This window comes from Bidens hawaiensis, unplaced genomic scaffold (assembly GCF_021521415.1).
Source record: "Bidens hawaiensis isolate Kalapana, Puna unplaced genomic scaffold, B.hawaiensis_p1.1 tig00035834_1, whole genome shotgun sequence".
Taxonomy (NCBI): Eukaryota; Viridiplantae; Streptophyta; class Magnoliopsida; order Asterales; family Asteraceae; genus Bidens; species Bidens hawaiensis.
Genome location: NW_027496215.1, coordinates 77119 through 149207, shown reverse-complemented (window position 1 = coordinate 149207; position 72089 = coordinate 77119). Strand labels below are relative to the sequence as shown.

General features: G+C 35.2%; 1 protein-coding gene and 1 pseudogene across 1 annotated transcript; one reads left to right on the top strand and one right to left on the bottom strand.

Annotated features, from left to right (window-relative positions):
* Positions 1–42585: 42585 nt before the first annotated feature.
* Positions 42586–45341, top strand: LOC143587669 (protein FAR1-RELATED SEQUENCE 5-like; annotated as a pseudogene).
* Positions 45342–55421: 10080 nt separating this feature from the next.
* On the bottom strand, positions 55422–62913 carry LOC143587667 (U-box domain-containing protein 33-like). The gene is made up of 9 exons (XM_077068896.1): positions 62688–62913; positions 60447–60568; positions 59894–60015; positions 59701–59805; positions 59174–59591; positions 58943–59080; positions 57819–58349; positions 56284–57036; positions 55422–55682 (listed from the first exon to the last, which is right to left on the bottom strand). The coding sequence occupies exons 1-9, from the start codon at positions 62911–62913 to the stop codon at positions 55500–55502; spliced, it is 2598 nt and encodes an 865-aa protein (XP_076925011.1). The 3' UTR covers positions 55422–55499.
* Positions 62914–72089: the final 9176 nt, after the last annotated feature.

The following is a 72089-nucleotide window of genomic DNA, read 5'->3' as shown; positions in this document are numbered from 1 at the left end:
TGATTGGGATTTTTTGGAGTTTATGTGTGAAGATTCCAAGTCAGAGGCAGTTGTAGATCAAAGACGAAAACACGAGGCCACCCGATCGGTTAAATCAGCCTCGAGTGAGTCAGACAAAATTACAGAGTTGGAATGAGAACTCGTGGGTTATCGAAAAGAGAAAAAGAAAGAGGTTGGTAAAGTCGGGGTGAAATTCCCGGTTTGTTCAGATTGTGGCGAGTTGGGGCATAAGGTTGAAGATTGCCCGGGTTTGATGATGACGAGTATCCCGACGAGCAGGAAGTCAGTTACGGGTACGGGGATTCCAAGGATTTAATTCTAATACTTATCACCCGGGCCTAAGGAATCACCCGAATTTCAGATACGAGAACGCGTCAAGTCAGTCAAACCAGAACTTTCAGGGGTCTTGTCAGAACCGGCAGCATAACAGCTATCGTCAGGGTGGTTCGAACAGTCAGAGTAACAGTCAGGGATATAACAGAGATGGTTACCGGGGTAACAGTTCGTCAGGTAATCAAAATCAGGACCAGCAGAAGGGTAATTTAGGTAGTTCGGGTAATCCAGACGAGTCAGTTCATTCAAAACTCGATGCATTGTTGAAGCTTGTGTAGATAATCAGAAAGAAACACAGAAACAGTTCGAGTTGAGAGATAAGTCTTCGTAAGCAATGTCAAAACAGATTGGGCAGCTCGCAGCATACATGGCAAAGTTAGAGGAAAAATGCGGGTCAGTTAACGAGTGATACCACAGTGAACCCGCAGCATTTCAGTTCGAGTTCGAGTTCGAAGAAGCACGTAAATCAGGTAAGTATTTTAAGAAATGGGAAAAAGTATGATAATAAGGTTGGGGGTCCACCATCTCGGGTTGATGGGGGTGGTGGAAGACATTGATGAGACAGTCGTCAGCGATGACGAACCAGAACCGGTTTTAATTGAAAATAATAAAAGTGAAATTAAAATAAATGAACCGGTTCTGAAGGATGGTAACAACTATTCTAAGGACAAGGGGAAGGTTAAAACCGTCCCCTATCCTGATGCTTTGCTGTCGCCATTGAAGGCGAAGATGGCAAGTAAATGGGGCCCACAGCAGGAAGAAATGTGGGAAACGTTTAGACAGGTTAAAATTAGCATTCCCCTATTAGATGCCATAAAACAAGCTCCCGCCTATGCAAAGTACTTGAAAGATTTGTGCACATAGAAACGGAACCGAAAGATCCCTAAACAGATTGATTTAACAGATAATGTGAGTGCAATTCTTTCGGGTGCTCTTCCACCTAAGTTACAATATCCGGGTACGCCTATTATATCCATTCAGGTGGGTGATTTTAAAATGACACAGGCACTCCTAGATCTTGGAGCAAGCATTAGCATCCTCCCGGGAAGTCTATACGATCAGTATGACTTTGGTCCGCATCGGGCAGCCGCGACCATGGTTGTTCTCGCGGACCAGACACCGAAACTTCCCCGGGAAATGTTACACGACATGATCGTTAAGGTGGAAGATTTTTACTTTCCAGTTGACTTTTTGGTTCTCGATTATGTTTCGGGTGAGAGAAAAAAAAATAGCCCACGGTCATCCTCGGTAGGCCATTTTTGGCCACCGCAAATGTCAAAATCAATTGTCGAACCGGTATTGTAAACTTGGTATTCGGTAACCATAAGCTTAATGTTTTCACACATGAAATTAATTCTCCGGTTGACGATGAATGCTTTATGGCGAACATTATTGACGAGTGCATCCCGTTATACGACTCGGACGTGGACACGGATAGCACAACAGAGACGTGCTTTATGTTTGACAGATTACAGGTGGAAACTGATAAGCAGCTGGAAGAGGAAGAGAAGAAGCTGGAGGTTGCAGCTTTACGGGGCGATCGACTCCCGTGGTCGGTTCAGGTGGAACCACTTCCCGAGAAAATCAATACTGGGCTGAAACCATCTTTACAGGACGCACCGAAAGTCGAGCTGAAGGAGCTACCGAGGCATCTGAAATACCTGTTTTTGGGTAAAAATGATGCATTTCCTGTCATTATAGCTTCTAATTTGTCTTTGGAAAAGGAATCTGCTTTGCTGAAGGTGCTGGTTGCGAATAAGGAGGCAATCGGGTGGACCATCACGGATTTGAAAGGGACTATTCCCTCGATTGTTATGCACAAAATTCTGACTAATCCACATGTGAAACCCCCGCATGATGCGCAAAGACGGTTGAACCCGAATGATGTGCTAAAAGTAGTCTAATAAAAACACGCTAATCTAGACACTAAGTAATAAATTCAAGACTCTTAAGTAAACTAAAACTACTAACCGGCAAGTGAATACTTAGACTTAATTCAGATAATGACAAACGACCACCTAGGCTAGAATGCCCTAAGTTTCAGTTATCAATTAACCGGGAGAATACTTAGTTATGGAACTGGGATCGTAAAATAGACGCTTAAGAGGAAACCCGAACACGACTAATGACCCTTCTCAAGAGACACCTATGGGTTTCTAATATGTTTTAACGCACACCAGTATTAAAAATCAAGTTTTCTTACGGTCACCTAATTAATTACAAACTAGTTTCTTTATACGAAATCCTACCTTACAACGCGGAAATCAAAGGCAGTCTAATATATTCTATTGACTCGACAGACAAAGTTAATCAATCAAACCTAGAGGGACTCCTTACGAAGAACTAAATCTACCTGATTAACAGAGACCTATCAATAACCTAGTACCTTACAGCTATTTAGGTTAGTAGCACACTTAGGTTTATTTAATTAAATAATATTATCCGGCTCTGGTTCGCAGGGTATGCTCAGGATTAAGTTTAGGGGTGTTTAAATAGGTTTCCTGGGCCCAAAACTGATAAAAAACAAAGAAAATACGCGAAACGGGATGCCCGGCGCGCTGCGCAGCGGGATTTGACGTCCCGGTCGCGTGGAGCTCCGGATGAGGGGGGTTGACCGGTCCATTGTTTTCTGATGCGGTCCGGTTCAATCTGATGCTCCGGTTCACTAGTTTGGCTTGTTTTAGCTCTATTTTCGCCCTTTTTAACCATGAACAAGTCCCGGAACCTACATTATTCAAATATGTTAGTAGTATACAAATTCTAATAAAAACCAAACATAAACTAATAAAATAATATATAAAATATACAAGGGATTTATATATATTTAGCCTTATATTAAATATTCCCACACTTATCTTTTTTCGTCCCTGAAAAAGTCTAATTACAATGGGATCAGCATCCGAGAAATACAGTCTTAAAAAACATATAAGGTTATCTTAAAGCTTAGATAAACGTAAAAACCGCGATTGCCGATATTGTTGTCACTTAAACCCAGCCACCAGCCTATCAAGCCCCCACGCATATTAAACATTTATGTTCATATGATATCAAAAAGCTATGGGTCTCACACCTTTGGAGTTAAGATCCACCTACCCCATCTCAAGCATAGTAAAGACAATTAAAAATAATTGAGTTGAAGCAAACTGGCTCAACATATCACCGTAAGATAACAACCCCTTAATGGTAAGAATAAAATGCACTTAGATGGAATTAATGGATGATAGGTCAGGTGAGGTCGTACGAGCATGCCCTAAATATTATTGGACTTTGTCATATATATGCCCTAAGAAAATATTTATTGACTAAAAACTTCGAGTCCCAATAGTGTATCCTCAGAGTCGCCATCCCCTTGGTAACACGTAAACTCTCAATCTCTTCTAGTATGTGCACTTTGGCCTCTTTTTCTATTTTTGAGAATGCTTCTTTGGCATTTTTCATTACATAACTTTCTCACTTTTACTTTTCTTTATTTATTTACTTATTTATTTATTTTTTCATTTTTTTCTTTATTTTTTTATTGTGCACTTAGGCATCATTTACCTAAAAAATAACTTAAGACTAAAGCTCGTATAAAATTGGACATTTGCGGGGCGCCACCACTCTTTATTTATTTTCATAAAACGGAGTGGCGTACTAATTTTTAAAGTGCATTCAATTCTCACCACCTTAGGATAATCAGCTTATAATAATACTCTCTATACCTTATCGAATTTCAGCTTCACTGTCCACATTTAGGATGAGAACCCACAAAATCTAAGATTAATTAGGTTTATTAAGAATATGAAATGGGAAACTTTTCAAGACTTGTTGGGCCAACCGACACATCCCAAGCTTAGTACGCCTTCTTTAATATTATCTCATATTATTAGTAGTTTGAAAAACCGATTCCCGATAAATATCCTCATCTCCCATTTAAGTGCAAAAAGAGACCAAAATCAAGGGTCATTTTTCAAAACCTTTTTTTTTTAATTATAAAATTTAACTATGACTCAAATGTCCTATCCCCACACTTAAATTTTGCATTGTCCTCAAATACAAGGATAAGAACTAAAAATAAAAAGAAATTCGAAATACAAAAACTAAAAACCTAAAAACCAAAAACAAAAAAAAAAATAAAAAAAAAAAAAATAAACAACAAGATAAATAATGGAAAAGACTTAGCTGGTAATATGCGAATGACGATATGATGCCAAAGTCTTCTTCCATGTATGCCCTCCAACTCCAAACGTGCGCATCAAGAAATTATCCCTTTCTCTCACACACGAACGACAGCGGCAAACATTCAACAAACAATATCTAAAACATATCTTATCAACTTGATTGATGTTAAAACATTCAAAGTATTTCACCAGACCAACCAGCCCTAAACAATATATAATATTAATAATAGCAGCAAATAGATAAATAAAAAGTATACGGCTCGTGCTTCTCCATCCCCATACTTGAATTTTTCATTATACTACATGGGGATACTCTTCTAGCTCAAATCCTACAAAAACTTAAAAACACAAAAACAAAGAAAAACTATAAAAGACTACGTTAGTGACTCGACAATTATACAAACTCTGCGGAACCTCCCCACACTTGAACTTAATCAGGAGGTTTCTCTTTCACCTGGACCCTATCCAACCCGTTCAGTTCCACCCGATACTTGTTAAACATTGAAATTTTCTCGATGGAATTGAAAAATGATTTCAAAATCCTTAACGGGTCAGACCACCAAAATTTAAACTTACCTGGCAAGAACCGGATGCATGACATGTATCGAGAAGATAGGTCATTCTTGAACTTCAATGGCTTCTTCTTTCCTGTAGACCATATTTTAACTTGCAAATTATTCCGGTTTGCAGATGTTCTTCTCTTCGCCTTATCCCGTGGTTTTGATTTATGAGCAACATTTATAATAAGTGCCACGGGCCAGCTGTGGAGGTCTTCCACTACCACCACTTTTATATCTTCCAGCAGGGATTCAAAAAATGTTAAGTCACCCTTCGAATTGAACTCACCTATCTCATCATACTCAGGTAACCTTTCTAACTCCAAATCCAAAAACTCATCCTCCTTACACAATGTATTCTCAACCTTTTCCTCAACACCAAACACTAAATCAACTGAATCTCCCAAATCTACTTCAACTTCTATCTCTTCTTTCGTCACTAACGACAACTCAAGTGAATCTCTCAAATCCACTTTCTCCTCTATCTCTTCTTCAATACCAAACATCAACTCAAGTGAATCTCCCAAATCCACTTCCTTCTCTATCTCTTCTTTCTTCACCAAAGACCTCTGATAAGCAGCCCACTCTTCTTCATCTATTTCATCATCAGAGTCACTCCAGTAATTAGCAATAGTAACCTGTGGAATCGGAGGTGGGACTTCATCGTCCCTTTTCGTCTCCGTTACTTGCATGATCTCTTCGTCTGACTCGCTCACATATTCCAATAACTTCAATCTCTTTTCTTCTTCCTTTTCTTCGTCCAATCTCCTAGTAATGATTTCTATTGTACGTTGATGATCTGTAATAACGCTCTGCTGATTCTCTAAGATGATGTCCTTCTCAACTAACTTTTGTTGGGAATCTGAGGCCAAATATTTAGCTAACATGTTCTCTAAATTCTTCATACTACTCTTAACAGGGTCGTGATTAGAATATTGACCATCGAATTGACATTGATCATGCTGCGGCTGCTGATATAGATCATCATAATAATACGAAGGAGGTCCTTGCCAAAAATTTTGTTGTGGCTGCACTGGTGGGTTAGTATAATAATGTGCCAAACAACCCACATATTGAGGACATATAAGCGTAAAATGGGGTCCACCACAAATCTCACACATATTTACGAGACTCGAAATAAATAAAAGACATAGACAATTAGACTCCTATGACTCAAAATAAAATAACACGTATGTAGACTCTACTAAAAGACTACTAAACAAACCTAAACTATATTAACCTAACTTCTATGACTCAAAAACAAAACAAAATAGAAATAGCACGTATATAGCAAGTAAGTCTAATCAAAGCTAATAACGCAATCGCCAAGAATCCCCGGCAACGGCGCCAAAAAACTTGATTTGCTAAAAGTAGTCTAATAAAAACACGCTAATCTAGACACTAAGTAATAAATTCTATACTCTTAACTAAACTAAAACTACTAACCAGCAAGTGAACCGGTCGACTCTAGTACAGCTAAGTAAATCCGGATATCGAACCCACGAGACTGTTTTAATTACGTAAACTAGTTAAATTAGACTCAACTACAGACACGACTCTTTATTTATTATTTGTTTAAAGGGGGTTTTACTAATAAACTAATTTTAAACTAATTTAAACTAATTAAGGAAACTAAATACCACCAAACTTAGAACTTGGACTTAATTCAGATGATGACAAACAACCACCTAGGCTAGAATGCCCTAAGTTTTAGTTATCAATTAATCGGGAGAATACTTATTTATGGAACTGGGATCGTAAAATAGACGTTTAAGAGGAAACCCGAACAGGACCCTTGACCCTTCTCAAGAGACACCTATGGGTTTCTAATAAGTTTTAACGCACACCAGTATTAAAAATCAAGTTTTCTTATGGTCACCTAATTAATTACAAACTAGTTCCTTTATACGAAATCCTACCTTACAGCGCGGAAATCAAAGGCAGTCTAATATATTCTATTGACTTGACGGACAAAGTTAATCAATCAAACCTAGAGGGACTCCTTACGAAGAACTAAATCTAGCAATCCTGATTAACAGAGACCAATCAATAACCTAGCACCTTACAGATATTTAGGTTAGTAGCACACTTAGGTTTATTTAATTAAATAATATTATTCCTATGATCTTATTCGAAATCAATCATAAAATAGTCAAAAACAAAAAGTAGATGACGTAATAGCAACCTATCATAATGACAAACAATAATCTAGGCAACTATGGAATAATAAAACTCAACAAACCACCCTAAGCACACATATGCATCAATTTAAAAGAATTAAACCTTTTACTAGTTCATAAAACCATAACGATAAATAAATCCCTAGTCAAAATCAAACGTCAACAAAGGTTCATCATAGGCCTAGGCAGTCTATAATTTTTAGCCTAACATCATAAAAGCAAACAAAACGATAATAAAGGAAATCATGGCGAAAATAAATAAGAACGGAAGATTAAAGGCGATAAAACTCAGAGTCTTCGTTCTTGGATGATAAGAACTTCGCCGGCTGATTCCTAGCCTTCAAACCCACCAAATAATGAAGTGCTAAGCTCCAGAAAACTCCAAATTCGGCTCTTGTTCGCAGGGTAGGCTCAGGATTAAGTTTAGGGTTGTTTAAATTGGTTTCCTGGGCCCAAAACTGATTAAAAACGAAGAAAATACGCGAAACGGGATGCCCGGCGCGCTGTGCGGTGGGATTTGGCCTCCAAGTTCTAAATACCACCCAACTTAGAACTTGGACTTAATTCAGATGATGACAAACAACCACCTAAGCTAGAATGCCCTAAGTTTCAGTTATCAATTAACCGGGAGAATACTTATTTATGGAACTGGGATCGTAAAATAGACGTTTAAGAGGAAACCCGAACAGGACCCTTGACCCTTCTCAAGAGACACCTATGGGTTTCTAATAAGCTTTAACGCACACCAGTATTAAAAATCAAGTTTTCTTACGGTCACCTAATTAATTACAAACTAGTTCCTTTATACGAAATCCTACCTTACAGCGCGGAAATCAAAGGCAGTCTAATATATTCTATTGACTTGACAGACAAAGTTAATCAATCAAACCTAGAGGGACTCCTTACGAAGAACTAAATCTAGCAATCCCGATTAACAGAGACCTATCAATAACCTAACACCTTACAGATATTTAGGTTAGTAGCACACATAGGTTTATTTAATTAAATAATATTATTCCTATGATCTTATTCGAAATCAATCATAAAATAGTCAAAAACAAAAAGTAGATGACGTAATAGCAACCTATCATAATGACAAACAATAATCTAGGCAACTATGGAATAATAAAACTCAACAAACCACCCTAAGCACACATATGCATCAATTTAATAGAATTAAACCTTTTACTAGTTCATAAAACTATAACGATAAATAAATCCCTAGTCAAAATCAAACGTCAACAAAGGTTCATCATAGGCCTAGGCAGTCTATAATGTTTAGCCTAACATCATAAAAGCAAACAAAACGATAATAAAGGAAATCATGGCGAAAATAAATAAGAACGGAAGATTAATGGCGATAAAACTCAGAGTCTTCGTTCTTGGATGATAAGCACTTCGCCGGCTGATTCCTAGCCTTCAAACCTACCAAATAATGAAGTCCTAAGCTCCAGAAAACTCCAAATTCGGCTCTTGTTCGCAGGGTAGGCTCAGGATTAAGTTTAGGGTTGTTTAAATTGGTTTCCTGGGCCCAAAACTGATTAAAAACGAAGAAAATACGCGAAACGGGATGCCCAGCGCGCTGTGCGGTGGGATTTGGCCTCTAAGTTCTAAATACCACCCAACTTAGAACTTGGACTTAATTTAGATGATGACAAACAACCACCTAGGCTAGAATGCCCTAAGTTTCAGTTATCAATTAACCGGGAGAATACTTATTTATGGAACTGGGATCGTAAAATAGACGTTTAAGAGGAAACCCGAACAGGACCCTTGACCCTTCTCAAGAGACACCTATGGGTTTCTAATAAGTTTTAACGCACACTAGTATTAAAAATCAAGTTTTCTTACGGTCACCTAATTAATTACAAACTAGTTCCTTTATACGAAATCCTACCTTACAGCGCGGAAATCAAAGGCAGTCTAATATATTCTATTGACTTGACAGACAAAGTTAATCAATCAAACCTAGAGGGACTCCTTACGAAGAACTAAATCTAGCAATCCTGATTAACAGAGATCTATCAATAACCTAGCACCTTACAGATATTTAGGTTAGTAGCACACTTAGGTTTATTTAATTAAATAATATTATTCCTATGATCTTATTCGAAATCAATCATAAAATAGTCAAAAACAAAAAGTAGATGACGTAATAGCAACCTATCATAATGACAAACAATAATCTAGGCAACTATGGAATAATAAAACTCAACAAACCACCCTAAGCACACATATGCATCAATTTAATAGAATTAAACCTTTTACTAGTTCATAAAACCATAACGATAAATAAATCCCTAGTCAAAATCAAACGTCAACAAAGGTTCATCATAGGCCTAGGCAGTCTATAATGTTTAGCCTAACATCATAAAAGCAAACAAAACGATAATAAAGGAAATCATGGCGAAAATAAATAAGAACGGAAGATTAAAGGCGATAAAACTCAGAGTCTTCGTTCTTGGATGATAAGCACTTCGCCGGCTGATTCCTAGCCTTCAAACCCACCAAATAATGAAGTCCTAAGCTCCAGAAAACTCCAAATTCGGCTCTTGTTCGCAGGGTATGCTCAGGATTAAGTTTAGGGTTGTTTAAATTGGTTTCCTGGGCCCAAAACTGATTAAAAACCAAGAAAATACGCGAAACGGGATGCCCGGCGCGCTGTGCGGTGGGATTTGGCCTCCGGTCACGCGGCGCTCTGGATGAGGGGGGCTGACCTGTCCGGTTCATTTCCTGATGCGGCCGGTTCAATTCTGAGGCGGTCCGGTTCAATTCTGATGCTTCGGTTCACCGGTTTGGCTTGTTTTAGCTCTTTTTTCGCCACTTTTAACCATGAACAAGTCCCGGAACCTACATTATTCAAATATGTTAGTAGTATACAAATTCTAATAAAAACCAAACATAAACTAATAAAATAGTATATCAAATATACAAGGGATTTATATATATTTAGCCTTATATCACCGAACATGCGGGAAGTTGTGAAGAAGGAGGTGCTGAAGTGGTTCGATGCTGGTATTATTTTCTCCATTTCAGACAGCACGTGGGTGAGCCCGACTCAGACGGTTCCGAAGAAGGCGGGCATCCAAGTTATCAAGGATGACTCTGGTGACGAGGTTGCCACCTGGCTAGTAATTGGGTGGCGTATTTGCATTAATTATCGAAAACTGAACGCGACAACATCGAAAGATCACTTTCCACTTCCGTTTATCGATCTAATTGTGGAAAAGCTATTAGGTCAGAAATTTTATTGTTTTTTAAATGTTTATTCGGGTTATAACCCGATAGCTATTCATCCTGAAGATCAGGAAAAGACCACGTTTACTTGCCCGTACGGTACTTTCTCGTTTAGGAGAATGCCATTCGGGCTATCTAACGCCCCCGCCACCTTCCAAAGGTGTATGATGAGTACTTTTCAGATATGGTGGGGGAGTCTTTGGAAATCTTCATGGATGATTTCTTGATTTTCGGCACATCATTTGAGTCATGTTTAAATCAGCTCGAAGGAGTTTCGGAAAGATGTGTTGAAACAAACTTGGTTCTTAGTTGGGAGAAGAGCCATTTTATGGTCCAGGAAGAGATTGTATTGGGCCATGTTGTGTCGAGTCACGGGATCGAGGTGGACCAAACTAAGTTCCAAGTTATTTCCACTCTACCTCATCCCACAAATGTCAAGGGCATTAGATCCTTTATGGGGCATTCCGAGTTTTATAGGAGGTTTATTAAGGGTTTTAGTGACATCACCAAACCCTTATGTAACTTATTGTTAAAGGATGCCCCGTTTGACTTTAGGTGACGAATGTGCTAAGGCCTTTGACATTCTGAAACAGAAATTAGTGGAAGCCCCGATTTTGCAATCACCCGATTGGAAATTGCCTTTTGAAATTATGTGTGATGCGAGTGATTACGTAGTCGGGGCTGTTTTGGGTCAAAGGGTTGAGAAGAAACCCGTTGCCATATACTATGCGAGCAAAACCCACTCGGACGCTCAGTTAAATTATACCACAACCGAGAAGGCGTTGCTCGCGGTAGTGTATGCTTTGGACAAATTCCGTTCTTATATTTGGGGTAGTAAAGTAATTGTTTATTCTGATCATTCTGGTGACAGGTACTTCATGGATAAGAAAGACGCGAAACCTCGGTTAATCAGATGGGTTATGTTGTTGCAGGAATTTGATCTGGAAATCTGGGACAAAAAGGGAACAGAAAATGTTGTTGCAGATCACTTGTCACGGATTGTGTTAGAGGATGGAGACCGGGACGGGCCCATTAACGAGTCCTTCCCCGACGAATAGATTTTGGCGGTTCCCCAAAACCCTTAGTTTGCTCATATTGTCAATTTAAGGTTGCAGGTGATTTGCCCGAGCATTGGCCAAGGAGAAAGAAGAAACACTTGGTGTCACAGGCGAAACAGTATATTCGGGATTACCCAGATCTGTTCAAGATTGGAGCTGATCAGATAATTAGGCGATGCATACCCGAGGAGGATGTTAGATCAGTGTTGGAGCACGCGCATTCGTCTGCGTGTGGTGGTCACTTTAGCGGACAGAAAACCGCGAGAAAAGTGTTAACTAGTGGCTTTTATTGGCCAACATTGTTTCGGGATGCTTACGAGTTCGCGACACGTTGTTTGAAGTGTCAACAACTCGGGAGTATCTCCTAGAGGGATGAGATGCCCTTGAAACAGATCCTAGTAATTGATATCTTTGATGTTTGGGGGATCGATGTCATGGGCCCATTCTCGAACTCGTACGGTAATTTATACATCCTACTAGCCGTCGACTATGTGTCTAAATGGGTCGAGGCGATAGCCACTAGGACAAATGATCACATTGTAGTTTGTAAATTCGTTCAAAGCAACATATTTTCGAGGTTCGGAATTCCCTGAATTATTATTAGTGACAAGGGTTCTCATTTTAAAAATTTTAAATTTGGAGAGTTGCTTAAACGATACGGGGTGGATCATAGAATTGCAACGCCTTACCATCCACAAACGAGTGGACAAGTCGATGTTTCAAATCAGCAGATTAAATAGATTTTACAGAAAACCGTTCGGACGGACCAAAAGGATTAGTCAACTAAGTTGACCGACGCCTTATGGGCCTACCGAACCGCTTTTAAAACGCCGATTGGAACCATACCATATAGACTTGTGTATGGAAAGGATTGCCGTTTACCGGTTGAGATTGCACAATGTGCTTACTGGGCTACTAAGGAACTTAATACTAGCTATGATGATGCAGGTAAAGCTAGGAAATTTGTGCGAGATCGAGGAGTTGCGGGATGAAGCGTACGAGTGTGCATCGGCTTACAAGGTGAAAATGAAGAACGTTCATGATGAAAAGATCCGGTTGAAAAGCTTCGAGATTGGTCAAAAGGTATGGTTATACAACACCAGGATGAAGCTTTTCCTGGGTAAGTTGAATAGCAAGTGGACGGGCCCGTTTGTGATTGTTGGAGTTGGTAATCACGGGCAGTTTGAGATTGAGGATTTTGATGACCACATTCGACAAGTGGTAAATGGCTATAGGTTGAAGCCATATATGGAGATGGAGGTTATTCACAAGATGGACAAGAATCGCTGAGTTTCATTGTGACCTCACTGGTTTATGAAGATAATTGACACATTCGAGGCATTGTCGAGCTGTAGACACGTAATTCAGCGCTGACCGGGAGGCAACCCGAGGTTTGTAAGTGTGTTCCATTTTATTTTCTTTTTGTTGAGTCGTTGTTTGACTTTTGTCTCGAGTTATGTGCAACAAATCACAAGTGTGGGGAGGTTTTGGTGAAGTGAAAGTCATGGAAGTTCGGTAAGAATTTGGTTAATTTCACGTCTATCCAGGTACGCCTTGCAAATTCCGACTTTGAAAACGTGTCCAGGGTGATGTTGGGATGTCGAAAAGTGACCGGGTCGGAAAATGCTCGACCCCAAATTGGTAAAAATTTTCTGTTCACTTGGACTATCGCGCTATGCGATGGTCCTGGAGGGCTAACCATCGCGCTACGCGATGATTTCCTAGACATCCCAAACGTCTGACGTCATCGCATAGCGCGATGATGGCAGACCAGCCACCATCGCGCTACGCGATGATGGCAAAACCCTAATTAGCCTAATTTGGGTCGCGTAGCGCGACGCTTTACTCCATGATCCATCGCGCTACGCGATGGGTCCTTGGACCTCCGAAAAATTTTTAAATAAACAAAATAAAATAAATAATAATAATAATAATATATAATAATATTTTTATATAATACATATATATATTCAACCGTCTATCCACCTTCCCCTCCATCTAAACGCAACATCATAGCAATCACCACAGTCTACCTTCCCCGTCATCTTGTTCTTCCCCCACCTCCATAGCTAATCAGTCACCACCGCCTTCCCTCTACCTCATCCTCCATCATCTTACCACCATCACAATCTCTCTCTTCCACCTCCATCACCGTCACAAACCACCATCGCCGTTCACCGCCTCACCACTAACATCATCTCATCACCACCGTAGACGGTATCCATCATCATCATCATCATTTTTTTACCGCCACTGACTGCTATCACCAGACCATTGTCACTACTCATTTCTAGTTATTCTGATACCGAGTATGTCAGGGTTCTTTAGGCGCCGCCGGGCATAAGAGGCCGAAGGAGCGGCCACCAGGCACGGGACGACGCGATCCCGTTGCACGTCCGAGGGGAATTCCAGATCCCCCGCAGCCCGTGGTTCGTCCACCACGGGTGATCAGGTATGACGGGGATGAGATCCCGATCACTCCCGATACGGTTTGTGTCACACTCCGACTAGGGCCTAGGCGTGTGACCGATAGTCGGTACCTGTTTTGTAAATGTATCAGAGTTATGGGTTAATTTTAGCGGAAGACCTAAAGTTTAATATAATATTAATTTACATTGAAAATTTACTTGGGAATTAAATACCCAAGTAGAAATTTTACTAAATATTGTTTTTTACTATTACAAGGATTTTATAAAAAAATTGAGCCATCATGCAGTGCGAACTTCTATCTTTGAGATGACTCTAATCCTTGCTATATACCATCAAACTTAATTACCTGCAAGTGGGATTAAAATACGTCAGCTATGTGCTGGTGAATAGTTATGTCTCTAAAAGCATTTAAATAACAATCCTAATACAAATATAGCTTTCTTGACAAGCTTAGCAGATATATTACTATACCCGGTATTTGTAACACTGCCCTACACACACACACACACAAGTCTCCGAGCCATGTAGCCCATACCGGAGAAACTATATATGACCTTTAGCTCGTAGCCATGTAGCCTTTGACTGTATAGGCTTAACGGCTATGTTTGGATCCAGACACATGTGTATTCGGTCAGAGTTGTTTTTATTCTCTACTTTGTATTATAAAGTTTTAGAGATCGCGTAATCTCATATAAACGTTTTGACTGACTCTATAAGACAAACAACATATCTATCTTATGGAGTATAAATATGTTTTGACTGTTTGTAAATGTTTAACGTATTCACCTGTATTGATGATGTGATTGTTTGAAAACCTTTCTTGATTGCAACCGATTGTTAACCAACAAATGAATAGGTTTGAATGATTACCTTGATGGTGTTTCTTGATTAGACTGCAGACTTTAAGTCTGGTTTTAACCTTGGTTAGGTTTGTGAATGTATTTTGAAATCATGATTGTATTTGGGTGACGTTTGGTATAGCATGCTTTGGCTTAATAGAGTCTATCACATCTGCAAACTTCTCCAGGTAAGTAAACGGGTCCCGTGGTTGATTGGGATGTGTACGAATTACTTACCTTAGGCAAGAAGAGTCTACTAATGATATCCCCCTTCCAGTTACTACATGCCCGTCAAAATATAGTTTTGTATAAAATTATCCTTATGAAAGTAATGTTTGATTTAAAATTGTATGTGAATGCTTTTGAAAACACTTCCAAGGTTAAAAGCCATAGCCTTGAGTGAGTCTAAGCTTAATATAATATGATTGACAATAACTTAAACTTAGATTCTACCTTAGTGAATGCCTGGAATACTTATGCTAAGGCAGAATGATTTCTTAGTTGGTAGAACTTCGCTCCTAACTCGCTTAACTGCTCTACGGATCGTTATGTCTCCAATACTTGCACGAACTTCAAGAAAACGGACCTCGAAACTTCCCGGCAAAGCTAGCACGCTTCCCAACACTAAGTGTGTGTTTGTGAATGTGATTGTAGGATGAATGGGGTTCAAACCTGTAGCTCCCCTTTTATTGGCGAGTTTTGGCCACCATCACATAGCGCGATGGGGCTTTCCCTACTGCCATCACGCAGCGTGACGCCGCAATCAACCAGAAGCTGCCACGTGTTGACACGTGGTTGTCCACGTGTCCCTGGTTACTTAATGGGGTCATCGCTTAGCGCGATGCCCTCTTGATCCCGGACCATAGCGTATCGCGACGCCCCCTTTTCAGAATTTCTAGGGAATGGCATCGCGTAGCGCAATGAGCTAATCTATCCGCCCATCACGTAGCGCGATGCGTCTGAAAACCCAAAATTTTCATTTTTACCCCTTTAAGTTTTAGAATTGTCACTTTTAGCCCAAAATTGAACAGGGTATTCCCGAGATGTTACATCATCCCACCTTTTGAATAATCTCGTCCTCGCGATTTATTGGAATAAATATGGGTACTTTCTCTTCGTTTCTGATTCAAGTTCCTATGTATACTCAGGTCCACGTCTTGAATCCCAACGGACTTTTACCAATTCGAGTCGTTTATGTTTGATGAACTTAATCATACTTTCTTCAATTTGAATCGGTTGTTCCACAAACTTAAGTTTTTCATTAATTTCAACGTCTTTCAATGGCATTGCAAGTATTTCATTGGCTAGACATTTGCGTATATTTGATACATGAAACACGTCATGAATACCTTTCATTTCCTCGGGTAACTCTAATCGATATGCAACAGGTCCTATTCTTTCAAGTATTTTGAATGGCCTAACAAATCGTGGACTCAATTTTCCTTTCTTCCCAAATCGTACTACACCTTTCCAAGGTGATACTTTAAGTAGTACTTTGTCTCCTACTTGAAATTCCAATGGTTTGTGGCGAACATCAGCATAACTCTTCTGTCTATCTCTTGCCGCTTTCTATCGTTCTCGTATTTTTATTACTTGATCTGTGGTCTTTTGAATGATTTCTGGACCTGATAATTGATTATTCCCTGTTTCTGACCAACATACGGGCGTTCTACATTTCCGTCCGTATAATGCTTCGAATGGTGCCATTTGGATACTCGTGTAATAACTATTATTATATGAGAATTCCATTAAAGGTAAATGAGTATCCCAACTTCCTCCTAGATCAATTACACATGCACGGAGCATATCTTCCAATGTTTAGATAGTGCGTTGTCTTTGACCATCTGTTTGTGGGTGATATGCAGTACTTAAATTCAATTGCGTTCCCATAGCCTTTTTAAAACTTGCCCAAAATTTTGAAGTGTAATGACTATCTCTATCGGAAATGATAGACAACGGCACACAATGTAAAGATACAATATTTTCAACATATAATTGTGCCAGTTTATCAATGCTATAAGATTCTTGTATTGGGATGAGATGAGCTGATTTCGTCAATCTGTTTACGATTTTCTAGATTGCATTATTTTGTCGAACAGTTTTCGGTAACTTCATGATAAAGTCCATGGTTATCATATCCCATTTTCATATTGGGATTTCAGGCTGCTGTAATAACCCCAATGACTTTTGGTGTTCGGATTTTACTTTTGAACACGTTAAACACTTAGCAACATATATGGCAATATCTTTTTTTATGCCAATCCACCAATAATCATTCTTCAAATTATGATACATCTTGTCACTTCACGGATGCACCATATATTTTGACTTATGAGCTTCATCAAGAATTTTAGTTCTCAGTTCTCCAACCATAGGTACCTATAGCCTTTTCCCTAGTCGGAGTATTTCATCATCGCCTTTAACTAACTGATCAATCGTTCCATTTTCTTTTTCAGCTTTTATATTTTCTTCTTCTAATGCCAACTTTTGATCTTACTTAATTTGATTGATCAAGTCTACTTTAAGTTCTAGTCTTAAAGCCCGAACTCTTTTGGTTTATCATGTTCTTTCCTGCTCAAAGCATCTGCCACGACGTTGGCTTTTCCTTCATGGTATACAATTTCACAGTCATAGTCATTAAGAGTCTCCATCCAACGCCTCATATTCAATTCCTTCTGATAAAAAATATGCTTCAAATTCTTGTGATCAGTGTATATGGTTAACTTAACACCATACAAATAATGTCTCCATAGCTTTAATGCAAAGATTATCGCGCCCAGTTCCAAATCATGTGTAGTGTAATTCTTTTCATGGACCTTCAATTGTCTTGAAGCATATGCAATGACTTTCTTTCCTTGCATCAAGACACATCCCATACCCGTGTGCGAAGCATCACAACATATGGTAAAGTTATCCTGACCTTCTCGTAAAGCCAAGATTGGCGCATTTTTTAATTTCTGTTTCAATGTCTCGAGTGCTTCTTCTTGCTTTGGTCCCCATTCAAATTTAATAGACTTTCGAGTAAATGAGGTTAAAGGGATAGCTATTCTTGAAAAATTTTGAATAAACCTCCTGTAGTATCCAGTTAGACCTAGAAAACTTCTCACCTGAGTTGGTGTCTTTGGTTTCTCCCATTTGGTTATGGCTTCTAGCTTAGCTGGGTCAACTTGAATTCCTTTTGCATTTACAATATGACCAAGAAATTGAACCTTCGGTAACCAAAATTCACACATCGAGAATTTGGCATATAACTTTTCTTTTCTCAAAGTTTCTAACATAATCCTTAAGTGAATTTGGTGATCTTCTTTGGTTTTCGAATATATGAGAATATCATCAATAAACACAATGACAAACTTATCGAGATGTGGCTTACAAATTCGATTCATCATATCCATAAAAGCTGCCGGTGCATTAGTGAGTCCGAAAGGCATAATGGTGAACTCATAATGTTCGTACCTTGTTCTAAATGTTGTTTTTGGAATATCATCTTCTTGAACCTTTAATTGATGATATCCAGATCTGAGATCAATTTTAGAAAAATGACTTGCACCTTGAAGTTGGTCAAACAGATCATCAATCCTGGGTAGTGGATATTTATTCTTGATTGTGACCTTTTTCAGCTCCCGATAATCTATGCACATTCTCATCGAACCATCCTTCTTTTTGACAAACAATATCGGAGCTCCCCACGGTGAAGAACTTGGTCGTATAAACCCTTTTTCTAATAATTCATTCAACTGTTTCTTCAATTCCTTCATCTCATTGGGTGCCAGTCTATGAGGAGACTTAGCTATTGGTGAGGTTCCTGGCACTAAATCAATTTTAAAGTCTACCTCTCTGTCTAGCGGAATTCCTAGTAACTCATCAGGAAATACATCCTTGAATTCTGAAACAACTGGTACTTCTTCCAACTTTCTTGGTTTGGGTTCTTTGGTTACAAAAGCCATGAAATCAAGGCATCCCTTACCTAAACAACGACTGGATTTTATCTTTGACATTATTCCAACTTTTCCTGCCTCTTTATCTCCAACTATCCGAATGATTTTACTATTTGGTGCTCGGATTTCAATCGTCTTATCATTACATAGAATATGGGCTTGGTTCATTGCCAACCAATCCATACCTAGAACTACATCGAATCCTGCTAAGGTCATGGGTAACAGTCGTACAGGTATATCATAATTGGCTAATGAAATTGTTGCATTACTTAAGGCCTCACGTATTCTAATTAGATCTCCATTGGCAATTTCAACTTCATAATGATTATCTAACTTTACTAGAGGTTCATTTAACAGACTACAGAATTTATGATCTATGAAACTCTGGTTAGCACATGAGTCAAATAACACTCTAGCATATACGTTATTGATAGGAAACGTATCGGTAATCACGTCCGGTATATCAGCTGCTTTTTGTGTATCGAGCATAAAGACTCGAGAATTTCCCTTACAGCCATATGTTTTTGCACCACTTACACTTGCTCCAGCTGTGGTGACCGCTGGTTTTCTCCTCGGGCATTTTGTACTAAAGTGCCCCTTTTCTCCACAATCAAAACACACAACTGTTTTCCTCTTGCAATCAGCTTCCACGTGACCAGGCTTTTTACAAAAATTACAGGTGACGCTGTTGACTGGTAGTAAACATTTTCCATAATGCCTTCTTCCACATGATTTGCAAATGGGACGAGTGTACATAAAAGTCCCTTCCTTCTTCTTCTCGACCTTCCTTATCTTCCCTCCAACAGGCGACTTCTCCTCATTCTTTCTTCTTTCGTCACGATTCCGGATCATCCCATCCATCAGATATCCGGCTAATTCCATTGCTGACTCAATTGTCGCAGGCATGTTCAAATGAACTAGATCACGAATTTCGATAGGTAACCCGTAAATGTATCTAGTCACTTTATTAAACTTAGGAGTGACTAAATGCGGAACAATTCGACAATACTCCAAAAACTTAGTGTTATACTCCTTTAAATTAGTTCCAATAACCCGATGGTTCCACAGCTTAGTTTGAATTTGGTCTATTTCGTTTACCGGGCAAAACCTTCTCAAAATCATCTCCTTAAATTCCTTCCACTCCAAATTATACAAATTCTGTCTTCCCTTGACTTCAATGAGGGTATTCCACCAATCTAGAGCATCTCCCTTAAACATCTGGGAGGTATACTGAACTTTCTCTGTTTCTGAGCATTTACTGATGATCACGATCGATTCCATCTCTTTGGGGCTGTAAACCTTGAATACCTTAAAATCACAACCTTCTTGAAGTTTTAATTTCTTTGTTTTATTTGGTAGCTTGTTCTCTACAATCGAGTTATTAACACTTGCTTCTTCTTTCTTTTCCGGTTCTTTCTTTTCTGTTTCCTTCTTTTCAGGCTCTTTCTTTTCAGTTTGCTTTTTAGTTTCCCTTTTTGATTGAACCCTTTCATTTTTGCTTTGACTTGGTCTTTTGGAACAGGATGCTGTTCTACTTGGATTATATTTCATTAATTCAACTAATGTGTTAACAGCTTCTTTAATCATATCACGAATACCACACATGTACTCGGGAGGTATTGTTCGGATATTTTCTTCCACTGTCCTTTCATTGTTGTTATCTTGGACAGTTGGGTTACTATCGGCTTTCTCTTTTCTGGACATGCTGTAAAATAAAGATAATAATAGCTTAGGATGCAGTAATATAACATTTCCATTTCACTTTGATTTATGATACATCAGAAAGGAAATCATCAACAACATTACATAACAACTCATTCTAATCTTTGACCCACTTTTTGACAAGACTTTTCATTTTATCACACTTCTTTATTATTTTCTTCCCTATTTTCTTTTTATCTATCCTTTCATTCCTAAGTTCATCCATCACCGCGTTGGGCGGATTTGGATAACCTGTGGGTGCTGATGTGGCAGGGAATAAATATGCATTTTCCCTAGGATATAAGTGGGGGTTGGCTACGTATGCCTGCATTTCCTCATCAGGTACGTTGTTGGTGTAAAATTCCTCAATCAAACGTCCTTCTTCTCTTATCTCATTAGCTTGTTCTGAGATTGTTGGGATTGGACCTACATATGGGGGAAATTGTGGATGAAACTCTTCTTCTTCCTCCTCAAGATCTGATTCATCTTTTGGCATCTATGATTATACGGGATTACGGTGACTTGGTCCTGCTAATATTTGAGCATTCGGGGGTGGCGACCCGAAATGCCATCTGCTTGGGTCCGAGTGACAATTCATCCAGTAAGAGGAATCGGTGTAAATTTCCTGCTTAAATCTACTCTGAACTTCTACTTTCTCTATCGGGTGATATTGTGGATTGTTTTCAGTTGTGTCGTCTGATATCTCAATCAGCATTTGTTGGCTACCTGGTAGGTATACTGGTTGAGTCCCGTATGGTAAATTCAGAACTTTCGGCTGCTCCAGGCCGAAAAAGCTAGTATAGTAACTATCATTGTTGCTGCTGGCTATATCTGGCGGATTAGGAATAGGTGTGGGATTAGTTCTTTTAGCGACTCGGTGTCTATTAACATACGACATCTGCACTTAATTAGTCTTAGGGATAGAAAATACTACCAATCATATCTTATCCCTACATAATAATAATAATGGAAATCTTAAGGTTTAAGCTTAGGTACTATTATTATAATACCTAATTCGTTAAAACCAATGGCTCTGAAACCAACCTGTCACACCCCGACTTAGGGCCTAGGCGTGTGACCAATGGTTGGTACCTGTTTTGTAAATGTATCAGAGTTATGGGTTAATTGTAGCGGAAGACTTAAAGTTTAATATAACATTAATTTATATCGAAAATTTACTTGGGAATTAAATACCCAGTTGAAATTTTACAAAATATTGTTTTTTAATATTACATGGATTTTATAACAAAATTGAGCCATCATGCAGTGCGAACTTCTATCTTCGAGACGACTCTAATCCTTGCTATATACCATCAAACTTAATTACTTGCAAGTGGGATTAAAATATGTCAGCTATGTACTGGTGAATAGTTATGACTCTAAAAGCATTTAAATAGCAATCATAATACAAATATAGTTTTCTTGACAAGCTCAACAGATATATTACTATACCCGGTATTTGTAACACTGCCCTACACACACACACACACAAGTCTCCGAGCCACGTAGCCCATACCGGAGAAACTATATATGACCTTTAGCCCGCGGCCATGTAGCCTTTGACTGTATAGGCTTAACGGTTATGTTTGGATCTAGATACATGTGTATTTGGTCTGAGTTGTTTTTATTCTCTACTTTGTATTATAAAGTTTTAGAGATCGCGTAATCTCATGTAAACGTTTTGACTGACTTTATAAGACAAACAACCTGTCTATCTTATGGAGTATAAATATGTTTTGAATGTTTGTAAAGGTTTAACGTATTCACCTGTACCGATGATGTGATTGTTTGAAAACCTTTCTTGATTGCAATTGATTGTTAACCTATAAATAAATAGGTTTTAATGATCACCTTGATGGTGTTTATTGATTAGACTGCAGACTTTAAGTCTGGTTTTAACCTTGGTTAGGTTTGTGAATGTATTTTGAAATCATGATTGTATTTGGGTGACGTTTGGTATAGCATGCTATGGCTTAATAGAGTCTATCACGTCGGCAAACTTCTCCAGGTAAGTAAACGGGTCCCGTGGTTGATTGGGATGTGTACGAATTACTTACCTTAGGCAAGAAGAGTCTACTAATGATATCCCCCTTCCAGTTACTACATGCCCGTCAAAATATAGATTTGTATAACATTATCCTTATAAAAGTAATGTTTGATTTAAAATTGTATGTGAATGCTTTTGAAAACACTTCCAAGGTTAAAAGCCATAGCCTTGACTGAGTCTAAGCTTAATATAATATGATTGACAATAACTTAAACTTAGATTCTACCGTAGTGAACGCCTGGAATACTTATGCTAAGGCAGAATGTTTTCTTAGTTGGTAGAACTTCGCTCCTAACTCACTTAACTGCTCTACGGATTGTTATGTCTCCAATACTTGCACGAACTTCAAGAAAACGGACCTCGAAACTTCCCACAAAGCTAGCACGCTTCTCAACACTAAGTGTGTGTTTGTGAATGTGATTGTGGGATGAATGGGGTTCAAACCTGTAGCTCCCCTTTATTGGCGAGTTTTGGCCACCATCGCGTAGCGTGATGGGGCTTTCCCTACGGCCATCATGCAGCGTGACGCCACAATCAACTAGAAGCTGCCACGTGTTGACACGTGGTTGGCCACGTGTCCCTGGTTACTTAATGGGGTCATCGCTTAGCGCGATGCCCTCTTGATACCGGACCATAGCGTATCGCGGCGCCCCCTTTTTCAGAATTTCTAGGGAATGGCATCGCGTAGCGCAATGAGCTAATCTATCCACCCATCGCGTAGCGCGATGCGTCTGAAAACCCAAAATTTTCATTTTTACCCCTTTAAGTTTCAGAATTGTCACTTTTAGCCCAAAATTAAATATGGTATTCCCGAGATGTTACAGTTCGGGAGTTGATCAGGGGGACGGCCTTCAGATCCCTCATATTATTCTTCGATTCGTTCCTTTGTCGGAACACAAAGTGTATATCTTATTGCATTGAATTATCCCCATATTTTGTGTTAAACTCCATGCAAATTCATTGTTTTTGGTACTTATTTGAGTCATTTGTGAATTTGCAGGTCCAGGCGCTCGCCCGATAAAGAAAACATGAAAAGAGGCCGTTTCGGGGACAAAATACAGCATTCTGCCAGACCTGCATTTTGTGTGTGGAGCCTAAGGGGAATTCTCTGAAATTGCTGGAAATTTATTGTGTGTGTTCTAGAGAGAATTTAAGGCTTCCATCTTGTGTGATCATCCTTGCAAGTAGCAATTATCATTCATCTTAGTTTGCAATTTCTTGTTCTTAACAATGCTTTGTAAGACTACTTTGATTTTGTTTGTTGTATCAAGCCTTATGGGCTAATACTTTTGTTACTTAGATTATGTTGAAACTTTTAATTATGTGATATTTATCTATGCATGATTTTGGCAAATTGGTGTTCTTCAAGTTTATGACATGTTCTTGAATAGAGTTTAATGGTTGAATGCTTGTTTTAATTCCTAGTCATGTTAGTTTGATAGATGCTTAGCCATAATATGTTGGAAAACTATGTGTTGAGAATTTGTTTATGAACTTAGCTTGTGTATGCATACTTTGTTCATATCACTAAGTTAGGAATGACTAGTGGAAATTAATTTGGTTATGAATTTTAACAAGCATGAAACCTATCACTTGATATTGGAAAATTGTATGGTGATAACATGATTCTTTGAGTTGGTTGATGTTTACTAGAGATTAAGGCCATAATCCTTAGTTTATATTTTGCTAATTTAAAAGATTCATGTGTTTAACTAGTGTTCTTGAGCTTGTCTATTTTACATGATTTTAGGTGGTTAGTTTGTTGTTTTCATGCTAGCTTTCCTTTAATTATGAGATTAGGTAGCTTGCAATTCATAAGTTTGACATGGGTTAACTTGATTTTGGATAGACTTGAGGTTAGTTCACGTGTACAAGTCTAGGACATGCACTACGAAAATGACTCGGATCACCACAATTGTGGCAAGCTTGATATGTCGGAAATGGTCGGTTAACGGGTTGAGTGTAGGTGAATGATGTTGGGTTTGTAAGAGTTCTCCACAGGTGTTGAAGATAAGACCAAGGTAGTGTTGGTTAAAGTAAAGTTCTTTCGTGTCTTGGGGTTATGAATGTTGAAGTGGTTTGATTATTTATTTATAGTTGCTAATAGCGGTAGTAGTGGTTGAGAATGACGAGTTGTTGTCATTGATGATTTGGATTTCGGTCATGAAGTTAGAGCTAACAGTAGCGGTCTCCTTGCTAAGCGGTCACACAGTGATGAGAAGTTCTAGCGGAATGACGGTTAGTACGACGATGGATGTTGGGAGAGGAAGACATTTTGAAATTTATGAGAATACGGAAATAATGAAGACATGAGAAACATTCGTGAAAACATGTGGGTGTAGTGTAGTAACTTTTAAAAATTCAAATTCTTTGTAATTGAAATTATAAAATAATTAAACATCATATGAGACTAAAAACATGACCACAATGAAAATGAAGTAATATGAAATAATTTGTGAAAATCAAATTTTTTGCAATTTAAATTGTAAAATAATTAAACATCACATGATTAAAACGGAATCTGCTGCACAACTCGGTGGCCTGAGCCGCACGTAGCACACAACCCCACTCCCACGCGCCGCGCGGGGAGGGTGGTTCTATCAGCAATTTCAATTTTGACGATATTAGCCCCAATAGTTTCATAAATGCATTTTTAGGTCAAATTAAGTGTTTTTTCCAAGGATGTTTTAACATGATTAACTACCAAAACCGTATAAAATGAATTAAACATCATAAAATACTAACAAACACTCAATTTCATTAATAAAAAGAATCCGAATACAAGCCCAGGTCGGGTAAACAAATAAACCAAAATTGACGAATGTCACACTAACTTTAATTAATGTTAAATGTTAACAGAAATGATAGGCATGTGCAAAAAAAGCTGAGGTCATTATTGTCATTATGCCATTGTCACTCAAATTGCCATATCAATCGGAATGTGAATTTGTCACACTATATATATTTATGATTGATATGTTGTGCATCTTAAATGCAAAGGTTTTATTATAAAGTAAGAATGGTTTTTAAGTTTTTATTTATTTGTCTTCTAAATATGATACTTGTTTTGTATCGCATGATGTATCGATTGACGGTAACGTAGCAGTACCATGACGAATATACCTGATACTACCCGAACAACACTGAAAATTTATTGTTATTGTCAGAAACATTACCAATATTTGTTTTTATAGTTTTTGATCAATATAAACACATTTTTATGTGTTCATACTTACGTTGACTATGCTTATCTGATGAAATCGTTGAAAATAAACATTTTTTTTATCATAAACAATACGAAGTACAGGTATCATAACATACTGCGTTGTGTTTAGAATAATAATTCGTTTTGTCTCGTAAACTATACTGATTGCCACCGGCAACGAATCGAGCAATACCGATACTGACCGAACAATGTCGATATCCGTATTATTGGAAGCCGTGCCACATTTGTTTTATGTTTTCGATCAAACTAACATATTTTATGTTTTTTAGATATAATGTTCTATAAAATTCCGAATATACTTGTTTTTGTCTAAGTTTCAATATATATTTTATTCAAAACCGAAACTGCGTAATGCACTGTCATAACTCACTCATTTAGAATACCTGTATAAATCAGTTTTTTCTTATATCTAAAACAAAAGCGAAATTAATATATCCAAATTACCATTTATGTAAGTTATTTTCATTACAAAATGAAAACACCAAATATATACCTTACACATGTACAGGGGAAACGAGTCGTCAATCAGGTTTGACTTTTCTAACTGATATATTTCGATCTTGGGGGTTATTGTTATTGTTGCATTTATGTGACGGGTGCAAAGAACACATCATGTTTGGTTCCAAAGGCAGATACTTTCTTCCGTTGTTGTTGATGCTCTCTTTTTGTGGTGTATTTTGATGGTAACATATGCAGGTGCTCCAGTTTGATCTATGCAATTATGGGTTTTTTTATTGTTGGTTTTATTTATTGCGTTTTGAAATTTCGATATGCCTTTGACATTATGCTTTTGATTTTCGCTAAGATTATTTAAGGTTGTGATGGTGTTCTAAGCTTTATGGGCAACGATGTTGGCTGAGCCCCCCCCCCCCCCCCCCTTTTTTTTACCTTTTTTTGATGGTTTTAATTGGTCAGCGATTGTAATTAGGTTAAATGATCAAAGTTTGAATTCGTTGGCTGCAATCAAACATAACCTCTTTAGCTAAACGGGTTTCTACAAGCAATGATGTTGTGTGAGCCTTTTTTGTTTCTTCTTTGGATAACGGGTCAATGTGTGAAGCCAACAACTTTTGTAGGCGATGATATTGTCTGAGCCTCTTTGGTTTGTATTATTTTAATGGCAGTTGTCTAATCGATCAACCAATACCTTTTCCCTAATTTGAATGATTTGTTTCTGGATTACCTAAATTCAAAACTATTCTAAGGATTATTAGGAGTTATGTTGATGATGTTGATGTTGTAGCTTTCAAAGTCAGAGGTTTCAGTTGAGAATGGATTATGACTTAGTGGCGAGTGATACTCAACATCACTTGGTGTCGACAGTGTAAGTTTTCTTTCAAATATACTTATGTGAAAACCATTTGATTCCATTATTAAAATAACAAAAATTGCAATAATAATGGAGCCAAAAAATAAGGATAAGATTTTTGTAGTTAGAAGAAAAATAAATATTTAATTTATGTTTTATTTTGTTTACTCTATTTGCATAATAAGAAAACAATTGTAGGTTGTCTATTGGACTACATGTGTGGGTACTTATCAATGATTTATTGTTTGTAAATTATGAGTTGATACCTTTTTTTTGTATTTTCTTCACATTAAATGCTATCACTTTGTTTACAATTTCATACTCATACATGAATTGTATTTTTTCTTGCAGCTATAACAGCTTAGTTGGTTGCTACTCAACAAGCAAATGCTGAAGCAACAGGAAGTCAGAAACCGTGGAAACTTTTATAAGGTTAGATTGTATAAATCTTAATTGATTATTGCTCATACTAAAAAATTTATCAAGTGTGAGAGTTTTATTCACGAGTTCGATCCATATTTATATCATAGAGAGTTTCTAAGGTATGAATTTGAAATTTTGTTATAGTGATTTGTCATTCATTTCGAGTGTGAGCTCTGCTAATTTGTGCTTAAGAGTCCAATTTTATAGTTTATAGTTTATTCATTGTAATGTTCAACTTTGGGTAGAGGTGGCAAATGGGTTGGGTTGGGTCGAACAAGTCATGGGTCGAAATGGGTTTGAGCCGAAATGGGTTTGGGTCAGAATGGGTTTGGGTCAGAATTGGTCAACTAAAAAAAGGGTTGTTTTGGTTTATGTCATAATAGGTTAGGGTCGGAACGAGAATAGCGGCGGAAACATTTTAGTGTTTTTAGATTTTTTGTTTTTTATTTATATTTTGAGTTATGATTTTTTTATTATTTTTTTTGAATTTTTTTTTCTAAGGGGTTTCCTATTAATAACAAAAAGCCCTCAAAAAAATATTCAAAAATAATAATAAAAAAACAATAACTCAAAATATAAATAAAAAACAAAAAAAGTAAAAAAAAACTAAAATGTTTCCTTCGTTGTCCTTGTTCCATAAAAAAAACCAAGAAATCGAACCGAAACCGAAAAGTTGACGGAAATGAAACAAAAAGCCAAAACTGAACCAAATCAAGAAAATCAATAAATCGATCAAAACGAAACTAAAAAAACTGAAACCGAACAAAAAAGTAACTAAAAAATGGACTCAAATGAAACAAAAAAACAAAAACAAGTCCGGAATCGACCAAAACCCAACCCGTCCTGTGTGAAAACTCGTGTTGGCTTGAAACCTGAACTGAACCCGTTCCAATCTCAAACTCGTTTCGTGCCGAAACCTGTCTCGCGCGGAAAACTGTTCCGCTCCGAAACCTGTCATATTTCCTTTGGGCACTAACTCACATCGACCCATTTCTTTGAATATGGCGACCCAATTTGACCCGAAAATTATAATATGAAATTTCAAATGATCCATTTTGACCCATTTAGTTAAAATCCTTAACCCAAACCAACCCATTTAATTTTTAAAACAACCCAAATTGACCCATATGAAATGGTTTGGGTCAAGATTGCCACCCCTAACTTTGGGTTATTGAATTGAATAATAAATCAGTGCAATTTGGAAAGAAGAATTTCTACCAAATCTTGATGGAGTTGATCATCCCTTTGTTGGATCATCTAGAGATGGTAAGAAAAAATGGAAAACTTTACATAACTTTTTGATCAAACTTTAATTTTTAAGGTTTCAAGTTGATTATAATCTTCTTTTTATGTAGTCATCAAAAGGATGACTACAATGTTACTGAAAATTAAGGTATTTTCTTTCTATTTTGTAATACTTCTCAATTAATTTAAAATTTGTTATTTACTTGAAATTGTCATTATAAATCATCGATAACTTAATTTACTTAATTCCTAATATTTATAACGATTTTGTGAAATAGCGAGGATCCACGAATTCTTAATTTAATCTAACTTAATATCTTCAATTACCCACCTTATATTTTATCTAATTTTAAAAATTTAATTAGAATAGGACTATCTCGGTGATTCGGGAATATCCATTTCCCAGTTTAATCTATTAATAATTTATTTGAATAAGTACATTTTCGCATTTTCATTAATATTATTATTTACTAATTATTATAAAATTTTATTATAAAAATCGAATTAATCACATCTCAAAATCACAACTTGAAAAGCTATAACTTTATATTAACTTCTCTTTAATCTCATATGTTCTCAAATTAACCAAACTCGACTAATTAAATTTTCGTTAACTATGTTTAAACTTATACTCTCGATCTTAAGAACTTATTACTAATAAATACGATATTTAAAAGATTTCACATGTCACTTGTCATTTTACGATTTGTGGTTAAGTAAATTTTTGCACATATCATCTCGTGAATCAAGTTCCTTTATCTATCAAGGTTAACTTCATGTAATATCCTACTCTTAGCTTATTCTCAATCATTATAATTCATTTCAAATGTCTGCTTCAAGAAATTCATTTCAATCTCCAAAATTTGTAACTTTCCTAATCAAAAGATATAATAGAAATCACCTAGTTTATTAATCAAACTCGAACATTTATTATAATAATATTCTCGATGATTCACGGTTATCGTGTGTTCATGTTTTGTTCAATTGTTTAAATATCGAGATTAACGTTTTTTGTTTAAAGCTTTATTAACTTTAATCGAGTTGCGAACTATCCGGGTCTAATACGAAAATTATCGGAGCTTTATAAATTATATTTCAAGTTTTATCTTAATCTAAAGTTTAAGGTTTAATTTGTAAATTATAATTAATTTTCCGATTTAATAAAAACTGAAAGTGGGAGGGCCAAATTTGTAAAATGTATTTAAATTATAATAATTTACCTTCCCAGCCCACCAGCCCCCTTCCCCTTACATTCGCTTTTCCGGCAAGACATCCGGCGGCCGGAAACGCCGCCGGCGAGCTTCAAACACCCCTAAATATTGTATTTTGACTCAATTAAATCATCATAACGGCTTTAATACTTAACGTCTAACCCGTAAACATCGTCAGTAACGAGTATAACACCATAAAGAGTGCGATTTACCCGTGACAACCGCCGGGATTTTCGTAAACGCAATAACTAGCAATTAATCGTTAAACGCCCCAATTGGTAGTATAAATAGAACGTAAATCCTAACCTAAACTCATACCAAACCCCAAAATAACATAAATCACTCTGTGCATTCAAGAAGTAATCCACTCAGATGCAATCTTCGGCCACCCCTATTCTTAATCAACACGTAATGTTTACAGGTAAAGTTATATGATTTTGGAACGGTTTTTTTTAAGGATTAAAACCCCTAACTCAATTAAAGAATTCATGGAATGGATTTGATGATTAGATTCTAGGGTTTATAATGAAGAAGATGATATAGTTTGTTAATAGATTTATATAATTGATTCTGATTTCTTAACAAATTGATATGTTAGCTCAGGTGGTCTGTTTAGGGATTCGTAGACGTGAGGACCTGGGTTTGAACCTGGGTCAAGTTGTTCTGTTCTTATATTTTTTGAAAATCATGTTTTCTTTATTTATATTAATCAAATTAAAGTATTAAAAATTATTATGAGATAAATAAAATTGTTTATATTAAATGAAATCAATTATAAATCATATTTCATCTTTTTCACCTAAAAACCTAAGTTTCCAAATTCGTTCAACCCGATAATATTATTTCCAATTCGTCCACTTTAAAATTTCTTTTTGTTATCGTTAATATGTATAATACGCTAACATAAACCGATTGAAAATAATATTAAAATCGTTAAAGCCGGTGCTTCATAAAGACTAAAGTTCTTGTTTAAATGATAAACCAAATAGTATTAAAATAATTTAAACCGTTAAAATTAGTTAACTTTTATTTCGTTAACTTTAATGTGTTATTATAATTATAATTATTCGAGAATAAATTTTTCATTTAAAATTCATAATTAGTAAACATAATTCTCTTATTAATAATAAATTATTTAAAAATAATTCAATCCGTTAAAGTTAGTTTATAAATCGTTAACTTTTATTTCGTTAAACTTATTAATCCGTTAGCATAAGCATTTCGAGTTAAAATTATCGTTATAATTCCGTTAAAGATAAATATAATACTTCCATAAAAAGAATGCAAATCCCCTTAAACTAAATTATCCTCTTTAACTTTAAATAACCCCGTTAGCTAGTCCTTAAATATTTGTATTTATTTTATTTATAGTTCGAGAAGTTCAATCGTTTCGTATTCTTTAACGCACTTGTTGTTGCTTCGGTTGCATTATCGTACTTTCGGCTTTTATTGCATGTTTATCTTCGATTTCAAGGTGAGTTTCTCACAACTACTTTTTAAACATTTTCATATTTTGGGGTGGCATATGTATTTATTATCAAACTTCAAGATTTACAATTTTGCTTACAAACTACAATTCATATCATGGACTTGTGTGCTTACTTGCTTATTTGTTTTGTACGTGGATTTCAAGTGGATGCCTCAATAAGTATGATCATACGTCTCCCTTTGCACTCTGGTCCATTTGTATCGAGTGGAAAAGGGACCTCATATCCGAGTACGTTGGTAGCCCCGACTGGAAAGGTCCTTCGTTTATTCTTTACACTCAGGTCCATTGCATCGAGTGTAAAGAACCCTTATGTGCTCATTTCACAAGTTTCATGGAATTGTATGATTTTTATGTATTATATCAAACCGTGGGAATCTCACCAGCTATGTTCGTAGCTGACTTTATTTTATACATATGTTAAAGGTGTAGAGATACGAGGATGAAAGTTAGAAGAAACATAGCATGCTTATAGGATATTCAAAGAAAACTTATCTTTTTGTTATTTATTTGTTACAGCTTGTATTATTTGATAAACTTGTGTTACATGAAGATTTAAATGAAATAATGTTATTATGGTCACCTAATAGTGTCACGTGTGTTTGAGCAATCTTTACGTCACACTCAGGCGTTTCAGCTTTAGTCAAGGTGTTACAATAACTAAAATACAAGTCCCTAATTGTTACTTATTGATCAAGATCAAATCTTTATGTTTATTTCAGTGATTTTGTCATTAAAACGATATTTACTTGCTTAAACGAGTAAATCTTCCAAATATGGTTCCTTTTTGCTATTTCTATATAAACAAGACTCATTCACCTGCCACAAAACTTTACCATAAACCCTAAGAGCCTCCTCTAGCCATCCTACCCTCTGCTCTTCATCATCTTCTTCGGTTTTTGATTTATTGTTGAAGACACAAACTTGTTCGTTTGACTTTGCATGCGTGTGAACCATTGACTCGTTATATATCCTTGTTCTTTCATTTTCCGGGTTAGTTGTGAACATGGAAATCATTCACATATAATCCCTAGTCAATAAACTTCAATCAATTTCGGTGGTTAAAGGGTATTGACTGGTCAAATCGTTTAAAACTCGTTAAAGGGCAAAATAGTCAACTATTTTGACTTAACGTTTTCTCATACTTCTTGTCGGATTCAACGTTCGGTCCAGAATACTTTTATTCTTGTAACGAAGTTTTAAGGCTACTAACAAAAACCCGACTTCCGACTCGCTGTTCGGATTCTGGCCAGTACCAGCTCGCTTAAATCTTAAAACAAACATAACTTGAGTTCTAAGCGTCCTTTTGGATTGATTCCAACGGCAACGAGTTCGTTTTTATTTATATTATCATATCCTAAAGTCTCAGATTCTGAATTGTTTATATCGTTTGAAATGTAGTGGACGACTCGCTTATTCGTTAACTCACTTATTTGTATTTATATTCGCTTATCATTAATCTAAGGTGAGTTTATCATTCCCCTATTTTATCAACTTTTCTAAACGTTTTGGGGACATATGCGTACCTATCCGTATTACATACTATATATATATATGTCAAACAAATGTATATGTGTAATTGTGAGTGACTTAATCAAATATACGTATTACATGCTTACTTGTGTTAATATTCATTAATTCGTATATTGTATTAATGGTCATTCATTCGTATATTCGGAAGGGTCCATGGTATTCCCATGTATTGGGTGCTCATGCTATTGACCAACGCCCGATTCGCTTGGCAACGGTCTACATACTTGTTTATGATTTGATTACATTTACCGCTTTTATAACGTTATGCTTATTTATATTGACATGCAAAACTGGTGATATTCTCACTCAACTTTATGTTGGCAAACTCTGTTTTCTACGCATATGCAGGTTGCTTGAAGTTGAAGTATGGACATTTAGAAAGAATTTGGGTTTTAACGAAGACAAACATGGATTTAAACTTATTATATTTATTTACTTGAATTGTTGAATTTCGATATTGTTTGTATTCTTTGAATAAAATAATTAATTAGATATTGTCATTTGTATTCAGGATAGTATCTTCGAGCTGTGATCAATCAGATCACGCCCCCGTATTTCTTCCTTAGGTTGGGGTGTGACATCCTAGGCTGGAACGCCACGCGATGGAGGTGCCCAAACCCGTCGTGCAGCACCTCCACCCACCTACACAGCTTGTTTCGTTTGTGATTATTTACTAGTTCATTTTTGGACCAAAATCGTTTATTTTGGGACCAAATCAAGTGTTTTAAGCTCCAAGAAAACTAATATAACTTACATACTTGTCCAAATACATTACCCTTTCCACAATATTGAATTATGTCTGAATATTAGGTTGATTTGATCATTAAAACTCGATTCGGTTTCCTAAACGAGTAAATATACTAAATATGGTTCATTTTAGTGTTTCTTATCTAAACAACATCATAATTCTCCTGCCACAAACTTTATCATACCCTATATCAACCATAGCTGTCACTTTCCTCTGCTCCTCATAAACTCTTCGGTTTTTGCTTATTTGTTGAAGACACAAGTTCGTTCGTTTGACTTTGCTTTTAATTGGACCATTGACTCTTCGTTGTGGTTGATTCTTTCACTTTCCAGGTAAGTTGTAAACATAGAAATCGTTCATATACATTCCCTACTCAATAACATTCAATAAATTTCGGTGGTTGAAGGGTGTTGACTAGTCAATTCGTTTAAAACTCGATAAAGGGCAAAATAGTCACCTTATTTGACTTAACGTTTCTCATACTTCTAGTCGGATTCAACATTCGGTCCAGAAGACTTTTATTCTCGTAACAAAATTTTAAGGCTACTGACCGAAACCCAACTTCCGACTCGCTGTTCGGATTCTGGTCAGTACCAGCTCGCTTAAATCTTAAATATAACATAACTTGAGCTCTAAACGTCCGTTTGGAGTGATACCAGCGGAAACAAGTTCTTTTTTACTTATATTATCATATCTCAAACTTCTAGATTCTGATAGTTTACATCGTTCGACGTGTAGTAGACGACTCTCTTATTCGTCAACTCGTTTAATCACATTTATTAATCGTTTGTCATTAATCTAAGGTGAGTTTGATCATTCCCCTTTTTATCTACTGTTTTCAAACATTTTGGCAACATACGCTTACTTATTCATATTTTCTATCATATATTATACACAAACTCGCAAACATAATCATTGCGGTGAATATCAATGAAACGTTATTTGCGAATTGCTACTTGTTTAATTGTTTACTTTATCGCATTCGGAGAGGTCTAAAGTATTCCCTTGTATAGGGTGCTCATTAGTATGATCATACGACCAGTTTAGTAACCGGAGCCCGATTAGCTTGGCGAAGGTAAACCGACAATTTTAGTCATCATAATCAATGCCCGATTCGCTTGGCAATGATTCATTGGCACTCTAGCAAGACTTTGGTTGTGTATATAGGTTGTTAAGTTTTGATTGATCATTACCACATAGGTTGGTTTGCGTATTTAACATTTATCATTTATCATTTATCTATCATATATATTATTGTCTTATCAAAATCTGGTGATCATCTCACTTAACATGTGTTGTTGATAAACCCTTTTATTTTCTACGCATATGCAGGTTGCTTTGTATTGAATATTGAAGTTGCACACTTAGACAAGACCTTAGGATTTAACAAAGAAAATTATTGCTTAAGTTTGTTTGGAAATCATATTTATCTATTTGGAATATTTTGTTATATTTGAATATTGTGTGTATTCATTGGAATAAAATAATTAATTAGATATTGTCATTTACATTCATGATAGTATCTTTGAGCTGTGAGCAATCGGATCACGCCCCGGCATTTCCGCCTTAGGTTGGGGTGTGACACGAGTAATGTGTAATTTTATCACCAACGGAACGAATAAGCGACCACATATGGGACATGGTTTTCTGATTATGTTTGTTTTGTAGCTTCTGGCTAGTTCTGTTGTATCCATTTAAAAACAACCATAAAATAGTAATCCAAACAAGATTATGATCTTATGTGTGTAAATAACCAAACAATCACTAAAAGGCTTAAAACAAGAAACGAGGCAAAAGAAATGAGGAATCAATAATCACCAGGAATGACGTTGTCGAAGAGAGAAAACCAAGTTAGAGCTGTTTGGAATTACTGAGCCTTTAATTGTTGAACCATTAAGAAGTCTAAATGATTAAGAGACTCTGAGCTATTAAGTGCTAAACTAGTAAGTGTTGTTTGGCTAGACATCTAAATGAATGCGTAGAATGACTATTTTACCCCTATGAACTATCTTGTGTTGAATTAAATATATATGTTTAGTTGGAGCTCTTAACAACATATTTTAGAAAATTTTGACATGACTCATTTGTATAAAAGGCAATCCTTACGAAGAACAAAACATGTTTAATAACCAATAGTTTATAAAATGCGGCTGTCTCGATAACACATGAAGCCCATGACTAATTACTTTAAATCAACTACGAAATATACGTCATAGCATGTTATATCTTAAACTTGACCAAATAGAGATAACACTGTCGCACCCCGACCAAAAGCAGCGGAACATGTTGGGGCGCGGCGTGATTGTTTCAATGCACACGACACTATTAAAGTGTCAATATTTAAACAACAAATTCATTTCATTTAACATAAAACACAACACAACTTGTTCATACAAATACAACAAAATACAAGAAAAATAAATAGTTTATTTTACTAATAATCCTAACGGTCCAAAATGAAAATAACGTCTTCAATCTTCAATCAACCAATAATCAAACATGTAACGTTGCACAAAATATATTTTGTCAACACGAATATTGGTGAGCAAATCCATGATTTTTATGTATATATAATATGAGGCAAAATCCACAGCTCGTATGCAAAACCGTAAATAATAACCATAATTGCGGTATATAAATCCTAAATAAATGAGGCTCCTTTCTAATAGGTAAAAATACCAAATTACAAGGAGGGACGTATGATCATACTTATTGAGGATGAGGATGAGGCCAACCAACAAAAGCAATAAACATTTTACAATTAATCATATGAGGCATATACCAACAAAAGCAATAAACATTTTACAATTAATCATATGAGGCATATAACACACAATCGAGCAATTATTTTAACACATAAACTAGAGTTGCGGCTTGAAGATTCGAGCCTTAAATCATTTTTATTTAAGTAACTATGCAAGCTACCCCCAAAGTATAAAAGCGAAAACGGGGATGAAGTTACTCACTTGGGAAATAGTGATGTCGATGAAGAAAACTTAGAAGAATAATAATAATCTTCAAGAAGCGAGCCGGCGCTTTAACGTGTGTGTCCTAGATTAAAAGATCTTGAGTTAATATTGAGTCTTGAAGATGGAATATAAATGACATAAAAGTGCATAAAGACAATGCTTGGGTTTTCGGGAGTTTAAGTTATATTTTACAAAATGCGGTTAAATAAATTAAGTATAACATAAAATGGGTTTTACATGAAACCGGGTCTTTGATGTTTAGTTTTACTCAACGTTTGTTAAGTTTCATGTAGGGGAGTTGGTATAGTGCTAATGTACACGATCCCGCTAATGTAAGCATCAAGATCCAACTTTTAAGATTTGTTCAGTTTAGTCAGTTCGGGACTTGATAAAGTAGCAAATCCACATCCAACTTACCAAACATTTTAAATATATGAATGAATGCAATAAAATCAGTAGCTTAAACATGTTTGAGGATTTTTATCAATTAAAGTCCCAAACTCGGGTTTAAGCGAGTGTAAGTCGACCCGATCTCGGTATAAAACCAAGTTTGGTTTCCGACACACAAAAATCTTAGAAATATAAATAATATAAAGTGAAACATGAGTTGTTTGGAAAGATTTTTGGTGGTTTGAATGGTGACTAGCTCATTAAGACGAGTAGTTCGACTTTTACTCGGTTTTTACCCGAAACTTGGTTTAAGCCAAGATTGTTCTAACACTTCCAAAATCTTAAGTTACATGAGTAATATAAAATAAAACATAACTAAAAAAGATAAGTTGAACTTTTGGTGGTTTAAACATTAACTAACTTGTTAAAACAAGCGTTCGGTTTTAGTCGGTTTTTATCCGAAACTTGGGTTCAAGCCAAGGTTTCTTCTACACTTCCATATTAACCATATAATGACTAAAATATGAAGAAAAACTCAGATCTAAAGTGTTTGATGCAATATGGTTACTTAAAAGTTAAATAAAGTGCTTAAACAAGTGTTCGATTTTGGTTCGGTCCTTGACTCGGTATGAGACCGAGGATGGTTACCACATGTCCAACACTATAGAACTAAAATATAAAGTAAAACTCAAATCTAGAATGTTTTCATGCAACATGGTTGTTTAAAAGTTAATTAAAGTGTTTAAAAGAGTGTTCGGTTTTGGTTCAGTTCTTGACTCGGTATGAGACCGAGGATGGTTACCACATGTCCAAAAACCATAGAACTAAAATAATGTAAAATTTCCAGATCTAAACTCAAACAAGAAAGTTAAACGAGTAAACTTCCCGAAAACGACCCAAACAGGCCTAAAATGCATAAATACGTGTATTAAGGTCTAAAAACCTTAAACAAAGATGAAAATGGTTTTCTTAACATAAATTAACTTAGAATAACTGAAAGCAACAAAAGCATATACCCGTAACGGATTGAAATAATATGTTGTTATTGGTTCCAAAAAAAAAAAAACTCTTGTCGGTAACCTCGTCTGTGTAGTGCACATGTGTAATAGTGTGCATTGCATGTATTCAAAAGTGTTTGTATTGGATAGAATACAACACTATTGCACATATTTGACTTTTATTTGCAATATAAGACTAATACGCACGTCGAATACACATTAGTACATATGTGTAATACAACATTAACGCACATGTGCATTACATCGACTTTTATTTTATTATTATTATTTTTTTCATATAATACAACACTACACAACATATACAATACACAAATATTGAATAGATGCAATTAAACACTATTAAACTTAAAAATACATGGTAATACAATGTGTAATATAACGGTATCGCACAGTAATACGTATGTGCATTACAGCGGATTTTTTTTATTTTTTATTATTTTTTTATTTTTTTCGAGCAAAGGGTAAGAATATAAGAATAATGGCAAAAACGGAAATTTGAAAATATTTTTTTTATTTTTAATTAAAAATAATTCTTTAAGAGTTTTTTAGTTTTCTCTCTAAAGCATATACCCGTAACGGATTGAAATAATTTGGGAGAGAAGAATAAGGTTCGGTTCTGTCGAACCTAAGCAAACTAGCTAGAACAACTTGCAAGTTTAAACAATTTGGGAGAGAAGAATGAAAATATGCAGGAAAAAATGGCTGAGATGGGTGGGTATTTATGGGGAAAGATTAGAGTTTGAAGGATTGGGTAAAAGCTTTATCCAATGGATAACCGGTACACTTTGATGCTTTATTTAAAAATGAGTTTTGATTTAAATAAATTATGACCAGGGATAAAAACAAGTTTGGAGGGTTGTAGAATAATTATGGGTTGAGTCTTGGTTGGTTTGGATGGTTACAACACGAGTTCGGGCCTTAAACAAGCTTAAACGAACCGAAAACGTTAAAAACTGATTTTTTTTGTTGCTGAAACGGGCTGGGTCTGGCAGCTGCGCAGCGGGTTGAGACCAACCTTACGTCCCACGTGAGGTGCGGTTCTCGGCCAAACTTTGTTTTTTGGTAATTTTAGTCCCTATAGTTCGTTTTAGGTCGTTTTGAGCACAAAATAAGTGTTTTAAGCACCGTTAAAGACTTTGGAATGAAACGAAAAATATGAAACATGATTATAAGATAAAATTCATTGTTTTATTAATATCCAATGATCCGAAAGCCAAAACGAGTCGGGTTTACAATACAAAAATGAGTACAAATGCGGGCCAAAAATGGCGAATGTACAAACATTGGTTATGAAATATATATATATATATATATATACTAGTATGAAGCCCACGCGATGCTGCGGCGACAATGATTTGCAATGCGACACTTGTTTATGTTAGTTTGTCAATCCTCTCGTGATATAGTGTATAGCACTTATACTTATGCTAGTTTTCTTAATCGTCTAATATTTTACAAAAGTTTATTACGTTAATTGTTTAATTGGTTCGGTTGATACATGTATATAGGTTTGTAAATGAGTCGAACCGAGCTAGGCCAATCTTGAGCTCAACTCGAATACATGTCGAGCTAGCTCGGCTCAAGATCAAAATTTTAAGCGAGCTGAACATGGGAGCTTGAGCTTGGCTCATTCATAAATCGAGTCAGCTCAGATTAACTCGAAATGGCTTGAACCCTTTTATTTTGAGATGTTTTTGGCCTTTTTCATTACTTTAAACTTAGCCATTAGAGCATTCACAATAGCTCCTTTATAATTATGTGAGAGGGTTCTCTAAATTCTTTTAGAGAGTTGTAAGTGCTTGTGAGTGGAGAAAAGAGAAAATTTTAAAGTGATGAGTAAATTTGGAGGAATATCATTCATCCTCTAGTTATTTTTTAATATATTTGAAAAGGTTGTGAGTAGAGTAAAGAAAAAAAGATAATGATAAAGATGTAAAAAAAATTATTATTTAATTGTATACGAGATAAAATATAGTGTTTTTTTAGTGTAATAATAGAGATTTAGATAAAGAAGCTACCGGGAATGCTCTAAGATCTTAATTTGATTTAATTGGTAGGACCATTATTTACAAAGACCAGGATTTCGCACAACAAGCCGGTACTTTAAGCTCGATATTTTTGGCTGATTTGCTAGAATTTCGAACCAGCAGTTTTTTCTAAAATACTCGTTTTTATCGGCAAAGCGGTTTTAAGTCTGAGAATTTTTTGATATTTTCGGCCCATATTTTTTCAAATTTACTTTTAACCCAACAATTAGCATTTAAACGTATAAATTTAGGACTATTTTTTTTAAAAGTGAGTGCTTTGTATTATTATTTTTTTTAATATGGATTAACTTAATTTTGAATTATTTTTTATTATGGAATCATTTAATTTTGGTTTATTTTAAGAGTTCAAGTTGCATTTATAGGTAATTATAATATAAACTATTCAACCGGTTGAACCTCCCAATATAACCCGGTTTAACAAGTCGTACAATTTTTTAGCTCAATCTAGTATGAGTAAAAAACTGGTTTTTAAAACATTGGTTGGAGTTGATTTTATTCTTTTGATTTTGTAATTTGAATTGCATAAATGGGAGGAATGATTTTATAAATTTAAATTTGATAAAGTAAAACAGAACCTGGGTATATGCGTTTAAACACTTTATATGTTTATAATGCATATCTAAGCTGTATTTTATGAATTATTGACTTATACATTATAACCTACGCATCGGTTTTAAAATTTTTTTATATATAAACGTTGTAATGGTAGGTTTTGTTTTTTTTTTTAACATAATTTATTTAAAGATATAAAGGTAAACAAAAAAAGAAATAAATTTGTCAAATTTTTGGATAAAGATGAGGGGTTGCATGTGTAACCATTCCTAGATATTACAAAAGTTATATAAAGTTTAAGGGTAATTATTGTAATTATATAATGAGAATGAAAATGTATTTGTAGGTTTATAGTTGCATTTCTAAGTTGTACTTTAATGCTTCATTGACTTGTACATTATAATCTACACATCGGGTTTGAAAAATTTTTATATCTAAGCGTCGATAAAAATAAGAACGTTGTAATGGTAGGCTCAGTTTTTTAGAAACATGATATATTTAAAGATATATATGGAAACAAATAAATAAATAAATTTGTCAAGTTTTTGGATAAAGATGAGGGGGTTAATTTGTAACTATTCTTGGATATTACAAAAGTTATCTAAGGTTAAAGGGTAATTTTTGTAACTATCAAAGGGTAATTATTGTAATTATAGAATGAGAATTAAAAGTTACAGTTAATAAGTGTGGACTAAAGACATTAATGCCCCCAAATTTTAAAAATACATGCAATCAAAAGTTGTATTGTTTGGACCTCTTAAAATTTAAGAGGTCCTTGACTCCTCTATTATATATAGTAGATATATATATCACAATTCTCCACTTCGTTGACCCGCTCCCGAAATTTGATCATCTCCAGCCTCGCATACCATAACTTTACCTAAAGCCTCCTTGTTAGTCCACTTGACTCGTCACTTTAATAAAACAACCACACTAGCTTTACCTACAATTTATCACCACGAAAGATTAGCCATGGCTAACTGAGGACTCATAATTAATTTCAATTGTGCCATTAATTAGCGGGATATATATATATATATATATATATATATAAGAAGTATAGTTTGAATACCCTTTTGAGTTGAGAAAACCCGTGAAAACCTTATGTAACATCGCTTTTTTTGTTACATGTAATATATGTTGTTACATTTAATACAAAACATCGAAAACATAAAAAAAATGTTTTGCTATTTTTTTTGTAATTTTTATATATGTTTTCAGGAGAGAGAAAATCTAAATAAACTTTTACATTTTTTATTAATTTTAATTGTGGACCACAAGATTTAATCTTTAATTAAAAACATGTGGTTGAGAATGGGTTTCTAGAGTTTTCACAACTTAAGTGGGTTTTTATTTTAACCTAACCCTATATATATATACATACATACATACATACATACATATACATATATATATATAAAGGATATAATACACTAATTGTTTATCGTACATCACGTACGCGATGATATTGAACATAGATCGTAAGTTTTTACAATCTGATATCGTAACTTAACATAAGGGTAGGATTGTCTTTTTACATCATTTAAAAATTCAACAAATTCAACGCAAACGCCGCTACTAAATTTAGAAACGGTTTCTATTATACTCTATTTCCATAAACTGTTTTTGCGTGATTAATTGAGATTACGATTTTGGTGATTTCGGTGATTTGCTGATTTGTGTTTCTTTTTCTGTCGGACGCGATGTATTCCGATCATCAAAGTAAGTATATTTAGATTTTGATTAGAGGTGATTAGCTGAATTGATAGTCGATTTTTTGTTATGGTAATTGTTAATCTATTTTGTTCGATAGTATGAATTGGAATTGAACGAATTACTTATGATTTTTGAACGTGTTAATTAAAAATAGGTTTGTGTTCTGATTAGGGCCTTTACCAGAGGATGTCGTACCACAAGTAAATGCCTCTATTAAACCTATTAAAGGAATGGCATTTGAGTCTATTGATCTTGCATACGATTTTTATTGTGAATATGCAAAGAAAGCTGGTTTTTGTGTTCGTAAGGGAGGTTCATACATGAATGATGGTATATTAAAGTCTAAGTATTTCACATGTTCAAAAGAAGGTCATAAACCTTCAAAGAGTTATGATTCAATGGATGATAAAGATAGTTCTACAAGACCATATTATAAAAGGCGGAAGAGACCAACAATTCGGTGTGGTTGTAAAGCTCAAATTTTTTTGAAATCTTTGGATGGTATTAAGTTTGAAATAAATGAATTTGTGGAAGAACATAATCATGCAATGGTAGAAGAACAAGATATGCATTTTGTTCGATCTAATAGGAAGTTAAGTCATGTGCAAGAAGATATCTTATATGAGCTGTCAACATTAAATTTGGGCCCAGTTAAGGCATTTAATATTCTTAGGACAAAGTATGGAGATTTTGAAGAAGTTGGGGCTTCAAAAGATGATTGTAAGAATTTAAAACAAAGGTTAAATTGTTTTATTGGCGAGTCTGATGCTGAGATGGTTGTCCAAAGATTAAGTGGAAAGAAAATATGCATTGATGATTTTTCTTTTGAATACACTGTTAATGATAATTGTGAGTTGACTCGTTTGTTTTGTGCTGATGAGATTTCAAAGAAAAATTATTTGGCAATTGGAGATATTATCGCATTCGATGCTACTTTCAAGACCAATAAGTTTGTGATTTTAATTTTGTTTTTACACTTCAAATTTTTATACTGGATTTATATATTATTTGACTTTTATGCTATTTTCATAGGTACAAGATGGTTTTTGTGCCTTTTACTGCTATTGATAACCATTGCCGGAATATAATAGTTGGTGCTGGGTTGTTATCATCAGAATCTATTGAATCATATACATGACTTTTGAAAGTTTTTCTTGATTCATTTGGTGTTGCTCCAAAGGTTGTTGTTAGCGATCAAGATCCGGCTATGAAGCAAGCAATTGCATCAGTCTTCTCAAACACACAACATAGGTTGTGTATATGGCATATTATGAATAAACTTGCTGACAAGGTAATGATAGAACGTGTTAACGTCGAAAGAACGTATTAACGATGATATACCGTATTAGCGTATGTATTTTTCTTAACACTAATTTTTTGTGTTTTTTTTACTGTAGGTTGGTGTTGCCCTTTGCAACAATGAAGACTTTAAACGGAAAATTTGTGATATTGTGTGGACTGATTCAATTTCTCAATTTGAATTTGAGACAAAATGGCAGCTTATAATGAAGGAATTTGATCTTGAGTCTAATAAATGGTTGACTGACATTTTTGATATGAGATACGATTGGATACCAGCTCATTATAGGGATGAACCGTTATCTGGTCTCATGCATACTACATCAAGATCGGAGAGTCAAAATCATTTTTTTTTGTCAAGTTTCTAACTCACAATTATCACTTGTTGAGTTTCTTAGTCATTTTGATCACTGTATGGAGATTCAAAGGCATAATGGTAGGAAAAATGATCATGATACAAGGTATACGCATCCTGAATTGGTAAGTGAAAGTCCTATTGAGCAAGAAGCAGAACTGATATATACAAGGGCAATTTTTAATGATTTTCAAGACGAAATGTATCACATTCGAAGCGGTGTTGCGTCTCTTAAGTCAACGGAAGAAGGAGATTATTTGAAGTTTTCCATCTTTGACTTTAATGAATATGTACCAGGATGTTTGGAGGTAAATTTTATTTAATTTATAAAGAATTTATTATTTTTATTGTTTTGAAGTTGTTGTCTGAGAAAAGACTGTATCAGCAAAGCATATTGACATAAGGGTATATTTTTCTTTAAACAATTCCATTGGAAATTATAACAAAACATTTTAGCAAAACGTATTTGATGCAAAATCAAAAATACGAGTGTTGATAAATCAAAAAACGTATTAGCAAAACGTTTATATAAAGCGCATTGACATAACGGTATACTTGCCTTTAAACATTTTCATACGAATTTATAACGAAACGTTTTAGCAAAACATATTAGACGCAAAATCAAAAATATGGAGTGCTGATGAATCAAAAACGTATTAGCAAAACGTTTTACACGTGTATAAGTTTTGCTACTGATTTTTTTAATGATAAGGTGTTGAATAAGAAGGATGGTGAAGATGGAGTAGATTCGATTGTATCATGCAGTTTTAAAAGATTTGAACAATACGGGTTATTGTGTCGTCACATTCTTCACGCTTTAAATTTGTTTCAAGTAAAAAGATTTCCTAAAAAGTACATTTTGGATCGTTGGAAGAGAGATGCGGGTGTAAATATTAGAACGGCTCAAATTTCAAATTTGGGTAATGAGAAGAATTTAAAAGTAAGTAGATTTCAAGGGAAATAACATTGGCGGGTGAGTATCTTATAAACAGCTATGTCACAGACATTGATGAACTTACAAAAGTTAGGGATCAAATGAATATTATGATCCAAAAAGCAGATGAGACACGATACCAAAGGACTTCTTTGTTAAAAAGGGACAGATTTGCAGCAGTTTTAGGATATGAGCAACCGTCAGATGTGACCGTCCGTGTGCTGAGTGGAATAAGAAATAAGGGTCGTGGGTCACATAAAAGGATTAAATCACAGAAAGAGATAGCTATAGCTCGATCTGGGAAGAAACATAGAGAATGCAAGGTGTGTAATTTGCCTGGTCATAACAGCAAAACATGTCCAGGACTTTTACAAGAAAACAGTTTGTATCTGATTTGACCTTAATTTTTTAGGGTTGGTTTTTTTTCTCCTACCAAGTTGTTGAACTGATTAGTATTTTTTTAATCATATATCTGTTACTTTGTTTAAAATGTCTTAAGTTTATATAGAACGTATTAGCATAGTATTTGTATTATGGTTGTAGCCAAACCATTCATAAAACGTATTAGCATAATAGTTAGAACGTTTTAAGGTTGAAACTGTTTTCCAAAATACAATCTTATATTACATCCATAAACACCTTACAAAAACAAACAGAACAAAACACCACCACAAAATACATTAGCAAACAAACCAAGAAACAAACCATCCCTACTTGTTGTCGAGGATATCTTTTGCTCCCTCAAGCTTTGATTTCTTGTGGGCCGAAACCATGTGAGCTATTTTTTCAAGGACGACTTGAAGCCGTCCATAGCATGAGGCTTGGTGCTTAAAGTAGGTCATGGTTCTTGAGTTCTTGATGAAGGTTATTCGTCTTTGTTGCTTTTTCCTACAATCGCTCCTTGGTTTCTTCAACAACGGCCAGACGATGTTCATCTTTCTCTAACTCCAGGTTTATCCTGGCCCTTAGTATGCTTTCCACTATAGAATTAATGGAATCCATTTTTTAGTATGTGTATGTGTTGTGTGTGTCTTTTCGGGTGTCTGGCCCTGTTTTTATATTTGATTTTCTTGATGAGTTGTAATTTTGGTTGTTGAATGAAGTTATTGTTATGCTTTAGCTTTTAATATCTGAATTAAGCATCATCACCTCTACATATGTCTTTTCATCTAGCATCATATTCTTTTCATTTTTTAATTCTTGGTAGATGATCGTATTAATGGAACGTATTAAAGGAACGTTTAAATAAAAATCATTTTCTATTGAAGTTTAAATCATATCATTTTATACTTTCTGTTTTGAAGTTTAATAAAAATTCATTTTCTATTTAAGTTTAAAGTATTGAGTATTAATTTTTTATTGACGTTTATTTTTATATTGAAGTTTAATTGAACTTTTATTCAAAATTAATTTCTATTGTATGTTTCTGTTGTCTGCCCTTGTTTGAAGTTTTTATTTTTAAACATTTAGTTATAAACCTGGTTGTTGAAATTAAGTTATTGTAATGTTAACTTTTAATTTAGTTATAATTACATATGGTTATCATTTAATTCCATTTCACTATTTGTAGTTATTCTAGGCACAATTACATTTTTATTTTTTAATAACCTGGGCAGTTGAACGTATTAATTAAACGATTAATTAAATTATATTTGTCTGGAATTTAAAAGATTTCAAACGTTTTGGCTGTTAAACATTTAGTTATAAACCTGGTTGTTGAAAGTAAGTTATTGTAATGTTAACTTTTAATTTAGTTATAATTACATATGGGTATCATTTAATTCCATTTCACTATTTGTAGTTATTTTTGGCACAATTAAATTTGTGTTTTTTAATAACCTGGGCAGTTGAACGTATTAATTAAACGATTAATTAAATTATATTAGTCTGGAATTTAAAAGATTTCAAACGTTTTGGCTGTTTTAATTAAGTTATATTTCAAACGTTTAATTTACTTTCCCAATATTTAAAATTTACATTTAATAAACGTTTTATTAAAGGACCGTCACGTTTTTCAATTTTTATTTTATTACTGTTTTGAAAGATCACAAGTTTTGGCTCCTTCTGAAATTGCCAATCAATTTTAACCACACAAATTTTCTACCACAATTACACACTACAAATTGAAGGCCCCAGACATTTGCACGACACAATTTCACCAAATCACAAGACATAAAAAAATGGAGTGCGAAGGTCCGTCATCTTCATCTTCATCTATCAAAGACTTGTTGATATATAGGATAAAAGATCAGATCCGTGAAGATTCAAAAAACCGTGACGCTTTGCAGGATCAGTTTGTCAAAGATGCTGGTGTTAACATGGAAATAAGGGATCAGATAACAAAATTGCTGGTAAACATGCCTGCTAATACTATTAATTATCTTTGCGCTTTGTTTTTGGTTGACACAGGGAAAAAAGAAGTTGATGAGTTGAAAGAGCTGTGCAAGGCGATAAAGCTTCTAAACTGCTCCATTCAGTTGAAGCTTGACTTTCTCAAAGCTCTCATGCAACGAATCGACTTTTCCTTGAATATTTTGTGTGGTTTTATGGTAGCCGGTTCTATGTTTTCCAATTGTTTGTTTTGACTTTTTGTCTGTTGTGTTGTGTTTATGTGTTTTCATATATAACTATTGTTATCAATTTTCATATGTAAGTTATTATATTTATGGTTTTTTATCAGGTTTTATGATCTAATTTTGTGTTTGTGTTGAGCATGTTCAGATACCGATACATGTATCAAAAGTATGAACAGTTAGAACGTATTAGAGGAACGTTTATATGTTCCACTAACAATACAGACCTTAAAACTTAGAAAGTATTAGAGGATTTATAACAAAACGTATTAGACGAATTTATAACAAAAGGTTATGCCTTTAAACAAAACGTTTTAGCAAAATGTATTAGACGCAAAATCAAAGGACTTCTTTGTCAAAAAGGGACAGATAAAACTTAGAACGTATTAGAGGAACGTATAAACGTTCCTCTAACATTTGACTGATAAAATTTAGAATGTATTTGAGGAACGTTTAAACGTTCCTATAACAATACAGACTGTAAAGCAATAAAGGTTTTCAAATCAAATCCAACAAACAAAATTAAAAAACTTACAAACGTATCAGTCAAACGTTTTATACAAAATACTTAAACACAATCAAGATTTAAAAAAGCAAAAAAACTTCTATTCTTCAATTTCAACTTTTCACGGTCACCTTCTCTATCCCATTCGTTATATTTTTTGGCTGACTTGATTAACTTGTCTCTGACAGTGTTGATTTCCGAGAGTAAAATTTTAGATAAGTATTTTACCCTTAAATCCTTTAGTTACTTTTTTTTTGCCTTGGTGACTCTTTATAAAAGCCAGATGACCATGGATGCGTCCCCTTGTATGTTTCCATGTGTCTTATAGCAAAGATCCCTCAATCCTTCACATTGTTTTTTGTTCTCCATTCCATTTCCAATCTTTTTATAACAACAATTTCCAACCTTTAACAATAGGATACTTGTTTTTCTTTAAGTACATGCAAAAAATATCCCTCTAAGGGGAGATTAATTAATAATAGTTGCACTTTAAGGAGGCTTTAAAGAATATTAAATCAGCAACATTTTTAAATGAAAAAAGATATTTACCAGTTTATCCAATATCCCTTGATATCTTTCATCAAAAGAATTTTTAACAACTGCTGTTTTTTCCTCAACCATGTCAAACTTAATGGTTTCTGGTACTTCCCCGTTCATCATGTTGTCTATCAGCTCGATTGTTCCTATTTTTAAGTTGAAAACTACCAAATAGAAATGGTATTCGAATAATATAGACACAATAAACAAGGTAACAGCTTAAAGAGACTTGTAATTATTGTTCCGCATTAACTTCTCAAGATTATCAGTGAAAATTTCTAGCATTTGAATGTCGTTGGCAATACCTTTTTCGTCATAGTAGTGAATCGGCTACACATACAAAAAAAAATATTATTAACGTTGATTTTTTTTAAAAAATATATATATATAATTCAATACGAAATACTTACTATAAGTGTAGATGTTGCAAAAAACCGTAAAGGTGATGCTTTTTCATCCCACTTCCTTTCTTCATAGTTTAACAGTTCAGTGAAAATGTCCATTGCACCAGCTGAAATGTAAACATCAGGGTAAAAGCATTCGAAGACAAACTTGAAACATTCTGTGAATTTTGACTTGTAAATGATCCCCATCTTATTATCCTCTAATAGTTCAGAAAAAATGTAACGCGCAACAATCCTCTCATCAGTTATTACTTTTTCAGCCATTGCGATTTGCCTATGTAGGTAAGGTGATTTCAATGCAGGAGGTAGTTTTTTCTCTCTTGCTTCTCTTTGTACCACTTCAAAATCAATTTCACGTGGTGGTGTAGGAGATGTAGCTCTAAGCGGTATAATCTTCGACTTTGATGTTGGTGTTGCAAACGTTGGTGATTGGTTTAAAAATGGACAATTCATTATCACTGAATCCAAAACTTGATTGTCATAATCATAATTTTCTTCAATTTCAACATTAACAAGTCCTGCAATAAATTAAGTTATATTTTTTTACATGAGGTTTTAAACCTTTTTAAACGTATAAATCTTTCGATACCTTCATTATCTGTATTTTCAATATTCTTCTCAACAACTTTATTTAATTCTTCCATTTCTGTGACTGCACATTTTTTTTAATCCGAAAAATAATTTTACAGTGTAATATGAAATACTCTTTTTAATTTGACTAATCTTGAACGAAATCGTTTTGATGTGTTTCAACATCATCTTTAACACTTGAATTAGTACATTAGGCAACATCATTGTCTCCAACTTCTTTATTTAACTCTTCAATATCTGTAACTGCAAAACTCATTTTTTTGGTTAACATAATTTGTGTCTTTTTAATTTTGTTTTTATTTATATTAAATTAATATTTTTTACTCAACAACCTGGAATAATCTCATCATCTTCTGTTTCACCATCATCTATGTCACCTTCTTTTGAACTTATAAGCAAAACGTATAAGAATATATTAGCATTACCATTACGAACTAAATAATCAGACTGTATAAGTAAGATCTTTTTTATGTTTATACCTTGCTCTTTGTTATCCACCTTTGGACCAGCAACACAATGTCTTTGTTCATCACCTTCGAATGAGACCACTGGATTTTGAAATGCACCTTCGGCAGAAATTATAAGCAGAACGTACAACAAGATTATTATATAAGCATTACCATTATTAACTAAGCATTGTCACCTTGAGCATTGTCATCTCCTTCGATTGAGACCTCTTTGTTACCCACATTTGTTTCAACTACAAGATTGTCCTTAACATCCTTTTCTAGAAGACGTATTAAGAAAATGTATAAGTATATGCATTCACAAAACGTATAAGGATATCATACCTGGTTCTATGTTACAAACATTTTTTCTAACTCCTTGATTGTCAACATCATCCCTTTATGTAAAACGTATTAGAAAAAACGTATTAGCATGTATCTTCATAAAAACGGATTAACAAAACGTAATAACAAAACGTATTAGGATATCATACCTGGTCCTTAACAGTCAACATCATCCCTTTCTGTAAAACGTATTAGAAAAAACGTATTAGCAAGTGTCTTCACAATAACTTATTAACAAAACATATTAGGATATTATACTTGGTTCTATGTTAGAAACATTTCCCCCAACTCATAGACTGTCAACATCCTCCCTTTCTGTAAAACGTATTAGGAAAAACGTGTTAGCATGTGTCTTCACAAAAACGGATTAACAAAACGTATTAGGTTATCATACCTAGTTCTATGTTACAAACATTTTTCCCAACTCCTTCATTGTCAACATCCTCCCTTTCTGTCGAAACGTATTAGAATAACCTTATTAGCATGTGTCTTCACAAAATGTATTAATAAAACGTATTAGGATATCATACCTTTTACTTTGTTACTCACGTCTGTTTCGCCTCCTTGATTGTCTGCAGCAGCTTTTTTGTGTGTTATACCTGTTAATATGTCACACACATCTTTTCCACCTCCTTGATTGTCAACATCATAATTTTCTGGAAAATGTTTCACGAAAACTTATAAGCATTTGTATTTAGAAAAACTAAACATGAAAACGTATAAAGAAAACGTATTAGCATCTTATACCTTTCTCAGCATATGTACGAATATCCTCTTCGTTCTTTGACAGATCAACTGCTGCAACTATATAACAAAGGTGTCAGTTTATTGGATTTAATTCGTGGTAGGAAAACGTATTATGTTACCTAATTCGTTTAAACCTCCTTCGGTTTGACTCTGACTTTGACTTTCATATGATTTTTTATTGAACATGGCTTCCCAAGCACAATACTTATCAAATAGCCATACATTTGATCCATATTTTGTCTTCCCTTTCATCACAAACTCGTTTATATCAGAGACGATTTTATCAAATTCTTCTAAATTTTTGTCCATTTCTTCATTCCATTTCTACAATAAAAATTAATACGAATTATAATTTTTTTGTCAATATATAAAATTTTGTTACCGTTTGAAGTTTTACCTTCTCATTGGTAAACAGATTTCTAGGTAAATATGCTGACAAACCAGATAACTGTACAGGGGTAGTATAGTAGTCTATTATTTCTTGTGTTGATGTCCCTATAGGCATCTGGAAATCCAATGGTGAATTGTTGTCATAACAATTATAATCTTCAAAACTTTTATCATTCTGTTCATCAATTGTCAACTCTAATATATCTCTTTTATTCTGTTTCTCCAAATCATCAGCTGCTTGTTTCTTCTCTTTCTCCAACTCGTCAGCTGCTTTTTTCTTTTGTTTCTCCAAATCATCAGATGCTTGTTTCACCAGTTTTTTCAATCTTTTGTGCTTTGTCTTTTCTTTTCCCACTATTTCATTTTCAGTTGCTTCAGCATTTTCCCCTGTTTTTTAGTTGAAGTAACATACAGTTATTATAGACGTACAGTTTTTATAGAATAAATATTTTGTAAAGCATATTATAGTACTTGATTCTTCTTCGTCATCCTCATTATCAGTTAACGGACCGTTACTGTACAAGTGGCTATCCATGGTAAAAAGAGTTTTCGTTGTTATGTAGCTAATTGCCGGTGTTTTTATTGGGTCCCCAAACGCCCCATGACGTCTCTGATACTCGTGTGTGTATAGTACTGCAAGCAAGGTTACAGGACCATTGAATTTTTCTTGTTTTCCATTTTCTTTTATACCTCTCCACTCCATTTTTGATTTCTTCAAATTATGAATCATATACGCGCACCAATTCAATTTTGATATGTTTGAAAAGTCATCAATTGAGGACGTAAACATTAGATTGACTGTTGTTGATTTTGTTATCAATCCAATGCATGTGTTGAATAACACAAGAAAATTCAACTTAAACTCTTCACATTTCCCATTATGTGTTTTCATTCTGTCCAACACATTTGGAATGGTTATCCTTGAATGGTCAAATTTCTTTCTGAAGTTATCTGTAGACATACTCGACCCCACTCTTGGTCTGTTCTTTTCTAAACCTGCTTCCCCACCAACTGGTATCCCGAAAACCTCATGAACTAATTGGGGTGTTATCTTAATAATACGGTTACCTATTTTTAACTCGTCATTATCATAATCATAGTTCATAACCAACCAATATCCTAGACGAGTGGGAATGGTGGTAATGTTCATTGTTAACAATGATCCAAATCCCATTTCTTCAACCCATTTCTTTTCTTATTCATTCATTTCTTTTATTGCTTCGAAAATATTTCCCGATGAGCACCTCATCCAAATTTTTGTATCTCTGTATTCTTGAAATGCTTTTCTAGTATGTGATTTAATATAGGTTGATTTTTTACCTTTCTTTGCTGAAACTGTTTTTTCCAAATCAACTTGAGTTCGCATTTTTTTTGTTTTCAGTTTGATATTTCTGAATCTTCATTGGTGTTTCAAAGTCTGAATCTGAGTCCCTTTCTTCACCTTCATTTCTTTTACGTTTATTTGTTGCTGTTGCAAGGTTTTTTTCAGCTTGCTTACGTTTGGCATCCATTCTTTGTTTAATAGCAACTAGTCAAACATATTACAACAACGTATAAGCATTAAACTAACATAAACAACTATATAAGCTATTATGTTCTGTAAAACGTTTGGGATTATCTAATACTCGTTTGCTTATACGTTTTTGGTAAAACGTTTGCCTAATACGTTTTTGTTTCAAAGCCACAAACGTTTGCCTAATACGTTTTTTGTTTCAAAGCCACAAACGTTTGCCTAACATCATCTCAGTTGAGCTAATCTACACATAGCGATAATCATATCGGCGTATGCAACTAATGAATCTCATAATACGTTTCTTTAAACATAAACCTCTACCTATAAACAGAAACGCTTTAGAATTACCTGATTTTGCCGTTTTTTGTGGTCTGTCGTTGTTAATTTTCGACCTACGTTCCTTGTTCATCTTAGTAATCCGAACGTTTGACGTAGGGTTCGCTTTCGACTGTCCATTGTCCTCCATTTTGTATGTAATGGGGGTTTTGATTGCCGTTCGGAACGGGGGTTAGGTTTTGATTGCCGGATTTGGGGGAATTTTGACGAACAGAGATTTGGGGAATTGAAGACTAGATTTGGGGAGTATAGTTGGACGTTCTGGACGGAATTACCCTTTTGATAACCGCCGTATAGTATCGTATTAATGTCTAATAATTTAATCGTGTTTGATTGTACGTTCTGGATCATCGCGTACCTAATGTACGATAGTCTATTAGCGTACGTTAACCGCCCCATATATATATATATATATATTAAGAGCACCACAATGCATTCCCAAAGAAAACTCCAAAAATGGATCAAAGCTCAACAATAAACACGAAACAACTCGTGTGTCAAAGGCTTTCAACGTAGTTGTACTTAACGCCCAATTTTAGCGTTGCACATTGGTCACATTGGATTTTGACACTCTTCCGACCTGAATTACTTTAGCATGATCAAAGGCAAAACATACTAGACTCGGAAAGCTTTTCAACCATATATAAATCACATTTATCCGAGCTACAGTTGATTTTATATAAATTCTAGAAAAACAGGTCAACAGTGTAATTTTTGGCCATCAGCTTTGCTGAAACTCTGTACAATTACAGAAGTCAACCATTTTACCCCATTTAAGATCCAAATAAGCTTTTCACATTAAAAAAATGAAATGTGGTAAACTGAGAGTGCTTTTTAACCATATCAGGTACATACTTATTAGAATTTTCTGCAATTTTATACCAAATTTTAAAGACCTTCTAGTAACTAGATTATCATGCATCATCATTTAAAATGTGTGTACAAGAGTTGTACTACGTATCATATACATTAGATCACTCTACATTCAATACACCTTTCACAACATAATGAAGCATTGGATCTCACCTAAGCACAACATAATTGCAAACCACAAGCACTAATCTTTAAAATATATTGTTGTGATGTGCAAGTGAATACCAATAGTACATAGAAAACTTGATACATCTAAATGCAACACCCTAACAACTTTTTTTTTTAATCTTGAAAACAGTACTAATTTTAACAAAAATCTCATCTGAAAAAAAAAATTCACACAAAAGTTTACACATTCATTCCTCAGGAATTTACGCATTCAACATTAAAAAAAAGTGTAAAAAACCAAATAAAATGATGGCATGTGAACTTACCCCAATAGCCGTTTATACAAGAACCAAAGCGGACCTGCTTCAGATTGACTAATTCTGACCCGAAACTGAAGTTACTGAACCGATTGAATCAAACAATCAGACATCAATTTAACTGAATCAATTGAATCAAACAATAAAAACTAGATTGTTAAGAAACTGATTTAACGAATAGATTATTTAATCAATTGAGAATGGAATAGAAATCGAAATTGAAGCAGAAATACACGTGGTATGGTGTGCTGGGTCGGCGGCAATGATGGTCGACGGTTCAGAGGTGAAGAACAATGATAAAGATGGGCGGTGAAGAAGGGAAGGGGAGATGATGAGGAGGTGAAGAGAGTGTGTATCCGGTCTGCTGAATGGTTCATATGCACCCTAAACCATTAAGAGGTTTAAATTTATGAGCCACACGCACCTATATAGGAGCGATTTAGGCTTGAGCATCTGAATGGGACCATTCAGACCCAAAACAAACACCCCGTAAGTCTCATGCCCGACTCATACCCAAATGCGGATATGTCCGTGAAAAACTAAAACTGCTTGGAGCAGCACCCGTCTACACAATAATGGAGATCCGCATATCAGAAAATTGTTTATGCAAACCTGTTATGCATTTAATGAACGAGATTTGGAGTCCGACGATAGATTTCTTGTACAGTGTAAAACCCCGTTACAGCGGGCACAATGATGTATTGCAAGCATTTTCAATAGCGAACTAGTGGGCAAAAACCACAAAGCGTCACATATGCACAAGAATATGCGAAATATACCATCTGTCACGATAACCACCGTATATAGTCGCTACCTTTTTCATATATACACATACGTAATTATATGACAATAAAATGTGTAAGAGCATGGTTCATGGCTGCTGGAGCCATTCTTGAATGGCAGAGCGAAGAGCACGGTTTGGGACAAGGTTGGTATTGGTTAGCTCAAGGTTTGTCATGGGTGAGGTGTTATGACCACCGTCTAACCATCCTTTTAAAGCCTCTGCTTCGTAAGTAAACCCATCTGCAGCAACCACCGGATCTTGCATAACTTCCTGCAAATTTGATCCCATCTTGTTAAACCAAATGTTTCACTCTTTAACGTGTTGACTTTCGTTTCGAACAGGCCAAACAAAATAAAAGTTTGATCAAGATTAGGGGCGTAAACAGGCCAAGCCGCTCGTGAGCTACTCGAACCGAGCTCTGCTTATCGTGTGCCTAAACGACCCAATTATTCGTATAACTTTTATTTAATATATTTAATATATTAAATATATATCCATACAAAGATTATTAATGCATATAAAATTATGATACATATAAGTATATAACTGTAAATATATATTATGTTATAAAAATTATAATCAGAATATATACAAAGCAGGTATTGGTGCAGCTTGTTGCCCGTTTGCCTTGTGAATAAATTTTAACTTTTAACATATATAAAAAATAACTATAAATGTATAAAAAAATTAATAAAGAATAAACGAGCCGAGCCCGATCCAAGCCCAAGCTTGAAAAACTACCCACGAATCAAGCTCGGGCTTTAGAAATAGAGCTCAAACCAAGCGGAACTCGAGCTCTAGTAAGTTAAACGAGGTCGAGCTCTGCTTGTTTACACGAAATGAGACAACGCAGTTAGAGGTGTAAACAAACCTGAAAGATTGGACAAATAAAGTAAGGCGGAATCTGGCTTTCTCGTTCTGACCCGAACCCAAAAGATGAAAGCCCACAAGAGACCCGCATCGGTTCAAGCACCCGCCAAACCTCGGATGCAAGATCGGGCCGGTTTTTTCTAACAGCATCACAACAACTCATTGCTAAAAGAGCCAACTGTTGTGCCTGCACAAACGGCCAATCTCCAGCCGTTGGATCCAATATGTTTTTCAAATTTTCTTCATTAAGCGCGCGCTGCACTTCCTTTGTTAGCCCCAAAGCAGGCTTACCCGTTAACAATCTCAATAATATAATACCAAATGAGTACGTATCTGACTTTGAAGTAAGCTCCCCGGTAGAAAGAAATTCAGGGTCCATGTAGGCAAACGTACCCTTCGGATAGGTTCGGCAACAAAAAGATGTGTTATTGCTTGAAAGCTCGGTTTGAGAAAGCACGCGACATATACCAAAGTCGCTTAATTTTGTGACCATGTTTTTGTCTAGAAGGAGGTTAGCGGGTTTTAGATCACCGTGAACGATGGCACATGAATGAAGAAAAATGAGAACGGAACAAAGTTCGGTGGCTAAACGGATTCTGGTTTGCCATGATAACGGGGGGGTGTTGTCTTTGCAGTTGAGTCGGTCTTCGAGGCTTCCACCGGAAAGATACTCGTAGATGATTATCCATGCATCCGGGCAGGCTCCGATTAGGGTTACAAGATTTGGGTGTCTCAGTCTGCTTAAAACGTTGACCTGAAAAGACAACAACGAGCACAGATACATTAATTCTGAATTAGCAGACCATACTTATAAACAAAACTAGTCAACTGGGTCAAAAGCTAATAGGAACCAAACAAAATATAAACAAAAATTGAAAAATAAGTTAAAGAAAACAGAATTAGCAATTATAAGAAACAGGATGAATATAAGCCTATGTTCCAGATATGTTTAAACCAACTACCTTAATGACACAAACTCAGAATAAAAATCAGCCCCTCATAATTCCTATGTATAAGGTCATTTAGTTATGGAAAAAAAAAACATAATTGATAATTTATGCCTTAATTCATTTGGGGAAACAAGTCAAAAGTCGTCGAAAGTGCATTTTAATGCTTATAAGTTACGACCAATGTTTTCATAACCAAACCAATCATCGAACTGGCTGCCTTACTGGTTCACTGAATCACTGGTCATAAAATACTTTTTAAATTAAGAAACCTGACGTAAATACTTTTTAAATTAAAAATATGATTATATAACAAATTTTAAATAAAATAAAAAATACATTATTATTTGAGTGAATTTGAAGTATGAAAACTTAAATTGACAAAATATAAAATATAGAGTTTAAAGTAGTAAGTAGATCATTAAAATGGTATTTTGAAAAGTGAAAAACAAAATAAAAAAATTCAAATTCCAGTCCCGTCGGTAGCCAGCCGGTCCGGTTCTGAAAGCATTGTATATAACCTTCTAAATCTCTTTATTCAAAATATTAGATTATAATTTAAACAGTAGAGATTTTGCAACCATCATACCTCCTGCTGAAACTCGGTTGGCCCCTGCATGCTATGCGAGTGCAACATCTTTATGGCAACTTCAGTGTGCCGAATGAAACCTCTATAAATACTTCCATAGCCCCCTTCTCCAATCTTGAAAGACGGGTCAAAGTTGCGAGTGGCATCTTTGACTTCCGAGTACGAGAACTCAGTGTAGAACTGAGAGGCACTCGAACATGAGGCTTCATCTGCCTGTTTCTCCCTCATTTCCTCTAATAATCTAAGTGCATCATCACACTCTACCTGCAATTCATCACGTTCCTTTTTGTACGTCTGCAAAAGGCCAACAGCATCAAACATTTTCTTTTCTAGATCCTGCACCGAACGGTTAGCAACAGCAATTTGACTTTCGAGATGTAGTTTCTGTTCAAGTGCCAAGCGGAGTTCTTCTGAAACTTCATCAAGCTCCCTTCTAATATTTTCATGTTCTTCCTTGGTTTTTTTGAGGGCTTCATCAACCTCTATCCTTCGTCTCAACTCTTCGGTATACGAGTTTTCAGATGCTTTCACCTGTATGATTATGGCAATAAAATCAACTCTTTGAACACATTATTTACTTATAAATATGTCTATTCGGGTTATGTTTTATCAATAAGTCAAACAGATAAGATTAAAATTTTAACTAACACGAAAATGGGTCAAAACCGCCTTAATTATATACTTTTAATGCATAAAACCTTCTAAAAATCATTTTAATTAAAATAATAGAATATTATTAAAATAATAGCATACCTGGCACACTATTTATATATAAAATATAAAGAAAATGAACAGAAAGCGTTCCTTAGTGCCAAAATCTTACTCATTTTGAATGCATTAAATGCATATTTGACTTTAAACATGTTTCATTAGAAGATTTTAACTTATGCATGCATGCATGCTTCATCATGATACACACTCATGGTGACGCATAAGGTCGGTGCTGCTGACCAAAATCAGTTTAGATTATAAACAAGCTCAAGCCAGCTCTGACAAGAATGCACCACTACTCTTAGACCATTGATATATTTGTTTTTAAGAATCTTGGGTCGCTTATTTTAGTTTGATTATGTTTAATTTATATGCAATAATCTGGAATATTTGACAAAAGGCTTAGACTTTACCCTGCGTTTAGCTTCAATAGCATCTTTTTCTGCTTTCCTGCGTCTAATAGACTCTTCAAACGCGTCTCGTTTAGAATTATCTGCCTCAGCCATGGCTTGCATAAGCTGCTCATAAAGTTCATCATTCATTCCCCTTTCCTGCTAAAGTTTCAAATAAACTCTTAATGAAGTTTCAGTTAAAAGATATACAAAAAATTGTGTATCAACCCTTTCAAGAGTGATTTTACATACCAGGACGCTGGGAGGGGAAGGGTTTTGAACATCGTCTTTAAATCCAGCCACTGAACGGTAGTCTGAATCAGCTTCACTTGTTGCATATGGGAGCAATCCTGAATCATCCACCGTTTCACTCGAACATGTAGACAATCGCGAACCAGTGGAAGGACTTCTCTGTGAAAGCCCACTCCATTCTGAAGATAGCCTTGCAGCATGAGTTGACTCGACACTGAAAGTTGGTGACATTCTGGTCCCACGATTGTCGGACATGACTCTGCGATAGTCTTGTGTTGGGCTATTGAGATGTAATATAGTACTCTGTCCTTCAGTAATAGATCTTGACCTCAAAGAACTCTCTCCAGAATCAGAGTTTGTGTTTGGTAAAACTGATGGAGATGAAACCGAGACACCGACTCCATCCAATCTTCCCGGCCTGCATTGACAAGGCAACTTACGATTGTTTCAAACAGCATTTGTGTATGCGTACACACATAGTACAACATGCAACACAAACGACTAGACAAGTAGAAAGCTATGCATACCTGGCAAATATAACGTTTCCTTTGCATATAAAGTGAATCTGACAGGAAGGATCTGCAACCAAGCGTACATAGATGGCTTTCTTAGACTTCAAGTCAACCATTTTCCTGTGTGTTCAAAGGTATGATAAACATGAAAGTGTGATGCTCGTATACAAACAAGTAATGAAAATGCAAGCTTTCTTACAACTTATACCTTGAATAGTGCTTATCTGCAGCTCCTCCCATGACAAGCCTTCTGACATTGTGCTGAAGAATGAATTCAACTATACCTTTCTCAATAGAATCCATTTCAATATAGTGCAACTCAGCAGACACCTGAGTAATTTAAAGAATCATGATCCCACAAAGCAGGGTTAGAAGCTAGCATGGAGTTAAGGGGTGTTGGAGTGTGTGTATCGAAAATGATTATGCGATATTGAGAAATCAAAATTTGATAACCGATTGTAACCACACTAGTTACAGAAAACAATGTTTGGGTTGGGTTGGTCTTCGTTGTGTTTGTTACAATCGGATAAGAAGGTAAAAAATGGCTTTGGCAAAAAAAGATAGTTTGTGAAATGTGAGTAAAGCCTCTTAAAGTAGGTTAAAAGAACCGAGTAAACAAGTAATTTGGTATGAAAGCTGATTACTTGATTGCAATAACACTAAAAACTGACTTCAAAGACTATACTCAGATAATCATTTACAAAATACAGATCCACATCCCCTTAGCAACAATAAGGTTCCACAAAAATCAGTTACAATACCCCTGCTTGCAGGCATGTCTGTTTATATTTCTCAAGAAGCTGGAGCATATCTTGCCTCTCCGTTTCATGGTATGCTGCTACTTGATGTGCATCAAGCTGGTTTATCCGAAACTTTGTGCCCACTGAAAATTAGAATAAACATTAATAAACGTGTAATTCAAAAGAAACACTAAAGAAATCAGAGGTAAAAAAACACTTAACCAATTACTATTTAAACATGTATGCACTTCATTAAAATAATTTGTAAAATTATCTTCTTTATAATTCTCGACAACAAACTTATTGAATCCAGCGAGTAATTAAGTTGCAAAGCAATAGCATCTATCAAACAAAAACCAAGCTCTTTTAAATAACTTCAAAATTCATTTTAAATACCAACAAAATTTCATTTTAGGCTTATTGATGGGGTTTCACCGGAAGCAGCCTTATTCCTACGGGGTAGAGGTGAGGCTGTCTACATCTTACCCTCCTCAAACCCCACCATAGCTTTGCTATTGGTGGGATATACTGAGTACGAGGACGAGGACGATGACGACGATGATGACGATGATGACGACGATGATGACGATGACGATGATGACGTGACGGTGATCATGATTCTTTAAATTACTCAGGTGTAATTATATTCACAAGTAGTGTAATGCCATTTTTTATGACGATGACGATAATGCCATTTTTTCAGTATAATGTCATTATTTTCAGTATAATGCCATTTTCAGTATAGGGTTTGGATCAAATACAAATTAAATTAACGTACTAACTGTGAGAATCAAGTAGTGTAATTATATTCACAAGTAGTGTAATCATGTAATTACATCATAGTGTAATTACACTATGTAGTGCAATTATAGTGCAGTGTAATTACACTATGATGTAATTACATAACTACACTAATTGTAAATATGTAAATATAATTACACTACTTGATTCTCACAGTTAGCACGTTAATTAATTTGTACGTTAACTTTCCCCTACTATAATAAAGCCTCTGGAAACAAAGTTTTCCAAATTTACAAAAAATTTCAACACTTGGATTTTCACCCATTTTAAGTCCGGTGTCGAGCGCACCAACAGTACCAAATTCAAATTTCTTCCTTTATTTCACCAAAATACATTTAGGGGGTGTTTGGGATTGCTTATTTTCATCAACTTATAACTTATTAACTTTTTGAAAAGTAATAAGGTGTTTGGGATTGCTTATATTGTGAGAGGAAAAGTTCCATAAGTTACACTTTTATAACTTATTAACTTAATGAAAAGTTGTAAGGAGGTAAAACAAGGAATCCCAAACACCCCCTCAAATCAATCTATAGTTGCAATAAAACATATTTTTAACATGCTACCCCGTTGGTTCCTGGATTTTTTAACTTTTCCCCAAACATTGATATTTTAATGCCTAAAATGGCATTATACTGAAAAAAATTTGTAATGTCCAAAAATCACCATATTTCCTTTTTACCGCTAATTCTAAGTATAATGATGTTAGAATAATTTTGCTTCTGTTTTGTAAAAGCTTCATCACACTTATTAACAACCATAGGTTCAGTTTTACCGATTTTAGCAAATCTAAATGCCCATTCTAAGTGTCATAGATCAAATTTCTCAACATTCATGACCTACACCTACCTTCTGTAATATTTCAAACCTTATGATCCTTGACTTTCAAAACATAATTTCACAAATTAAAGTACCAAAATGCCATAAGCTAGTTAAAATCTAGCGTTGTGCACGAAACTGAAAAAACTGCACCAAAACTGAAAAACCGAACCAAAACTGAAAAAACAAAAACCGAATTAGAAACCGACAGTTCAGTTTTGAACTTTAGTAAGAATCGAAATAATGGTTTTGGTTTAGTTTTGCGTTTTGTAAAGAACCAAACAAACCGAACCGAATTTAAAAAAAAAAGAGAAAACCGTAATAAACGAACCTTAACTATTAAAACCATATCTACCATTTTATATTAATTTTTGAATGTAAGTATCTTTTATTAGCTCTTAATATTTAGGCCCAAATGTTCAATAGTCTGTTAACCATTAATCTTTTTAAAAAAATATTACGCCCAATATTAATATCTTGGGTCAAATTTTTATGGCCGATTACGAAACCGAACCCAAAACCAAAACCAAACGGTTTTGAAAAATCAAAAAACGGCAAATATGGTTTTCGGTTCAGTTTTAGCTTAAAACCGCACCACGCACATCCCACCTAATTATCAACTAAAGCCAAGGAAAGAGAGTTTACAAAAGGGGATCTTGTCTGCAGGCTGATGAACATGAAGTATGCATATCCGCCTACCACCCGAATTACTCAGCGCCCACCGCAGAGTCAACTGAGTCTCTTTCATACTCTTCCCCACAGCCACATAAAGCTTATCTTCAACTACCTCCTCAACAACTTCAGCCCTAATTTCCGACGTGTCGACTACAGGATACCTTACCCGATCGCTCCTTCCCGATACCACCGCCATCTCAATCAACCACTATAATATATTCTTTCTTACCACAGCCCTACTGCATATGCTCATTTCTATTGAATATTCTAATCAATTCATATTATCAACGGATTCAATCGTCGATTAGAACACAAATTACTAGCATTTGCATACGTTTTCCCCAAAATCAAGCTCCAAAATACAAACTGAAACCCTAAATTGAGGACTAAAACCCTAAATTACAAGCTGAAACCCTAAATTGAAGAGTGAATAATAATAATAATAATAAGACAGTTGAAGAATGAATGTGTATGTGTATGTGTATGTGTATGTGTATGTGTATGTGTATGTGTATGTGTATGTGTATGTGTATGTGTATGTGTATGTGTATGTGTATGTGTATGTGTATGTGTATGTGAAATCAAAAAAAAGGTTGTAATGATGAATGAATGCATATACTTCCTAAATAAAGTGAAAAGGGCTAAATTGTTTTTAAGCTATATAATATAACCTTCATTGATTGAGTGTGATATATATATTATATATAGATATTTTATTTATTTATTGATGGAAACAGTAGAGCGGACTTTTTGAAGAAATTACAGATGCAACTTCTTGGTGACTTCCTCCAACGCCTAACCTACCTTGCACTCTACATATTACAAAATGGGTAGACAAGTTTATAGAAATTAGTAAACGGGGATTAGTGTCTTAAGGAAATGTGGCAGGTTTAGGTCGGATAGGTTTCGACACAAAATGGGTTTTGGATTGAAACGAAATCGGTTCAGGTTTTGTTCCAAGCCGACACAAGTTTACGCACAGGATGGGTTCGGTTCGCCTTTGGTTTCGTTTTCGTCGAGTTTTTCGGTTTCGGCTCATTTCTTATTTTTTTTTCTTTTTTGGAACGAGTGCAACAGATAAAACATTTTAGCTTATTTACTTTTTATATTTTTAAGTTATGATTTATTTTTATTATTTTTTTGAATTTTTTTTAAAGGTTTTTGATCATAATAGAAAATCCTTCAAAAGAAATAACAACTCAAAACATAAATCAAAGACAAAATAAGTAAAAAAAAACTAAAATGTTTCCGTCATTTTCCTTAATAAAAAAACAAAAAAAAAAGTAAACCGTTCCGACCAAAATCAAAATAACCCTTTTTTTTAATTGACCTGTTTTAACCATTACTCATTCCAACCCTAACTCGTTTCAACTTATGACCCAATTCGACCCAACCCAACCCAACCCATTTGCCACCCTTAGAAATTACTTATGAAATACTTTGGTGGTATAGGATTTTGTGATGTACATGTTTACCTGGCCCGATTACTTGATGACGTATACTCATTTACACGGTTATATATACCTGACATGATTTTTTTTAAATATGCACAATGTATAATATTCTTAGCTCATGTCAACCCCATTTTTTTAATAAGTATATAATATATTCAATGATAAACCCAAAAATGTAGATATGACTTATACTTGACGGGTTTTGGATAGGATTTTGGACAAGCTTTTTATAATTTGAGATGGGATTGAGATTACCTAAATACGTCTCAAACCGGACTCCTTAATTGTTTTAATATTTTTACGAGCCCTCGTTTTGCCATTTTCCTTGCATGAAAGAACTTATAGGGGTGCAAGAAATCGATTCAGAAACCATGACCAGCATTGAAATCGGCTTGGCAAGAACAGAAAATAAAATAAAAATGAAACTGGGAATAAGAGATAAATAAACCGTATTTATGTTTGGTGTCGAAACACGAGATGAATCTGACCTGATCCATGACGATGCTTTCCACGGATTTCGAGATGAACGAACCACGTCTTGATCTTCTTCTCCGGCTGGTTGGGATCTGCAATGACTTTTTGGGGGTGTGGAGGTGACCGCTAAGAAATCTCTAGGATCTCTTGTTCACAGACACAAAAATATGGTGGTGGCTCTTATTGAGAATGACCAACCCCTAATAAGGAGGTGGAGACCTTCTTATATAGGGAGCCTCATGGCCACCATCATGGTACCCTAATGGGCCTAGCCCAATTAGGGTTACCTCCACAAAACCCCCTCAGCCCAATAACATTGTATTAGTCCATATAATAAAATAAGTCAAACATAATAAATTTAGGGTCGTAAAACCGGGTTTAGTACCATACCCCTACATTTGGAAAATAAACCAATTCTAGAAACTGCGACTTAATACGCACGAGGGGAATATTCAATATTCTCGTACAAGATGCCTTGACAAGTGAGAACTAGTCATCTAGTCATTGCCTGATGATATCTTAACAAAACAATTTTTTATTTACATATTATAATTATTATAACAACAATAATAATAAAAATTTATAATAAGTTATTAATATCAGTATATCATAATCCTTAAGATGACTATACGCATTTAAGGAATAATGTGACGTCTTTATTTTAAAATAGATATGCAACTATGCATGAATATGACCGTATTTATGGTTGGATTGCTTTCGTATCCTTCATTTTTTATACGGTTTTCGTCTTGAATAAAAAGTCGAACTGTATCCTTAATTTTTATGCAGTTTTCGGCTTGAATAAAACTCGAGCTGAACTAAACTGAAACGAATCAACGTTTTTTATTATGTTTAAAAATAAATAAATTAATAATTGATAAAGTTTACACTCAAATAGCTCAAATTTCATTGTTATTTTATTTCCAACTTAAGATAGTTATCAAACTTATGTAAGTGTTACATTCGGTTACAAATTTCGATTGAAATCAAACTTGCTAAGTTAAAACCGTGCATTGATACATGCCATGAAATACATGGACCACGCATGAGTGGACCACATGCGTGAAGCGTGGCTAATGAAATTCCCTACAAAGTAAAGATAAGGGACTAAGGGGTGACATATCAAATCAATTATTTTTTTAATTATTTTTGCAGTTATGTTTGCGTATTTTAAAATAACTCGAGTTGTTATTTTATTTTATTTTTAGTATGCTTTTAAATTATTATTGTGTAATGTGTCGCTATTTTATTAATTTCCTTGTCTCTTCTAATTTGGTCTTTTCTAGTTTGATTTCCCCACTTTCCTTTGATTAATTTATTTAGTTGTTTTTGCCTATCAGAAAATAATATTGTATTATATGTGTTTGATTTTTAAATTCCGTTTGATTTGAGTTCCCACCATTTACCTCGGGAGAAACGTTTAAATTTTTTTTTTAAAATTAAATATTAATAATCCCAACTATTCACTCTTGGTCAATAATAATCCCAACTAACAAAATAACTTGTAACAATCTTAACTTTCAATCATATTGCCAATAATAATCCTAGTATGGCAAATCATTAACTCTGTTAATTATTTTCGTTTAAGTTAGTACAAAATGACCTATATACCCTTTTTACTTTAAAACATATTTTATAATTTATACATACATAATTCTTTTTGAAACGCCAAATAACCTAAATACCCTTTTATATGCTATACATCCTATCCCATGTTACCACTTGCATCTTCATCCAAAACACCACCACCGTCTCCAGCCAGCTGACAACCACCGCCATTGTCTCCAGCCTGCCGACAACACCACCATCGTCTCCAGACAACAACCCAAGGCATCTCCTGAAACCACCTCCACCGCCACCATAACATCCACGAACGGAAATCGTTTCCACCATCAATGTCCTTGCCATCATTCCATCTCTTGTCAGCTGAAACGATTGTAGTGGTGGCTGTTAGACGGTTTCATGGAGAAACAGAGGATGAAGGTCTTATATGGTGGCGGTGGTTGTCAGCCAGAGACAGTGGTGGTCATTTGGATGAAGATGTAGGTGGTAAAATGGGAGATGAAGATGTATATACATATAGTATATCTAAATTATAAATTGTAACTTTTGTTTTAAAATAAAAAGGTTATTTAGGTCATTTTATACTAACTTAAACGAGCATAGTTAACAAAGTTAATGATTTGCTAGACTAGGATTGTTATTGGCAACATAACTGAAAGTTAGGATTGTTACCGGTCATATTGTTAGTTGGAATTATTATTGGCCAAGAGTAAATAATTGGGATTATTAATATCAATCTTCCTTTTTTTAATTAACAATTAATAAAGTTTGGCTACTCGAGGCAATCCAATGACAAAAGACGACTCTATAAGCCTGCTATTGCAGACAGTGATAGGTAATCTAAGCCCACCAATTCACCATCTTTTTTTGGGAAAACTTGCACCTGAAGACCCACTATAATAAACCATGATTAAAATCAGATTCAAAGTTGAGAGCTCGTTGAAGGGACATGGTTAAATGGATGGGTGACTTTTCATCTTGAGAACTAAACAATATTTAAATGAAGCCTACAATTCGATTAATGAACTTGTCCCACACGTGTATATGTTTAAACATCAATCTTAAGGTTGGAAATAGCTAAGGAAATTTCTTATTTTCTTTCAAAATTAAGAAAATAATATGATAGGTCTTATATGTAACAATTTACAAACAGTGCAAACACATACAATAGAAAATAACATTAGTTAAACAAGAATGATGAATCAGATGCTTGAAAAGGTAGGGTCTTAAACCCATCTAAAGAGAATATAAGTTTTTGCGGGAGTGTCCATTAACGCCGCGAAGCACTGACTTAGTCAATTTAAAGAACATGGTACTAGCAGAGGCCCCACCCGGCGCCACACACCCCTTCCGACATTCTAGAAAGGTTGACTTCAAAGATCATCCTAGGTATGGCACAAAAAGAGTATCTCGGCGTCAGAGATCTGTAGCCAATAGAATGGCGACAACACATTGTTGATAGTACTAAATAGTACAAATGTCGCTATTTGTCAGCCACTCTATTCACCAACTCTCCTTGGACATGTGCAAGCCCCCTGATTGGTGAATATTCTGACAACACAGTTGGCTCTCTCTCTCTCTCTCTCTCTCTCTCTCTCATCCGACGATAAATACCACTCCACTAGCAACGGTAAAGGGAATCCGGTTCTGCACGCTAATACGCTATAGTGTTTAGCAATATTTTATATTCAGTCACCCATACTAGGGATGAGCAAATTTGGTACCGGTACCAATTTGGTACCGTTGGTATCGAATCGGTACCAAAGTTTTAAGTTTTGGGATCGATATCGATATCGATATCGGTACAGTACGGTACGACACCGATATTTTCCGAATTTTTACCTTCAATACTGGTACCGTCCCCGTACCTATATCGAACCGAATATTTTGGTACCGGTACCGGTACAGTACCGATCTCATCCATAACACATGGTTAATCTAGTGTTTCTTCAATGCTTTTCTTTTCTTAAACTAGATTTCGCAACAAACTACGTCTGCTTCTTATGCTATAACAGTCATAAAAGTGGTTATATTCACTGGTGGATCTTTTATTGGGTCAGACCAGGCCATGGCCTCATCACATTTTTCGCTCGTTAGCGTATTTTTTCTAGAAAAATCAATATATATATATATATATATATATTATGTGTTGAGTTTGGCCTAGCCAAGTTATTTGAGTTCGGTCCATCTATATTATTTGAGTTCGGGTCAATCTTGAATTAAAAAAAAAAAGTTTGTTTAAAGCCGAAGAACGAAAAATTGCTTAAGAAATAAGCATAAAGATAAAGAAATACTAAGAAATAAAACCCCATAAGACAAAGCCCAAGCCAAAATAAATTTTCAGAAAAAAAAAACATATTAAGCCCAAAATCCAATCCTATCATCTAAATGTTATGTCGATGTTCGAACACAACAAGAAACAAAGTTTCCATTGTGTGCTGGTCGCCGTGTGACTTGTGAGGTTGGGCACAGAAGTTAGAGCATAAGTTGGGAAAGAAGCAGGCGTATTGGTGAAATCGTTTGGGTGTGAAATCGATTGATTGAGCTATGCCACTGTCCGCTGAGGTCTGAGGTTCAGAAATGACTCGTATGGGTGTGAAATCGATTAATCAACGCAGTCAATAGAAACAAGCAAAGACCAGGTATGACAGTTCATATTTCACCATTTTGTATTTTTTTCAATTTGGTAGAGTAGGTTTTAGAATTACTGGAAATCATGATTACGTGAATCCGGACGTCATAGTGTCAATTGATGTGTTTTGATTTTGGATTAAAACTCATTCGTGCTAGGTTAGATTAAACTTATGGAGTTCTTATTGTTTGGTCTTATTGTTTGGTCCGACCCGAACCGAATTGGCAACCCGAAATTTAGAAATAGGAAACAAATTTGAGCCTTGTGATGTTCAACTCATCTATACTAGATGTCCACGATCCAACATTGAGTTAACCAACAAAGAGGCCATCGATTGCGTTATTTAGTAATAGTAATTGCTGAATAAACAGACATTTTCTTCCTTGGCGGGCCATCTGAAACCGAGAGAATCAATTGTTGTGACTACTTGATAGTTGATAGTTGTGGTTGAAATTTTGAGCCCCCTATGTAGCAACTTAATTTATCTTTTCTAAGATTTCTTTCAAACATTCTATTTTAAGTATTGAAATCATATTCATCTTACGTGTTAGCCAGCTTCTTACCAACTCTCTTTAAGAATAACTAAACTCAAAAGTTATTACTCCTATATTTAGATCCCCTGCGATGAAACAGCTACGCGAATTCAGTTGGTATTGATTAGGTTTGTAACAGTGAAGACAACAAACTGAAAAAAGTGAACGCTCATTATAGTATTGGCACATGTATAACTCATGATAAAAAAAAATTAAAATGACGTGTAGTCTGTAACACCCCGGCTTTAAGCGGAATACGCCCGGGTGTAACGTACAGATCATTCATAAGCTCGTAACGCTATTAAAGCGACATTAATTATAATTAATTCATTTCATATCATCTGTAACATCACAAAAATTTTGGACAAATTTTGACAAATAATAAAGATAAGGGATTAAAAATATTCATGGTATAAAGAATAGGTAAAATAAGACAAATAATGGAAATATCTTATGTTAAGGTAATGAAGTAAGGAGACTTCATCCCACATGGAAAGTGGTAAAGAAAAGAAATCACTTTATAAGGAGGGCATTTCCCATGGAAATGTTCTTATGAGGCCAACCACTCTCCCTAATCCTAGCGGAGGGTGCGAATCACTCAACGCGCACGGGCTCGGGTAAAGGGCGATGGGCGCAATGTGGCGCTTTGATGGCGCACTTTGCACTTCGCACGCCCGCTTAAGAGCCGCCTTTGTATTTTTGGATGATGAGACGAAATCAAGATATGTCAAGTTACCAAAAGATCAGGGACTAAAAACGAACAGAATGGAAATTTTGCTTCTTCACGATACGCGAAGATGCAGGACATGTGGCAAGACAGTAGCGACACATGGCAAGCCTACGCGGCGACTCAGCGAAGCTAGTGCAGCTTCGCGATACGCGAAGTTGCAGAAAATTTTCTATAAATAGAACGGCCATGGGGGCGTTCCTCATTCATCCAACACACTCCAAATCACATATATATAACCTCGATAAATGTGCCATAACCCGATATGTCGATATCCCGCCAAGTTTTACCTCGAAGTGCGTGCCATAACTCTACCTAGTTACTCTCTCGACCTCCCTCCAAGTAGAAGTGCGGTCCAATTAAAGCATAGGCATTTCGAGTAATAAGCCATTCAAGGTAGGGGTTCTGCCCGATTATTATATTATAAATGGCTTAGACCCTAGTCAGGGATATAGCCCATACCTTGATCATATAATAAAGTGAAAAATAGATTTTTATAAGTCAAAGTTATAAATGAAATATTATGTCTTTATTTTAAACATTTTATAAATATTTCTTATGATAAAAGAAATGTGAAATGTACGTTTCTTCTTGAAGAAGAAACGTAGTTTATAAATGATTAACAAAAGTAAGGACTAGAGGTCCTTATATTTATAAAGAGATAAAATATCAAGGTAAAGGTTATGCAATCGGACTAAAGGTCTGAAGCTAGATCGTTGATCTAGTACTTATAAAATGTTATTCTCGTACTATAGGTCCGAGGTAACGAGACAAATTGGTGAGAAACACCAACCAAGAAGAAAGGTGAATACGTCCAACTTTTTATAAAACAAAGTCTTCAATGTTTGCATGGGATTATATCCCTAAAACTTTATAAACAAAAGTAATGCTGGCCCTCAGGCTATTGTATACGTTTGTCTGGATCCTTACATATGTGGGTAGACGGTGGGCACACCGCACCACACTTGCTAATGCCTCCGCCACGTTGGGCCGGACCTAAGTAATGTCCGAGAGGGGATTATCTTGTGTATATTGATAGTTGCTAAGACCTCGATGCTGCAGTATCGCTGAGAGGTTTCAAGTATAACTGGATACTAAATCGTAAACATAAATTGATAAGAAGAAAAACACAAATATAATAAAACAAAAAAATGTTAGCTCGTCACGTGGTCCATTCATAATATAGCTCGTCAAGTGGTCCAATCATGCATATTAATATTAAGCATAATTTTCTTTTTCTGTTTACTAATTTTGAAAATGAAAATTTATAAGAATCGGTCTTGAGCATGGAGCATGATGCTACACACATTAAGAAAACTCGTTTGATATATACGAACCCTAGACCTTGGCATTTGACGGCTAATTTAATAAAATAAGAAAATTCATAGAATCATTTAATCTTTTTGTTGGAACCTATTCCGAAAGGGTAAGGTTCCTAACAAGTTCAAGAGAGAATGGAGATCGGTATTAAGTTGATATGCCAAGAAGTGAGTGAGTATTATATTCTATTTGTCCCCCCATTACATTGTTCTCCTCTCCTCTTTTATAGAGGAGAGTATTATACACATCATCTACCGGATACACTAGTATTACACGAGTCCCTCGGTCCATCCTGTTTTCCTTTGGTCCGACGAGTTCGTAGATCTTTATCCCACGATTCCTGCCTCTTATCCCGAGACATGCGTGCATCGGGCCACCCGCTGGATCAGACGTGTAGCATGTGCGGTTTCCCTCCCAAAACGTTTCCCTCCAAGTGAGCTTCTAGAATGTCTGGGCTACCGGGCTTCTTGTTGTTGGGCTTGTTGTTGTTATTGGGCTGGAGCCTGCTCATGAGACCTGTCTCGTGGGTAGGCTCTTCAAGTCCCTCAGTCTATTGCCCTTGTTATTTATGATAAGGGTAATAAACTCAATAACTATTGTCACTCGTGTCTTTCTTCACTTTCTTCTTTTTGGGCTTTTGGTACTTGGCCCGTTGTGTATTCCTTAATT

What these genes read in the sequence shown, in the direction of transcription:
- LOC143587667 (XM_077068896.1), bottom strand. Translation starts at nt 62,913, where the DNA reads ATGGCGGTGGTATCGGGAAGGAGCGATCGGGTAAGGTATCCTGTAGTC. An exon ending in GCAGATAAGCACTATTCAAG is followed by an intron (nt 59,806 to 59,893) that starts GTATAAGTTGTA and finishes TTGAACACACAG; the next exon opens with GAAAATGGTTGACTTGAAGT. An exon ending in CTATTGAAGCTAAACGCAGG is followed by an intron (nt 58,350 to 58,942) that starts GTAAAGTCTAAG and finishes ATAATCATACAG; the next exon opens with GTGAAAGCATCTGAAAACTC.